This window comes from Schistocerca piceifrons, chromosome 7, assembly GCF_021461385.2.
Source record: "Schistocerca piceifrons isolate TAMUIC-IGC-003096 chromosome 7, iqSchPice1.1, whole genome shotgun sequence".
Taxonomy (NCBI): Eukaryota; Metazoa; Arthropoda; class Insecta; order Orthoptera; family Acrididae; genus Schistocerca; species Schistocerca piceifrons.
This window is the reverse complement of record NC_060144.1, coordinates 94,969,115-95,041,203: the sequence shown is the minus strand read 5'-3', so window position 1 is coordinate 95,041,203 and position 72,089 is coordinate 94,969,115. Positions and strand designations below refer to the sequence as shown.

The following is a 72,089-nucleotide window of genomic DNA, read 5'->3' as shown; positions in this document are numbered from 1 at the left end:
AAGGGACCCACAGTCTCCAGCGGTTCGTTACAGAGTTACTACAGTTGCCCCAGTTTGCTTTGTATTTCTGTCGTACTGGAAATAGTGTAGAACAGTGCAGATGTTGACGGTATGCTTTTTGTGTCTGTTTTCACTGGCTCGCGGTAGCTGCTGCCGACAACAGTGATGCCCTTTTCAACTCGTTGCCCTCCTATTTGCCTTAAGTACTGCTCGGTTCTATCTAGGCTTTTGTTTTCCAGCAGTGTTTTTTATGCGTTATCAATTTTACACTGTAGTACTGTGGATATATTTGCAGATGAACAGTTGACTGTCACGCACCTCGTGTATGGGTTCACTGAATGCAGTGGAATAGCGGCACAACGACACGCCGTGCTGTGCTGTTAGCGCAGGGAAGGTAACCGCACCACAGTAGTGTTGTGTGTCTGTGAAGATTATTATGTTACTTAGTGATTTATGGTGTTTGTTTTTTCAGGTGTTTTCACTGTTGTGAAGGTATTCACACAGAAAAGTGACAACTGTAACAAATCGAATAAAAGATAATCACATAATGATTCTGTAACGATTCGCCACAGACCGTGGGTCCCTCAAGCCAAAATACTCAGCAGGTATCCCTGTACATTCTCTGGAAATTTGTCTGTGGAATTGTGGTTCACCCTGCATAACTGGGAGGATGGGAACGGTATCGGCTCTGAGCACTATGGGACTTAACATCTATGGTCATCAGTCCCCTAGAACTTAGAACTACTTAAACCTAACTAACCTAAGGACATCACACAACACCCAGCCATCACGAGGCATAGAAAATCCCTGACGCCGCCGGGAATCGAACCCGGGAACCCGGGCGTGGGAAGCGAGAACGCTACCGCACGACCACGAGATGCGGGCAACGGTATCGGGGCAACAGGAAGACACACGTGTATTGAAATGCTTCTGTGATAGTTCGGCACCACCTCGACACAGTTGCAAAACTGCCAACTTTTTTATTTAACTTTTTGTGGCGGTGTAGTAGCCCGCCTTAGTCACGTGACTAACATCACCAATGTCTACACATTATTTCGCGTCAACAGAACTCACGTTAACCTTCACCTACGTTGCCATCTCTCTCTTTTATTCTTGCAAGCAGAAATCTGAAAATTAGAGCCCTCTCCTGCCGTAGTAATTGGTAATGTTATGTCCGATTCATCTCTCTTGCTGACTCACCTTGTAGTGGACGTGATACAGCGTTGTACACAATGGTTTCGTATTCAGATTGAGAGCTTGCCGACATGGTGTTTACTTACGGTGAGGCAAATGGAAACTGGCGGCGGGCACCGAGGTTTTATCAGGAGACCCATCCCCGCCCATAACAACCTCAACATTCAATGTTTACAACAATGTTCCGCCGTTTTTCTGAGACAGGGTAGTTTCTGGAAGCAGGAAATCATGAGGGACGTACCCGAAATGTTCGGACACCAGACTTGGAGTAAAATGTGATTAACACTGTAGAAAGCGAGCGCCTTGTCAGTACCAGACAGTTGACCCGCCTATTCAGAATAAGCCAGACGACTGTGTAGAACGTTCTCCATGACAATTGTTACTACCCTTGTGGTGTCACCGCCAGACACCACACTTGCTAGGTGGTAGCCTTTAAATCGGCCGCGGTCCGTTAGTATACGTCGGACCCTCCTGTCGCCACTATCAGTGATTGCAGACAGAGCGCCGCCACACGGCAGGTCTAGAGAGACTTCCTAGCACTCGCCCCAGTTTTACAACCGACTTTGCTAGCGACGGTTCACTGACAAAATACGCTCTCATTTGCCGAGATGATAGTTTAGCATAGCCTTCAGCTGTGTCATTTGCTACGACCTAGCAAGGCGCCATTATCAGTTACTATTGATATTGTGAATCATGTACCATAGCCTTCAGCTACGTCATTTGTTACGACCTAGCAAGGCGCCATTATCAGTTACTATTGATATTGTGAACCATCTACCGTCAAGACCGACGTTCTTCATTAACGGATTAAAGTTAAGTATTCCACCAGCTACGTCCGTTTTTCTAAATTCTAATTTCCTTGTCCTGTTCCAGACCTCACGCCAGCCTGCGTGAGCTAAAACGCGTGCCTTTCGGCCTCCTCTAGTAACCCGGTGTTGGCTCTCCTGCCAACCAAAACAACCCTTATCACTTAGAGAATGTGCAGCCCTTACTAGCGACAGACTTTCCACATCGGGAGCAGTTTTGTCACTGGTTTTTTCACCAGGCAATCACGACTCAGGGATTTGTGTCACCCATCCTATTTACAGATGAGGTCACCTTTAAGCGAAGTTGTATCTTCAACTTTCTTAACAGTCATCTGTGGGATAGTAAGTAGAGCTCCCATACTATGGCGATAGCGAATCATGAGCATCGGTGCAGCCGGTATGTGTGGGCCGGGTTTATTGATGACCATATTTTGGGTCCAATATTCCTTCCATCACGCCAAACACTCTGAAATTATTGCCGTTTCTTGCGGGGGACTGCCTCCACTGCTGGAAGAAGTGCCATTGATGATTCGAAGGGTTATGTGGCTGGTACATGATGGTGCTCCAGGCCACTTCGCCTTTAATGTCCGGATGCATCTCAGTCGAGTCTTCCCTGGTCTATGGATCGGGCGAGTGGTCCAGTTGCCCGGCCTGCTCGTTAACCGGATCTCAACCCGTGTGATTTCAGGTTATGTGGCCATCTCAAAAGTATCGTGTATGCAGAGATCACTTCAGATGTGGAGATACTGGAGCAGCGTACTCATGCAATCTTTGACACTGTTTGGATGCTGCCTGGCGATGTGAATGTATGAGGCACAACATACTACAGCGCGTACATGCAGGTGCGTTGCGGCTCATGGAAACCATTTTCCACACATACTGTAACTGTGAGTGCATGCTCGTATTAGACCCAGTCTCTGCGACAGTGTATGATTGAATAAATGGTCTCTACGATTAATAAGAGTGGACGATGAAGAACGAAGTGCTCGTATTAAGAAGGGTGTAAGACAAGGCTGTAGCCTTTCGCCCCTACTCTTCAATCTGTACATCGAGGAAGCAATGATGGAAATAAAAGAAAGGTTCAGGAGTGGAATTAAAATACAAGGTGAAAGGATATCAATGATACGATTCGCTGATGACATTGCTATCCTGAGTGAAAGTGAAGAAGAATTAAATGATCTGCTGAACGGGATGAACAGTCTAATGAGTACACAGTATGGTTTGAGAGTAAATCGGAGAAAGACGAAGGTAATGAGAAGTAGTAGAAATGAGAACAGCGAGAAACTTAACATCAGGATTGATGGTCACGAAGTCAGTGAAGTTAAGGAATTCTGCTACCTAGGCAGTAAAGTAACCAATGACGGACGAAGCAAGGAGGACATCAAAAGCAGACTCGCTATGGCAAAAAAAGGCATTTCTGGCCAAGAGAAGTCTACTAATATCAAATACCGGCCTTAATTTGAGGAAGAAATATCTGAGGATGTACGTCTGGAGTACAGCATTGTATGGTAGTGAAACATGGACTGTGGGAAAACCGGAACAGAAGAGAATCGAAGCATTTGAGATGTGGTGCTATAGACGAATGTTGAAAATTAGGTGGACTGATAAGGTAAGGAATGAGGAAGTTCTACGCAGAGTCGGAGAGGAAAGGAATATGTGGAAAACACTGATAAGGAGAAGGGACAGGATGATAGGACATCTGCTAAGACATGAGGGAATGAATTCCATGGTACTAGGGGGAGCTGTAGAGGGCAAAAACTGTAGAGGAAGACAGAGATTGGAATACGTCAAGCAAATAATTGAGGACGTAGGTTGCAAGTGCTACTCTGAGATGAAGAGGTTAGCACAGGAAAGGAATTTGTGGCGGGCCGCATCAAACCAGTCAGTAGACAAAAAAAAAAAAAAAAAAAAAAAAAAAAAAAAAAAAAAAAAAACCATGGAAACCTTGCATTTCCGGACATCAGTTCATTAGACCTTTTCTCTTCCGTATCCTCTCATCGATCAATCCCTAGGGTTTGAACATAGTGGAAAAAACACCTTGTGCCAAACAGGATGTTTTTAAACTACCTCCTGATGCTGTCTAGTTCAGGAGAGAGGGATGCCGTCTGTTGACTAGGGCACGTTCACCCAAGAGTCATACAGCAGCAGCTGAGAGAGCTGTTGTCGTACCTGTGGACAAGTGCAACGCTACAATCTGACTGGAGAAGCAGGATTATGTTCAAAAAATGAAGTGTTTACCATCTGATCCAGTGTATCGAAGGCTCTGTGCTAACCTGACAAAAAAGGTTAAGAGAAAGAATAACAGGCTCCTGAACAAAAGATCCTTGTCGCAAGAGACAAGTACTAACTCTAATTGGACTGTCTCTCCTAGACTATTTGATCTGTCAGTAGCGTTGGTGCTTTAGCATACCGCGTAGCAAAGCGTCTTGCTACTCTATTGAATTCTCTAGTAAGTGGGTGTGTGTCACATTAAGAACGTGACGTATTTCTTACGTCGATTAGAGGGGTATATTTCAGTAAGTTTCGATGTGGTCTCACTCTTTACTCGCGTTCCTGTGACTGAATGGTTGTGTTTAATTGAGGTTAAACCTGGCGTAGAATTAAGGAACGTACTTCGACATGTATTGACTTCCACTTGGTTTTTATTCGGTGATCAGTTCAGTTTGAGTTGTGGTGGGGAGCCGTTTGTGACATGACGTTTCGATGCATGAATCATGCGTGTTTTTCAGATATGAATGCTACACTTTTATTTGACTTCAAAGAAGTGAGAATTTAAACGGCTTTTTAGAACGTCTGAACTGGACCCATCCTCCACGATGGAACTGGAAAAGGATGGCTGCCTTCTATTTAGTGAAGGGTTGGTCAGGAGGAAGCCTGATTGTAAGTTGGGATATGCTGTTCATTGGAAGCCAACGCAAGCCAGTTGCCATCATCCGGCAGAGAATCAAGGGGTACTTTGTACCCTGCTTCATACCACCCATGTTATTACAGGTCCCGAAAGTTTGTCAACTGAGTTAGCCACCTCTGTCACTTACTAAGGAAGGTTATAGTGAAAGGCAGATCAGACGCAATTTGCGCTATCGGACAACCGTGAATTGGGTGAGTGATGAAGTCTATGGCCGTTGTGTCTTACACAAGTAGTATTTCCAACAGGATTTGTCGTACCCTGCGGCGAAGTTATGTGAAACGTGTTTTCGGACCACCATTTAAGATTATGGCCCTTTTAGAGTCTCTAAAGGTTTGTGTAAGGCGGGTGTCTACCTTATCCCTCGAAATTGTGACATGTCATACTTTGGCCAGATTACCAGGACCGTGAAGCGCCTGTATAGTGAGTATGTGTCATACACGGTTACACAACGTGAGAAAATCGGCTACTGCAGAACAGTGCCTGGACACTGGTCATCCTAAGAGATATAACGACACGGAGGTTCTAGGATGTACATCCACCTGTTGGGACGGTTGGGAGGCGGTTGAGATTAAATTAGCAGGGGAAGTTGCTTAAATTCTGCCGGGACTTCCGCTCTCTCCCTCTTCAAATATCTGGACACAGTTAAGGCTATCTCTCATGTTGCTAATTAATGCTCATTATCGATAACTTCTGGTGTTGGCCGTCTGCGCTTGTGTAGTGGCACAAACGTTTGTGTGTGTGTGTGTGTGTGTGTGTGTGTGTGTGGTCTTTGATCATACTGGCGTTTTAATTTTCCTTGCAAAGCGCTCTCTCGTTGCATTTGTGAGTTGAAAATGACAGTGCGAGCAACTGTCGAAATATTGGTAGCTGTCGAAGATGTCACCTGGTTGCATTTCTGTAAGTTGTCTGAACACTCTTAAGTTGGTGACAGTTTACACATTGATTACATTTCTAAAACGTGCACAAATAAGGTCATTTTTAATAAATTAAACTGTATTTATATTTCAAAAACATATCACATATGGAAACTCTGTTTTGTAGGACACTAAGTGGGACTAATTCAGGATGCGAGCTTAAGTGGTACACGAGTTTTTTTATTGATTCACATTAAGCGAAACAAAACTTAGAAGAACTGGAAACGTAAAAAGTCTTAATTAAACTAATGTACGTAGCATTCTTCACACATGAAGTGCAGAGATGACAAAAGGTGTAGTCTTACTACGATTAAGATACCTCGTTCTCATGTTTCGTGCAACAGGGTCGTAAATATTTTAGTGATTCTTGCATGATAAAAGTTTGATACATAGTAAGTATAACAACACTGCAGGTTTATCTTAAAACGTAAAATAGGAGTGAAGAGAGGGGCGGCGATAACATTCCATCATTGCAAACTATTGTTTTCCAGTTGGCTGGATGGCACCTCTGCTGTTATTGGTGCTGCTGTTGCAAGTCGCTGCTGCCGAACTCAGCACCCACTACAGTGACAGCGGTCATCTGCTGCTGTTGTCGTCCAACAGGAGTGAGTCTCTTAACAGTTTCAGTGACACTGAGATTCTGTACGCTTATTTAAAACATGCGTGAAACGTAAAACTGTAGACCATACCTTACATTATAGACCAACTCTAAATAGAATTACATGACACTAGCTGCCGGCTGGGGTGGCCGAGCGGTTCTAGGCGCTACAGTCTGGAACCGCGCGACCGCTACGGTCACAGGTTCGAATTCTGCCTCGGGCATGGATGTGTGTGAGGTCCTTAGGTTAGTTAGGTTTAAGTAGTTCTAAGTTCTAAGGGACTGATGACCTCAGAAGTTAAGTCCCATAGTGCTCAGAGCCATTTGAACCATTGACACTAGCTACACGTAAGCTTCATAAGTGGCTTAATAAATTCTTATATATTAGGAACATTTCGTATGTGGATTGTGGACAGTTGGGAATGTGGGTCTCACGGGAAGCGTGCAAGGGATAAGTCCCTGCAGTCGCGCTATTCATCTGTGTCCTCGGTGGCTCACATGGATAGAGCGTCTGCCATGTAAGCAGGAGATCCCGGGTCCGAGTTTCCATCGAGGTATGTCAACAACACCTGTCAGCAGCTGAGGGTTTCAATTAATTATCATACATTCAGAAAAGACAAAACGTCGAATAGCTTGCCGCTGTTTGGTTCTACCGGCTTCTTCTTGCTGCACGCAAATATAGGCCAAAAGGGAGTCTGAAACGTTGAACGTTACTTGTGAACTGGCTCCGACCCAAGTAACGTTCAACATTTCGTTTTGTCCTAATGTCCCACGAGCTGTTGTTGCGTGGCCACGTGTTCTGATTCCCACTAAATAATCGCTCTCAAATTCGATGATCTATAGCCAAAATTAGTTCTTAAACCTAAATTTCCATGTATAAAAGTAGATGTAGCATAACATAAAATTTCGATCACAACATTACATCGCTTTAAATTTTCTGTTTGTTTTTTAAATCAATCAATGTACCCACAATTAATCAGTTGCCATCATACTCAAATGCTCAACGTTCATTGCTGAAAGACTGCTAACACAGAACCATATACAACTGTATTTCATTATTTATTAGTTAGCAAGATTAATTATATTATTTGAACGAATAAAGTTTTTATAAACAATAAGCAATATAAAAACAGTAATTAAATTCTTGTCACTATTACATTAGGTGCACTACATTCTTTACTTGAATTTTTACTAAAACTTACTGAAAAAATTTAAGAATTTTAACAAAAATTGTAGTACTGCGAACAATTATTACATTATACTGTTATATACAAATTAGAATTTTGCATCTCACCGAACATTCTACAAAAAATTCATGATCGAGAAGAATTAAACCTCAGTAATCAAGATTTATTTACAGCAGCTATAATCTTAATGTTGGGGTTAACGTTTGAATAAACCCTAATTTCCTTGTTCTAAACTTAAGTTGTTAAATAAACTAATAGTTGTAAAAGCTGTTATTAAAAGAATAACCTTTTAGGCCTTACTAAAATTTTGCATCTGTAGTATTGCGCTCTGGATTCTTAACTGAGTATAATATCTAATTTCCTAGTAACAGATAAATTCTCAAAAGCAGATTTACAGTTCAATACTTTTAACTCCCGCCGTCTTACCCCAAAAATGATTACTCTCAACAAACCATAAGGACACTGGTACTTTATGCATTTTACTTAGAATATGAATCGAAATAGTAGGAATATCAATAAGAACACTGTTTCATACTGAATTACGCCAATCCAGATCTCTAACTGTAGATGATCAAATTTATTGTGTAATTATTACAGTCCAAGATACCTGCTTGTACATATTCGTGCCACTGTTATCTTCGTCACTGCAATTTTTTACACAAGATGGCTGACTCTAAATTTACGTCACACTTATCTTGATGAGTACAATAGAGGACCCAATATGGCTGCCACAATCAGTTTTGGTTGCCCAAGAAAAGTCCAACACCATTACGTTGCAGTGGACTTAGCCCAGTGTAAAAATGGTGCGAAATTTAAAAAGGTCCAAGTGAAAAATGGTTCAAATGGGTCGGAGCACTATGGGACTTAACATCTAAGGTCATCAGTCCCCTAGAACTTAGAACTACTTAAACCTAACTAACCTAAGGACATCACACACATCCATGCTCGAAGCAGGATTCGAACCTGCGACCGTAGCAGTCGCGTGGTTCCGGTCCGAAGCGCCTAGAACCGCTCGGCCAGGTCCAAGTGAGATAGCTTGCATATTGCATCGCCTATTTATCCAATTTATAACTATAAATTTGAATGAAATTTAAAAAAATGTAGGTTAGTTTACTTGTTAAAAACAAATACTGCCTACTTTTAGTGCACAATTTAAAGAATGTAGGGGAAGAGAAGCATAATAGCCAGTCTGGGCATAGTTGCCATTTCAATTTGTCAGTGTGTGTATAGAGCTGCAATCTTAGAGAAATTGCACAAAGGTACATTCGAATCCTACTCAGATACGTTTGGCCATTTGAAGGATCCAGCATATGTCACTGTCTTGTGGCGACGTTTTGAGTGTTTTTGAGACGCTCTGATTAAAGGTAAGTTCTTTATTCAAAAAATTAATGCAAATTTACATAACAAAATCCATTTTTGTAACACTTTTGCGTTGAAATAGTGGTTACGTATCGACAGTGTCGACGATTGCTTCACTCCAGGCTGTCGCCAGCTGTAAACAGCTTTTGTGGAAGGGCGTTGAGGTGGACAAAGCGAGCAGCAAGTAGCCAGTATACTCACCCTAAATTAACCTTTTTATCCACTTTTAGTTTTTCTTATGTTAATAATTATTGAAAAGTGACAAGAAGGTATATGGAGGGTTTCGGATATTTTTACATCAAAACAAGGAAATTTACCACCACCTCCTGTTGTTGGAATATACTTTTTTCGGAGTACCAGTTGAGAATGTACATTGTGCAACATGTGAACAGTGCGAGAGGATAACCTCAAGCACAGTTTTAGTAAGGAGACCAGAATAAGTGGAAAGGGGGAGGTTGCTGGTTTCCGGATAAAGTTTCCAACACTGAAGTTGTGTTCAAATGCCCAGGATTCGCAGTTTGGGCCCACCCCTAGTACGCTGCTACTGGTGGTTATTTTATGAAAACTGTGCCAAAAATTTCTGAAATCGGTTAATTTACTTTCTCTCAACAGCAATAACATATTTTTCTTGATCAAAAATAGCAATAATATTATGTAATAAATATTTTCCTCTCATTATGTAATTTGTACACTCCTGGAAATGGAAAAAAGAACACATTGACACCGGTGTGTCAGACCCATCATACTTGCTCCGGACACTGCGAGAGGGCTGAACAAGCAATGATCACACGCACGGCACAGCGGACACGCCAGGAACCGCGGTGTTGGCCGTCGAATGGCGCTAGCTGCGCAGCATTTGTGCACCGCCGCCGTCAGTGTCAGCCAGTTTGCCGTGGCATACGGAGCTGCATCGCAGTTTTTAACACTGGTAGCATGTCGCGACAGCGTGGACGTGAACCGTATGTGCAGTTGACGGACTTTGAGCGAGGGCGTATAGTGGGCATGCGGGAGGCCGGGTGGACGTACCGCCGAATTGCTCAACACGTGGGGCGTGAGGTCTCTACAGTACATCGATGTTGTCGCCAGTGGTCGGCGGAAGATGCACGTGCCCGTCGACCTGGGACCGGACCGCAGCGACGCACGGATGCACGCCAAGACCGTAGGATCCTACGCAGTGCCGTAGGGGACCGCACCGCCACTTCCCAGCAAATTAGGGACACTGTTGCTCCTGGGGTATCGGCGAGGACCATTCGCAACCGTCTCCATGAAGCTGGGCTACGGTCCCACACACCGTTAGGCCGTCTTCCGCTCACGCCCCAACATCGTGCCACCCGCCTCCAGTGGTGTCGCGACAGGCGTGAATGGAGGGACGAATGGAGACGTGTCGTCTTCAGCGATGAGAGTCGCTTCTGCCTTGGTGCCAATGATGGTCGTATGCGTGTTTGGCCCCGTGCAGGTGAGCGCCACAATCAGGACTGCATACGACCGAGGCACACAGGGCCAACACCCGGCATCATGGTGTGGGGAGCGATCTCCTACACTGGTCGTACACCACTGGTGATCGTCGAGGGAACACTGAATAGTGCACGGTACATCCAAACCGTCATCGAACCCATCTTTCTACCATTCCCAGACCGGCAAGGGAACTTGCTGTTCCAACAGGACGATGCACGTCCGCATGTATCCCGTGCCACCCAACGTGCTCTAGAAGGTGTAAGTCAACTACCCTGGCCAGCAAGATCTCCGGATCTGTCCCCCATTGAGCATGTTTGGGACTGGATGAAGCGTCGTCTCACGCGGTCTGCACGTCCAGCACGAACGCTGGTCCAACTGAGGTGCCAGGTGGAAATGGCATGGCAAGCCGTTCCACAGGACTACATCCAGCATCTCTACGATCGTCTCCATGGGAGAATAGCAGCCTGCATTGCTGCGAAAGGTGGATATACACTGTACTAGTGCCGACATTGTGCATGCTCTGTTGCCTGTTTCTATGTGCCTGTGGTTCTGTCAGTGTGATCATGTGATGTATCTGACCCCAGGAATGTGTCAGTAAAGTTTCCCCTTCCTGGGACGATGAATTCACGGTGTTCTTATTTCAATTTCCAGGAGTGTACTACAAATAAGTTGTTTTTCCTTTCACAAATTTTTCAGCGTTAAAATTATGTTTGTCAATTTATTTAGCATTCTGTAGCGGAGTGGCGTCAGTGGCCTATCGAATATTTTTCAGATTATTGATTAATTAGGTGTGAATGAAAAAAAAGGCAGGCAGGTAGGAGCATAGTGTGACTACAACCCCGCAGTTTTGGAATTCCTATATCCACTACAACTTCGCTAAGAAAAAAACTACAGAAACATCGAGTGGTCATTTTGTCTGTTCTTCCCCTGTACTCTTTCTATGTAGTAATTACACTGTGCAGGTGTTGGGCTTCATTTTTCAAACAAAGTTCACCCTTCCTATGTAATTCCTATGGAAACACGGGATTCATTTTTCTAAACAAATTACACCGATATCCCATGGCTCCCTGTTTAACAATTGCTACTGGCGTTTATTTATGCAGCCACGTTTTACGGCCTGAACTTTAGGAAGGAATGGAACAGATATGAGATCTTTATTATAAACATTCACTGCAACCAGCGAGCGCTACCCACCAACGTTGTCACCAGCACTCACTACCAAAAGATCGCTACATTACACAGTCCTGATGTACGGGCTGCTGCAGCTGACTGGTGGACCTTGGCTCAACGGCCGCTCGCAATGTCCACCGACCACCACATTGCTCATCTGTCTGGTCTTGTACCCCCTCGCAGCCATACGGCAACTGCTGCCCCCGACTCCTGTTCAGATGAGTAGACATTGCATGTAACAGATACAACTTTCTCCCGTGAGATGGCAGCACATTGCAGAGGCAATTTTGAGAGCTTTCATGGAGGCTAAACAATCATGAGAGTCCATACCTTGGAATGATAAAGCCTATCTGAAAGAGCCAACCTGTACACAACAACTCGCACTCCACTAGCATCAGTGATAAAAAGATTCATTGGAACGGGTCTTAATTCAATATATACCATGGAAAATATACGATTATACGACTCAGTTACCACACTTACCCGTCCTACCAACTCTGGATACATCCTACCCTATCCCCCTCCCCCCCCCCCCCATCCGCGACTCCGCCCTCCTTTTCCCTCCTACCACATCTTATCCCCTCTCTCCTTGTTCCCCACAGCCACATCTGTCTTGTCATCAAGTCTTACCGTTTCTCCATCCTCATTACCACCACTCACCTATTTACCTCCATACCCACACTTCTTTTTCATGTACAATCCAATGTCACAGGTCAAAGGTCCTTTTCCAATTTTAGGAAAAGCGCACGGTGTTCAGTTTTCAATGGTCATTGTATCTTACGCCAGTTCACGTTTTTCAAGTGTTCCTTCATGTGTTGCTTCGTCAAGTCTTTCTCAAGTGTTTTTAATTATGCTTTCTGCCCACATTTTTATCACTATTTTTAACAATTCATGAAGGTAGCATTATGTTATTGGTATCTCTCCCACTCATGTCACCTTTCAAAATAATTTTATCTACATCTACATCTACATACATACTCCGCAATGCACCATACGGTGCGTGGCGGATGGTACCTCGTACCACAACTAGCATCTTCTCTCCCTGTTCCACTCCCAAACAGAACGAGGGAAAAATGACTGCCTATATGCCTCTGTACGAGCCCTAATCTCTCTTATCTTTGTGGTCTTACCGCGAAATGTAAGTTGGTGGCAGTAAAATTGAACTGCAGTCAGCCTCAAATTCTGGTTCTCTAAATTTCCTCAGTAGCGATTCACGAAAAGAACGCCTCTTTTCCTTTAGAGACTCCCACCCGAGTTCTTCAAGCATTTCCGTAACACTCGCGTGATGATCAAACCTACCACTAACAAATCTAGCAGCCCGCCTCTATGTCCTCCCTCAATCCGACCTGATAGGGATCCAAAACGCTCGAGCAATACTCAAGAATAGGTCGTGTTAGTGTTTTATAAGCGGCCTCCTTTACAGATGAACCACATCTTCCCAAAATTCTACCAATGAACCGAAGACGACTATCTGCCTTCCCCACAACTGCCATTACATGCTTGTCCCACTTCATATCGCTCTGCAACGTTACGCCAAAATATTTAATCGACGTGACTGTGTCGGGTGCTACATTACTAATGGAGTATTCAAACATTACAGGATTCTTTTTCCTATTCATCTGCATTAATTTACGTTTATCTATATTTAGAGTTAGCTGCCATTCTTTACACCAACCACAAATCATGTCCAAGTCATCTTGTATCCTCCTACAGTCACTCATCGACGACACCTTCCCATACACCACAGCTTCATCAGCAAACAGCCGCACATTGCTATCCACCCCATCCAAAAGATCATTTATGTAGATAGAAAACAACAATGGACCTACCACACTTCCCTGGGGCACTCCAGATGATACCCCCACCTCCGATGAACACTCACCATCGTGGACAACGCACTGTGTTCTATTACTTAGGAAGTCTTCGAGCCACTCACATACTTGGGAACCAATCCCATATGCTCGTACCTTAGTTAGGAGTCTGCAGTGGGGGCATTTACATACATAGTACATATGTCTCCTTGTTTCTTTGTGTGTTAGCGTCTAAGATAGGGTTACTTTCTAGTCGCTGAGGAGCATGTTATTTGTACAGCTGCCAGAGCACCCCCACGTCCACATGGAGCAAGGGGGAGGGATGAAATAACAATAAAGGAGAAAAACTGCCAAGCTGCCAACACACAAATTATCCCTCATCTCCAGTGTTGTCACAAAAGACAATCCCAACTCTGTCTAAACATAGCACACTCTATAGTGGTTAGCAGAAATGAAAATGGAACCCCGTAATTTACATTTTATTTAAAACATGGAATAGTGTACAGAAGTTACCACACAAGCTGAGATTAACATTCCATACCACATCTCTGAAAGCCAAGTGCCATATGAGATCAGATATGTACGAGACCTGGTGGTCAAGGAAGGCAGAATTAGGTTACGATTGTCGACAGGGCCGTAATCAGTTAATATTGGTTGGCTTTTCTTTTTATCACACACAATTTATTTAAAATCAACAACAAACTAAAATAATGTCAATATTTTAAGAATTGTTTCACTGCTGAAGGCCTTAATGGCAATAAATTAAAAATTGCTAAACTTGCTGCAACTTACAATTACAGTTATTAAAATATAAAAGACAAGTGACCAAGGTCTTTAAAGCTCGCTGCAAAAACACAACTGCCAAATTAAAGTTTTAGGGCAAGTAACGACAGTTACGGCTGAAGGCCTCAATGGCAATAAATTCAGAATAGTTTCACGGCTGAGGGTCTTAATGGCAATAAATTAAGAATGTTTAACTTGTTGCACTTACAAACTACAGTTACTAAAAAACTGAATACAAATCATCAAGGTCTTAAAGGTTAACGGCTAAATACAATTGCCACATTAGAATTTTAAGACAAATAGCGACAGTCACGGGTGAAGCCCTTTAACGCCAAGAATGGCAATTATTAAAAAAAATTTAACAAACATACTGTCAAATAGCAAGGCAATAGCGAAGTTAATTTAAAAGCCAGGCAACTGATCACCAAACAGGTAGACAAAATGAGAGTAAACTTGGTAGGACGACTGTTTAAACTTGCTCTTACACCAAGAATATTAAAAAGTTTAGAAACATACAATAAAACAGCAAATATAATAACAAGGTTAATTCGAAAGGACAAGCAACTGATCACCAAACAGGTGAGACAAATGATGGTAACTTGGTAATGCAATAATAAAATAATAACCCAATAATAAAACACAAGGGCTAGTCACATACGGTGCTCCAGGAATCGACCTATGAGTAGGTCAGGCCAAAAACACTTTCGCGAGCGATGAGAAAGGCAGCTAAGAGTTGCATTCACTTCACAAGATGGTAACTCAGACTAGTGGAAGTCTAACGAATGACTAATGAGAATCTGCTGAAGCTACCTAGCGTCCGATAACCAATGCAACGATGGAACACCACGCCATAGCCGGAACCGGCGGTCAGCACTAAGTCCTCAGAATGTTGTGTTTAGAGCGTCCTAAAGAAGAAAGAAACCACTACTACCAGAGAAGAAGAAACACAAGCCGACCTACAAATCAAGGAAACTGTCAAAACTACACACCTTACTGGACAGCTGCGGCAAGACGAGGAAACGTACATAGCCGTTACATACACTAATCTCCAGGGCAGGTCACTGGGGCGTAAGCGGCCACCAGGCAGAAACAATACCGCCTTCCCCAATCACTCCACTCGCTGCTCTTCGTCTCGGCGACACTGTGAGCAGTAACACGAACCCAAGTAACTGGAGAATCGCGAGATCTCACAATGATGGGGGTTTCAGTGTTAGGATTGAAATCAACCTAAAGCTTGTTGGATCCGGTTGACGACTAGATCGTGTACCCTCGCGACCACAGCCCTTCCATCCAGCAGCCCATGCGTGCCGCCAGCAGTTCCGGCGTGTTCTTGCACTGCCCTCTTGGTTCCTCCGGAAACCGAACTGCTCACTCACACAACCCGAAAGAACAACGACGTCACCCCAAACATAGGGCCACGGTTACTACACATCGATAACGCTGCTGCTGCCACTAGCGGACAGGCAACTGTTGCGAAACGAAGCGGCGCCAGTCAACACAAGAAGAACACGCGTCAACTAAACGATACAATCTGGCCTCCAACAGAGGACGGAAATCTATAACAGCACCAACGCGAGCAGTAGCATGGCTCAATTTATACAGATGTCATCCATTTCATTAAGAGTATATCATCTAGTCATTTGTGGATTGTAATAGTCCATAATTTTATGATCCAGAGGAAATAATGACGTTAGCTTCTACGGGGCACTGACACATATTAAAGGGAAAGTTTAAAATTCGTGCTGGACCAGGACTCGAACCCAGATTTTTTCGTTTCTCGTGACCTGTCGCCTTGAGCAAAAATGGTTCAAATGGCTCTGAGCACTATGGGACTTAACATCTGTGGTCATCAGTCCCCTAGAACTTAGAACTACTTAAACCTAACTAACCTAAGGACATCACACACATCCATGCCCGAGGCAGGATTCGAACCTGCGACCGTAGCAGTCGCGGCCTTGAACACCTCGTCCATCCGGACAAGGTCTCTTACCGATTCAAAACTGTAAGCTGTTCACGTACTACTTGATGTAGCGCTGCTGCCTGATATCCTCGTTACTCGCTGCGCTCTGCTGATTTCTGTAAGAGTTCGATCGAGTTGGAGCATCTGTACTGAAGGGGTTGTTGGGCCGTCTCGGCCTAGTTGTATGCGGTGTGGTTAGAAACAGTGTAAAGGGCTTGTAAGAGTGTTGCAGGGTACGTTGTGCTGAGAAATAACTGTTCGGAAAAATGTTCGGTAAGTTGCGCCGTTTACGAGTTAATTAGGGTTGAAGTTAGCCAATCAGGCCGTTGCACGCGCAAATTCAGGTGGCCCCCCAGAGACGGTGTCACCTAAGGCTTTTTCGTCTAGTTTCCTAAAACTGAACAACAGGTCTGCACAAAAAATGGACATGGGGCTGTAGTAACGATGAAACCCGAGCCAAACGCTGAGCAGCCTCCTTCGCTATCGTCTACTCGGTGAGAACAAGACACTAAGCGTATCTGGTGGCCGGCTTGTATTCGCGCGCTAAACGGCCTGATTGGCTAACTTCAATGCTAATTAACTCGGAAACGGTGCTACGTATAGAATTTTTTTTCTTACCCTTTATTTCTCAGCACAACCTACCCTGCAACATCCTTACAAACTTTCCATGCTGTTTCTGATAGCCGTGTATGTGCGGTGTCTTTTCTTTAGGACATGTCCAAAGGAACAGACATCGCATAAATATGCATCATTCATATCTCTTTGGTCAGTTGGCGCCTCCTTTCCTCCCACAGAGGCCAGTGGCTGGGAGTGGAGTGGACAGGCCCTGTCGTCGGGTGCATTACACAACTCCCATCTTAAATACTGTAAATTTTAACAGCAACTAAATTTGTTGCATTTACGTCGCAGTGGTTCACAAATAACATCCCACATTGTCTTTCCACCCATAGTCAATAGTTGCACTCTACGTTCGTCTCACAGCGATCATCTGCATGCTATGTAGCCATTGTCACATACGTCCCTAAACCCGGATCTGTGTACGCTATTTATAGCTTTATCCACAAAATGACCAAAGATCGACATTCTGAGAAATTAAAAAAAAAAACAGCTTACATACACGACTAGGTTTTCTTGAGTCATCAGTCTTCTGACTGGTTTGTTGCAGCCCGCCAGGTATACCTCTCCCGTGCCATCCCTCAATAGTTTTTGCCCTCTACGGTTCCCTCTAGTACCATGGAAGTCATTCCCTGATGTCTTAACTGATGTCCTATCACCCTGCCCTGTCCTTTCTCCTTGTCAGTGTTTTCCACATATTCCGTTCCTCTCTGATTGTGTGCAGAATCTCTTCATTCCTTACCTTATCAGTCCACATGACTAGTATCACCTACTAAAAGATACGGAATATCAGACTTTCGCAAGTCTGTGGCAAAAAGTTTCAGAAATACATGAAAGCCATAGAAACAATCAATACATATTATAAAAACAGGTTTATATACATGTGTATGTATGTACACTGAAGGGCCAAAGAAACTGGTATAGCCATGCGTATTCAATTGTAGACATATGTAAAATGGTAAATATGGTGCTGCGGTCGGCAACGCCTATACAAGAATACAAGTGTATAGCGCAATTGTTAGATCGGTTAGTGCTGCTACAATGACAGGTTATCAAGATTTAAGTGAATTTGAACGTGGTGTTATAGTCGGCGCACGAGTGATGGGATACAGCATCTCCGAGATAGCGATGAAGTCGGGATTTCCCCACGAGTGAACCCCGTCAATATTAAGGATACGGTAAAACATCAAACCTCCGATACCGCTGAGGCCGGAAAAAGATCCTGCAAGAACAACATCAACGACGACTGAGGAGAATCGTTAAACGTCACAGAAGTGCAATCATTCCACAAATTGCTGCAGATTTCAATGGTGCGCTATCAACAAGTGTTAGCGTGCGAACCATTTAACGAAACATCATCGATATGGGCTTTCGCAGCCTAGGGTCACTCGTGTACCCTTGATGACTGTACGGCACAAAGCCTTACGCCTCGCCTGGGCCCGTCATTGGACTGTTGATGACCGGGAACACGTTGCTGGATAACCGAGTCTCGTTTCAAATTGTATCGAGTGGATTGACGTGTACGGGTATGGGTACAACCACACGAATCCATGGGCTCCGCTTGTCAGCAAGGGACTGTTCAAGCTTGCGGACGCTCTGTAATGGTGTGGGGCGTGTGCAGTTGGAGTGATATGGGACCCTGATCCGTTTAGATAGGACTCGGATAGGTGACGCATACGTAAGCATCTTGTCTGATCACCTGCATCCATTCATGTGCATTGTGCATTACGACGGACTTGGGCAATTCCAGCAAGACAATGCCACACCCTACACTTCCAGAATTCTACAGTGTGGCTCCAGGAACACTCTTTTGAGTTTAAACACTTCCGCTGGCCACCAAACTCCTCAGACATGAACATTATTGAGCATATCTGGGATGCCTTTCAACGTACTGTTCAGAAGAGATCTCCACCCCCATGTACTCTTACGGATTTATGGAGAGTCCTACAGGATTCATGATGTCAATTCCCTCCAGCACTACTTCAGATATTAGTCGAGTCCATGTTACGTAGTGATGCGGCACATCTGCGTGCTCACGGGGTCCCTACACTATATTCGGAAGGTGTACCAGTTTCTTTGGCTCTTCTGTGTATGTATGTATGTATGTATGTAGGCATGTATTCCTCGTTTCCTTCTAAACCACTTGACTGATTTGAACCAAATTTGGTACACAGATTACTTATTGCCTGGAAAGAATCGCTGTGAGGTAAGAACCGTCTACCCATCAAAGGGCGTGGGCTTGGGGGTAAAAAGCAGTGTAGACCACAACTCGCGGATACCCATACTTCAGACATTCAGAATTTGAGAACGAGAGCACTTAATGACTTGCAACAGACTTTACACATAATTTTAAACGCCGACGAAAATTTTCTCACAGACAAAAAAAGTAAAAAAGTTTGTCGATTACTACATTTTCGCTATTCAGACATTAAAAATGTCGCTCGAAGAATGACGTTTCAATTTATTACTTCTTTACTACTACCTCCATACGCAACACATTTCAAAGGCGTTTTACACATATGCAGCTGAATGCACCTAGAAAAATATGTCATAGTGCAACACATAGTTTATGAAATATGACCCCATAAACAACGAGATGCGTGGAAAACTGCTACATCATGCATGACGTATAAATTTATTACTTCTTTACTACCTCCTCTATACATAAAATATCTCACAGACAGTATTCAAATATACCACTGGATATATCTGCTAAATTATACTATTGTTCAGTACATACGTCGGGAGATACAATGTCATAAACGTTGAACTACGCGAAGATAAATCTGAAGGGTGAAATTCGCTAGACGTAAAGGAAAATGTGTGTACAAACAGGTGTTTAATATGTTTTATATGAACTATATTTGACATATGCGTACGCGGGCAAAGCTACGGGCATAAATCCCATACTAAACGTGTGAAACGATTTCTGCCTAATTTAGTACATCTATTAGTTAACGATCTGGAAAGCCATACGGTCAGGGTAAGAACCACGAACCTTGTATTGGGGTGGCTGTGATAACTTGGAGAGAGGAGGAGTGAGGAGGAGTTGGACAGCGAGGGACAAGGAGGAGACGGATACAGGCAGGACGTGGACAGAGAGAGGGGATGGGGAAATGGAGAGGAGAGAAGAGGAGGTTAACAGAGAAAGGAAAGAGAAGGACATGGACAGAGACAGGGAGAGGAAGAGAAAGGCAGTGATGAGGAGGAAATGGATAGAGGAAGAGGAGGATAGTGGAGGAGAAGGGGAGAGAGGAGGTGAAGGAGAAGATGGACAGAGAGAGAGAGACTATATATACACAGGGTGTTTCAGAATTACATAGACATACTTCGACGCTATATGTAACATGTCTTGAGGGACTAAATGAGCATAGGAACCCGTGTCCGGAAACTTCATCCAACTATGCTACAGAGTTTCGAAGTAATAGGCGCCGGTGCCTGTATATACAGGGTGAGTCAAGAGGAAAGGTACACGCTTTGAGGGATGATACTAATGGTGATACTGAACAAAAACTCTCCTAATAAACGTATGCCATTTTCTTAACCGTTTCCGAGTAAACCAATGAAAACAACTAGGAACGGGAAATGTGTAGCGTCGTCCTTACTAACCGTGTCCGAACGCAGTTCACTTGCGCATGATGCAGTTGTCTACCTCACGTATCAGTCGGACAGTGCTTGTCGTAGTGCACGGTTCTACAGTGTTGTTAAGTGAACAACGAATACAGTTTTTTGTAGTGAAAATGCCACGGATGTTCACACATGCAGAGTATGCTGACATGGTGTTTGTCTATGGTTTGTCCAATGGGAATTCCAGAGCTGCTGTGCGAGAATACCAACAACCATTTCCGAATCACAGAGTGCCAGATAGCAGGGTGTTTCACGGATTGCGTGAGCGTGGTACGCTTCCCAGGATAAATGTTGTCTCTGGTGGACCGCAACTCTACTACATGCTCTAGAAGAATTACTGCCCAACTTAGAATACCACAAACGCGAGTGATACGCACAGTAGACGAGTACGGTCTGTATCCCTTTCATCGGCTGAGTGTACAACATCTGCATGAAGGAGATGCTACCGCCACGCAAGAATTCTGTCACTGGATCATTGCCAATGGTCGATTAATTCCACGTATTCTGTTCACTGATGAGTCAACATTTACCCGTAACGGAATCAACAACACGCGCTACTCTCATGTATGGGCAAATGAAAATTTTCACGCTACTGCGGAAACGAATTTTCAACGACGTTTCTCAGTCAACGTGTGGTGCGGTATTATTGATGACTAGCTCATCGGTCCAGTTGTTTTAGATAACCGTGTTACTGGGACACGGTATCTTGAGCTTCTTCAAAATGTGGAACCAGAATACGTGGAGGATATCCCTTTGGCAACACGAGCTCGCATTTACTTTCAGCCTGACGGAGTTCCAACACATTCCGTACGGCCAGTGACACAGTATCTCATCACAACGTATCCCGGTCGTTGCATCGGTCGCCGTGGAGTCATTGCTTGGCCACCGAGGTCACCCGATCTTACCCCATTGGGGTACTGTTTTGATGGTGGCTGAACAGCGACGTCTACAAGCGCAGAGTGGACACAAGAGAGGAACTTCTCGCTCGTATTTTACATGCATGTCCACAGGCAAAGGAAGGCAAACTTGAGCTCCGATGGGCGGCACATCACCTGCCTTCAACATGCTTTGAAGTTGACCGTGAACTGTTTGTACATCTTCTGCGAGGTAACGTACACAATTAAATAAACCATAACATAACAGTATCTTAGTTTACCGTCACCTGCACCTTTCTCATTCCTAGCTGTTCCCATTGGTTTACAGGAGACGGTTGAGAAAAGGGCATATGTTTATTAGAAGTTTTTTGTTCAGAATCACCAGTAGTATCACCCGTCAAAACATGTACCTTTTCTCCTGACTCACTCTGTATATAGATGTATATACAGGAGGATTCCACGATGTTACAAACTACCAGGGATCATGGGGAAGGACAAATAAATCAATTTGAGGTCCGGGGCTCTGGCCCAGAAACGACCGAGTCTGAAGTTATAAGCAACGATCGTTCTGGTACTTCTGAAAGTGGAATACATGTACCGGTATTATTGCTGTATGGACAAAACAAGAAAAAAAGTCTCGTAAACATGTGCTCTAAAACGCATTCCTTAAGAATTATGAGCTGTTGTTCAATAGAGGAGATGTGTTTCTCAGTAACGCAGATGAACAAGCGCTCATAGCTCCTGAGGTATGCATTTTAGAGCGTGTGTTTTGATCCATACTGTCATCTCTGAAAGTTGCCTACCCTGCAATCTTCGCAACAACAGTACCGGTACATGTATTTCATTGTCAGATGTATCAGAAGGATTTTTGCTTGTAACTTTCGACTCGTTAGCTTCCGGACCTCAAATTGATGTATTTGTGTTTCTCCATTATCTCTGGAGAATGTTCTGGCTACATTTTCGCGTTTACGTACATACCAGCAACAAAAACGTATCATTATGTACGAGAAGTCAACGAGACACAGTAACGAAAAGAAATGAAGTAAATATATGTAAATTGGAATGAATATTATAACGCATAGAAATTCAATTAATTAGAAGGCATTTACGCTAGTTGGTAAGCACAAGTAACATTCCCTTCGCTGTTTTCTGGGTATAAATGTGTGCCTTTCGCCATCTTCTCCCTTGTCTTTTCATTTTAAAAGTTTAGTTGTCTGTCACAAATACTCGCACTTTACTCTCTTTGAAAACATCCTTTGCTCTGTTTCTAAGCAGCAGTCTTCATCTTACGAGCACATTTGTCCATCACTTTCATGCAATAAGTCTACTACAGTCACACCCTGAACTACAAATTAACAGCTACAACGATACCTCATATCTACTTGAAATTAAGCATCTTTTGCTGAATTTGCTCTCATGCTACGAGATATCCCCCTTTATTTCTTGCTTTGAAGATTCTAACTTATCTCATTCACTCTACTCACAGACAAAAACTTTTGAACAACGTGTGTCCCCAAGCAAAAAAGGAATAACGTTGAAGAATGTCTATGGACCGGCTAGTTCGTGATTTTTTTAATGGTCATTTCTTTTCCTGAACACTCACATCAGGATAAATCTTTGCATTTGTTCTGTTCAATCACTAAATTTCTATTTGACAGACCTTCGATACACTTCTGAGAAATGGTATACTGTTCCTGAATGTAACCTCTCACTTCACGCCGCGCGGGATTAGCCGAGCGGTCTGAGGCGCTGCAGTCATGAACTGTGCGGCTGGTCCCGGCGGAGGTTCGAGTCCTCCCTAGGGCATGGGTGTGTGTGTGTTTGTCCTTAGGATAATTTAGAATACGTAGTGTAAGCTTAGGGACTGATGACCTTACCAGTTAAGTCCCATAAGATTTCACACACATTTGAACATTTGAAAATCTCACTTCACACATAATAATCTACGCGGCTCTCTCCTCTCACTTTTTCCCTCCAGCTTTCAGTTACACTGATGCAATCTCAATAATGAATTCTTCTACAGTGTATTATCCTGATGCCTTCCAGTAGCTTAACATCTTCTCTCGAGAAATGACAACTTCTTTCAAAACGCCATTCTCCTCAACAAATCAATTTAATACATCATGTACATTCATTAAATATATACGACTATGCTTCTCTTCCACAGCAATTTTCCTCTTACATTACTTGTTTCATAGCCTCCAACACTTCATCAACAAAATAACAACTTATAAAAACATGGTGCTCCCATGGAACAGGTAGGTTACTGCTTTAAGATCTCACACTTTGCTCTCGTTTCTCATACTGGAACTTAATCACATGCATTCTAATGCTACCATCACAACTCTGCCAAATTTCCCACATTTGAAAATAGACCATAGGTATTATTGTCTTCGTGAATTGTCCGGGTTTCTTGCAGACACTGTTCTGCTGCGCTAAGAATTTTGCTTATCATTGGCCCCTCTGCTGCTACACCAATTCCGTTTTATAGCTAAAGAAAAACTGTCTTCCTTCATTTTACAGGTGGGCAGAGCAACGACATTGGTTACGTTTCAGTCCGTGATGAGGAGGACTTGCTTAGGCCCTGCCACCTGAGCGCTTATGACGAAAACTGTTACGAGATCTACGAATCGATAACCTCAGTACTGCATGGAGGCAGGGCCAGTGACTGCTTTCATTTGAATATCACCAGCAACTCGACATCCGGCATGGTGATGTACTGCACCTGTTACTGTGACAGTCACCTCTACGGCGGTCCTGGACAGTACAACCAGTCGTGGCCCATAGAGTACGACGTGTACGACCACTACTCGTATGTTACTAAACAGGAAGACAACGTCGGCATTGCCGAGAGGTACTGGTTGTTCTCTGATGGCACCTATATCTACGTGCCGCCGTACGTCCCGCTTTTTATCGATCAAAATACAAACGAGTCAGAGGATTCGCTGTGCCTAATCGCGGAGAACAAACCTCCTTATCCCGTGGACCGGAAGGACATGGTAATGGAGCTGTACGTGTGTGATTTTGACGATGTCCAAGAAGCCCACGAGGATGCTGTGGAAAACTTCCTAGGTAAGCCTTCCGGCATCCCAGACGAGCGAATGGTCACATATCCCATTTGGTCGACTTGGGCGCGGTACAAGAGGGACATTGATGAGGCGACAGTGAGGGAGTTTGCGTCAGAGATACTCTCCCACGGTTTCAACAACAGCCAGATAGAGATCGACGACATGTGGGAGATATGTTACGGTAGTCTGACATTCGACTCTGAAAAATTCCCAAACATCACGGTTCTCGTCGACGACCTACACGCGCTGGGATTCCGGGTCACGCTTTGGGTGCATCCGTTTGTGAACTTGGACTGCGAACCTTACCACACCGAGGCTCTCGACAGCGGTTACTTCGTGAATAACACTGATGGCTACACCAACACGACCTGGTGGAATGGAGAAGCTGGTATCATCGACTTCACCAATCCCGAAGCAGCGGCCTGGTGGGCGGGACGCCTACGGGTGAGTATATTTTTTGACAACATTGTACTACAGTGCCCACAGAAACAGAACTAGTTAACTGTAGAGTATTTAAGCTTAATCATTAAAACAATTTTTTAAAGTAGGAAGTGAGAGTAACTCGAGGTGTCCCGTAAGAGAAAGAAGCTATTGCGGATAAAATAATATACCTGTAATTACACCACATGCTGAGGAGACGTGGTAGTTGTAGAAAATAACGCACTTAGATATTATCTCATATTTGAAAATATACCTTGAGTTTTGTTTTGGTGATCTATACTTCTAGTAAAATTACTTCATATGATCTGATACATCGAAATCAGTCATGCACTTTCATTCTTTCCGCCAGTGTAGAGAGAGCATCTGGTACATAACGTTGACATTCGTTTCTACGTCAAGTAACTCATCGGCTTTCGCCCTGTATCTGACTGCTTAGCCTGCCCGATAGTACTTAATACGTTATTTTCTCCTTTTATGCTAACTTGGCTGCGATCTTCTCTGGGGCAATGACAGTAACCAGTTCGGTGGAGCAACGCTAAAAAGAATAAATTCAGAAGTTGGACAGAGAAAACATGTTTAAGAAATGTAACTGTGAAGAAATTGAAGATAACCTAGAAATGTTTCTATTTGTTTAAAAACGTTTAGGGAAAGAAAGATATAAAGCGACATGTCAATTACAGATGGCGTAAATAAAGTGAATGCATACAAGAGAAAAAAGTGCAGAATATAAAAAGAAAGTGGTCACTAAGACATATTCTGCATTTAGAAAAGTCACAATAACTCTCGGAGAACTTAAAACACACACGTCAACAAATATTCCACTACCCAAAGCGGAAGAGGGAGCAGATATGTGGAAGGAGTATATTGAGAGTCACTACAAAAGGAAGACGAAGTAGATGTCAATTTAGAGGACAGTGGGAGTCAGAGTCAGAGTTAGACAGAATTTTGGAAGGGCTGCAGTCAAGGAAGGCGAAAGAGCTCGATAAGATTCGCGCAGAATTCCTAAAATCGTCTTGGATGTTGAAATCAAACGATTATTCAGGTCAGTGTGTAATGTCCGTGAAAGTGTTGACATTTTCGAAGAGTATCGTCAACACAATGCCGAAGGAGGAAAGACACATATGGAAAAGAGTATCTCGTCTTCTTTTACATATGAATTCCAGCTTTTCCATCCTGCTTACATTCAGCTTAGTTGAAAGCAACTGACTGTTTCTTGGTAAATGTTCTGTCATTAGACACAGCCTCGATGTGGCATTGACTCAAAAAGTGGCTGGAAGTGTCCTGCAGAAATAGTAAGCCATGCTGCCTCTAGAGCCGTCCATAATCGTGGAAGTGTTGCTGGTGCAGGATTCTGTGAATGAACTGACCTCTCAATTATGTCCCATACATTTTCGATGCGATTCATGTCGGGCGATCTGAGTGGCCAAATCCTTCTCCCGAATTGTCCAGAATGTTCTTCAAACCAATCCGCAAATGCTACAAATGAAGAGTAGCCGAGCATAAACATTTCCAGTCAATGATCTATTCAGTTGGATCACTGGACACAGTGCATTCCATCGAAACACAGACCTCACAATTATGGAGCCTCCAACAGCTTGCCCAGTGCCTCGTTGATTTGGGTCTGTGTCTTCGTCGAGTCTGCACCACACTCGAAACCTACCATCAACTCTTACCAACTGAAATCTGGACTGACCAGGCCACCGTTTTCCAGCCATCTAGGGTCCAACCGAGAAGATCACGAGTCCAGGGAAGGCGCTGCAGTCAATGTTGTGCTGTTTGCAAAGGGTCTCGTGTCGGACATCTACTGCCAAGCCCATCAACGCCAAATTTCGCCGCGCTATCCTACCAATGTGATCCTTGTACGTCCCACATTGGTTCTGCAGCTATGTCACGTAGTCTTGCTTGCCTTTTAGCACTGACAACTGTACAAAAAGGCCGGTGCTCTCGGTAGTTAAATGAAGGCCGTCGGCCACTGCGTTGTCTGTGATGAGAGGTATATTCTCGGTACACTCTTGACACTGTGGATCTCGGAATAGTGAATTCCCTACCGATTTCTGAAATGGAATGACCCACGCGTCTAACTCCAACTGTCATCCCGCGTTCGAATTCTGTTAAATCCCGTCGTGGTGCCATAATCACGTTGGAATCCTTTTCATATGACTCCCTGAGACAGCTCTGCCACGCACCGCCCTATTATACATCGCGTACGCTATACTGCTGCCATCTTTGTAAGTGCATATCGCTGTCCCATAACTTTTGTTTCCTCGTTGTACAAAATTAATAATGTGTAGTCTATAAAACAAGCAAAAATTTATGTTGTCATGAGTGTTAAGTAAGTCAAGCGGAGATGTATTCTATATCTCTCGCATTTATGGTAAATAAAAGATAACCTAAAGTAAGGGTGAAAATGAAACTAAGCAGCGTCGTAAGATGTAATATGGAGTAATAGCTTTACTGTATGAAAGTACTTTATCTTAATAAATTGATTTGTCATATTTCTTCAAAATTTAGGTTTTCATTTTCTCAGAAAGTCATTTTTGGACGTAAAACACTTTGGGCACTTAAAACAGAATTATCAGCAGACGTAGATGTTGGTATATATAAATGTAGGAGTGCATTTCTGTGTTCGTTCTACTTGTCCAAGTCGTTCAGCATTGCCTCGCTATCGCCTAGCGAGTGTACTTCCATGTAGCCAGCGGCCTCATCAGCGGATAACCTGATAACCCTGCTAACTCTATCTGACAACCTCCCTGTGCGCGTTGCAAACATTAATAATGTTTTTACGCTTCCTTAGGCCACACTCGATAGCAATTTTATCCGTACTGAATATTTGCCGTCTACTATAACACAATGAGGTATCTCAAAAAGAAGACCCCCTGTATGCCAAACATCATGGATTCCGAAAAAAATCGGTCCAGCGAAACAAAACTCGCGCAGTCCTCACTTGACATTCTGAAAGCTATTGATCCAGGCGGCTGGTTTTATGCGGCAGGTACCGAGTACCGAAAAAAATTGACTAGGTGAGACACGTAAATTTACACTCCTGGAAATTGAAATAAGAACACCGTGAATTCATTGTCCCAGGAAGGGGAAACTTTATTGACACATTCCTGGGGTCAGATACATCACATGATCACACTGACAGAACCACAGGCACATAGAAACAGGCAACAGAGCATGCACAATGTCGGCCCTAGTACAGTGTATATCCACCTTTCGCAGCAATGCAGGCTGCTATTCTCCCATGGAGACGATCGTAGAGATGCTGGATGTAGTCCTGTGGAACGGCTTGCCATGCCATTTCCACCTGGCGCCTCGGTTGGACCAGCGTTCGTGCTGGACGTGCAGACCGCGTGAGACGACGCTTCATCCAGTCCCAAACATGCTCAAAGGGGGACAGATCCGGAGATCTTGCTGGCCAGGGTAGTTGACTTACACCTTCTAGAGCACGTTGGGTGGCACGGGATACATGCGGACGTGCATTGTCCTGTTGGAACAGCAAGTTCCCTTGGCGGTCTAGGAATGGTAGAACGATGGGTTCGATGACGGTTTGGATGTACCGTGCACTATTCAGTGTCCCCTCGACGATCACCAGTGGTGTACGGCCAGTGTAGGACATCGCTCCCCACACCATGATGCCGGGTGTTGGCCCTGTGTGCCTCGGTCGTATGCAGTCCTGATTGTGGCGCTCACCTGCACGGCGCCAAACACGCATACGACCATCATTGGCACCAAGGCAGAAGCGACTGTCATCGCTGAAGACGACATGTCTCCATTCGTCCCTCCATTCACGCCTGTCGCGACACCACTGGAGGCGGGCTGCACGATGTTGGGGCGTGAGCGGAAGACGCCCTAACGGTGTGCGGGACCGTAGCCCAGCTTCATGGAGACGGTTGCGAATGGTCCTCGCCGATACCCCAGGAGCAACAGTGTCCCTAATTTGCTGGGAAGTGGCGGTGCGGTCCCCTACGGCACTGCGTAGGATCCTACGGTCTTGGCGTGCATCCGTGCGTCGCTGCGGTCCGGTCCCAGGTCGACGGGCACGTGCACCTTCCGCCGACCACTGGCGACAACATCGATGTACTGTGGAGACCTCACGCCCCACGTGTTGAGCAATTCGGCGGTACGTCCACCCGGCCTCCCGCATGCCCACTATACGCCCTCGCTCAAAGTCCGTCAACTGCACATACGGTTCACGTCCACGCTGTCGCGGCATGCTACCAGTGTTAAAGACTGCGATGGAGCTCCGTATGCCACGGCAAACTGGCTGACACTGACGGCGGCGGTGCACAAATGCTGCGCAGCTAACGCCATTCGACGGCCCAACACCGCGGTTCCTGGTGTGTCCGCTGTGGCGTGCGTGTGATCATTGCTAGTACAGCCCTCTCGCAGTGTCCGGAGCAAGTATGGTGGGTCTGCAACACCGGTGTCAATGTGTTCTTTTTTCCATTTCCAGGAGTGTAGCTGACAGTGACAAAACAGAGCTAAGAAAAGAGTAAAAGAGATAGTGCCAGTGGAAGAGGAAGAAAGAGGGGGAGAATGTGGAAGTGGGTGAAAGATAGTGATTATGAGAGACGATCTGTGAGAGTAACAACGAGGAAGAGGGATATAGTGACAGTGAGAAGAGACAGCAGCAGCGGGAAGGAATGAAACAGTAACAGTAAGAGAGAGCAAGAGGGAGAGGGTGACAGTGAGAAGAAACTGTATCAGTAGGACAAAAAGAAGGAGACTGTGATTGAGAGGTAGGAGACGGTGAGTGTTAAGAGCGGCCCAGAGTTTATGACAATGATTTAGGCTGAATGAGTGAGTGAGAATGGGGAGTGGACAAGTATGAGCGACTCATAGCGATGGACTAGTGGGTTTGAGCGAGGTACAGTTTGGAGAGCTTGTGGGAGCAGGTTGCTCTTTCATATAGTGTTTTAGTGCGTTAGTGTTTTGACATCGATAAGGTTGGCTTCAGAGCTATATGTTCTGTGATATCACAAGAAACAAAAGAAGATTATATTGTTTTTGAGGGTTGTAAAATGTATCATTGCGTAAGCAACACGTGAGAATGGGGAGTGGACAAGTACGAGCGACTCATAGTGATGGACTAGTGGGTTTGAGCGAGGTACAGTATGGAGAACTTGTGGGAGCAGGTTGCTCTTTCATATAGTGTTTTAGTGCGTTAGTGTTTTGACATCGATAAGGTTGGCTTCAGAGCTATATGTTCTATGATATCACAAGAGACAAAAGAAGATTGTTTTGTTTTTGAGAGTTGTAAAATGTATCATTGCCTAAGCAACACGCTGATTCACGTCTTAAAAATGTTATAATAAAATAAGTTTTAAGTTCTTATTTGTGTGTGTGTTTACTTGTGTTAGACACCACCGACAAATTGGGGACCCCGACGTGATGGGTGAGAAAAAAAACAAAAAAAAAAAAATAAAAGAACTGCAACATAATTATTTGCGAATTGTCCAACGCGGAAATGCAATCAGGAAGTGGACTTGACGGGGACAGTGCTGTGAGTACTCCGGAAATCAATAAGGTAAGCGTAAACGTTCCTCCCTTTTGGATAGAAAAGCCCGATATTTGGTTTTGCCAAGCTGAGCTCAGTTTACAATCGCTGCCATAGCAACAGAAGCAACTAAGTTCAATTATCTGCTGGCCCAGCTTGAACCGAAATATGTAGAAAACATCTTGGATCTGGTAACCAGTGATTAAAATAATAAATATTCGATGGAAAAAGAACGACTCTTAACAATTTTCAGGGAAAGTGAAGAGCGTAAAATAAAAAAATAGAAAAAAAAAACTGTTGAGTGGGTTGGAACTTGGCAATATGAAACCTAGTCAGTTATTACGAAAATGCGAAACTGTGCTGGTACCAACTTATCGGAGAATGCTTTGAAAACATTGTGTCTCGATGAACGTCCTAGTAATAGTCGGAGTATATTGGTGATATCGCAAGAAACGACGGACAAGATCGCGCAGATGGCGTATCGTATACTGGAGACTCATCCCAGTCAGTTCCTTCCACATCCTTATCAGATCTTCTTGTAAACATTAAAGACTTAGAAAATAAAGTTACGGCGCTCCGAGAGTCAAATAGATCCAGGTCGCGCAGCAGAAGTAGAAACAGAACACAGTTTAAAAAATTGGTAAATATTGTTATCACTACAAATTTGGCTCAAGGTGTAAACCTGAAAAGTGTGTACAACATTGACAATGGAAAAATAAGGAAAACAAGGAAGGGTAGAGTCAAAAGCGGCTGAATGTTACACCCTAGTTCCTACAGTAAACTGCCAATATCGATTATTTATTAAAGACAGAACTTGTTGATGATCTTATCTGGTAGATAGCGGTGCAGTATTGTCTGTTATACCAGTTGCAAAAACTAAGAAGTTTGAACCCTCTGACTTTAGTCTCTATGTTGCAAATGGTTCTGAAATAAAAACTTTCGGGTTAAAGCTGTTAACCATTGATTTAGGTCTTAAACGTAAGTTTGAATAGCCATTTATAGTAGCAGATGTATCAAAAGGAATATTGGGAGCCGATTTTCTTCATCATTTTCGTTTATTCATAGATCTGAAAAATAAAGAGCTTATAGATACCATTACAAAGTTAAAAATTTCGACAGAGATCAACGCTGTGGATGCTAACGGTTCAGTAAGCTCACTCTACGCAAAATGTCAGTATTCAAAGCTGTTAGAGAAATTTCCCGAGATAACAAAACCATCTATAATACCAAAGGTGTTAAAGCATAAAGTACAGCATTGTATCACTACTTATAGTGGTGCATCGGTGTATAGTGAAGCACGTAGGTTGGACCCATATAAATTGCAAATAGCAAAGAAAGAATTTCAGTTTCTCCTGAATAATGATATTATATGTCCATCAGAATCACAATGGGCTAGTTCACTTTACCTTGTTATGAAGTCCAGTGGTCAGTGGCGAATTTGTGAAGATTACCGTGCTCTTAATGACAGGACTCTCCCAGACCGGCATCCAGTCCCTCGAGTAGATGAAAATTTGATGCTTCAGAATAAGAAGATATTCTCCAAGATTGACCTACTAAAAGCGTATTATCAAATTCCTTTATCCGAAGAAGTCAAACTAAAGTCAGTGGTTATTACTCCTTTTGGTCTGTATGAATTTAATTATATGCCCTTCGGACTTCGAAATGCACCTAGCACATGTCAGAGGTTTATACACGAAGTTGTGGGAGCTGGATTTCTGCTTTCCCTATCGGGATGATATTTTAATAGCATCAGAATCTCCTGAACAACGTATTCAGCATCTAAATTTACTCTTTAAGCAATCGAATCAGTATGGTCTAGTAATAAATGTTGCAAAATCCGTATTTGAAGTGCAAGAACTCACATTCTTGGGACTAAGCCGGATCCAGAAAAAGTGTCTGCGCTAAAGAAGTACAAGCGACCTGAAACTGTTCGCGAACTTCGAAAATGTTTAGGATGCATCATTTTTTATCGTAGATATTTAGACCATGCTGCAGAAAACCAAGCCTTGTTGAATGATTGCCTAAAAGGAACAACTAAAAATAACCGAAGACATATTGACCGGACAGAAGAGGCAACTGCTCAGCTCCAAAAATGTAAAGAAGATCTCGCAAATGCAACACTTTCAACTTTTCCGGGTTTGCACAGCCAACTCGCATTATTTTTGGATGAATCCGATTTTGCAGCTAGTGCTGTGTTGAAACAGTGGCAAGATGTAAAATGGAAACATATTGGATTCTTTTCAAAAAAGTTCACGATGGCACAGAAGAAGTATTCCACATATGACAGACAACTACTTATATATATATGGCTGTCAAGTATTTCAAGTATCTGTTAGAAGGTAGAGATTTTTTTATTTATACTGATCATGCCCCTCTAACATATGCATTCAAGCAGAAGAATGAGAAAGCAACGACAATCCAATTACGTTATCTCCAATATATTTCATAGTTTAAAACAGATTTGCGACATATTTCTGATAAAGAATATGTTGTGGCTGATAGCTTTTCAAGGCTTGAATAATTGGTTCCAATTAACTATGAAGAGATAGCCCACGCACAAGAAAAGGACGAAGAGCTTCATCAACTGCAATCTGGCAATAATACTTCGCTTGAATTAAAATACTATTCGTCTCAGACAGGTAAGGAATTGTGGTGTGAAGTCTCGATACAAAGTATTCGACCTTATATTTCTGAACAATTTCGTTATGCTATTTTTCAACATTATCATATAATTTGGCTCATCCATGTGCCAAGACAACTGTAAAAATGATTACATCAAAATGAGTCTGGATGAATATGAAAAAGGACATTGCAAATTGCTCACGAGCATGTAACGCTTGTCAAAGAAACAAGGTATCACGACATGTGCATTCACCAATAGGACACTTTCCCGACACTGATGAACGTTTTAAAGTAATTCATCTGGATTTGATAGGGCCAATGCCTCCTTCTGATGAATGTACATATTGCTTAACATGCATCGATAGAGTTACGAATTGGACAGAGGTAACACCACTTCAGGATATGCAAGCAGAAGCTGCAGCTCAAGCTTTCTTCAATTGTTGGATTACTAGATTTGGCACACCTCATTAAACAGTAACCGATCGCGGGAGAAAATTTAATTCTGAGCTATTTCAAGCACTATCAAAAATATGTGGTTATAATCAAACTGTAACTACTGCATATCAGCCTCAATCCAAAGGAAAAATTGAAAGATTTCATCGCACACTTAAAGCAGCAATCCGTTCACATTCAACTACAAAATGGACTCAAACAATACCTGTAATCCTTCTTGGTCTTCATTGCTCAATCAGAGAAAACACGAATGCTACGATAGCAGAAATGGTTTATGGTTCAGCCATCAGGATACCTGGTGATTTTTTTTCAAAAGGTCGGAACAAAAAGGGATTCAGACTTACCCCAATTTGTTTCATAACTAAAGCAATATATGAACCTGCTGAAACCTGTACAAATATCTCACAAATTGAAAGAGACACCATTTGAATATAAGGACCTCAGCACTTCAACACACGTATTTGTAAGGGCTGACAGTGTTAAAAAGTCGTAGGAACCTCCGTATGAAGGCCCATACGAAGTCGTGGAAAGAACACCAAAATTTTTTGGACTCGAGCCGCGCGGGATTAGCCGAGCGGTCTAAGGCGCTGCAGTCCTAGGCTGTGGAGCTGATTACGGCGGAGGATCGAGTCCTCCCTCGGGCATGGATGTGTGTGTTTGTCCTTAGGATAATTCCTCCCTCGGGCATGGATGTGTGTGTTTGTCCTTAGGATAATTTAAGTTAAGTTGTGTGTAAGCTTAGGGACTGATGACCTTAGCAGTTAAGTCCCATAAGATTTCACACACTTTTTTTTGGACTCAAAATTAAAGACCAAGTAAAAAACATTTCTATCGACCGATTGAAACCTGGGTATTTGCTGAACGAAGACGTTAGATTGTCGGATGATACTCCAATTTCACCACCACCCCAGGACAAACAACCTGAAGACAAAAAAACCACTAACATCAAGATCGCAGGACTAGTGGGCGTGGTACAGTGGCTCAAATGGCTCTGAGCACTATGGGACTTAACATCTGAGGTCATCAGTCCCCCAGAACTTAGAACTACTTAAACCTAACTAACCTAAGGACATCACACACATCCATGCCCGAGGCAGGATTCGAACCTGCGACCGTGGTACAGTGAATTGTGACCGTCTTACTGAGAAGGGGGTGATGTGGGAGCAGGTTGCTCTTCCATATAATGTTTTGGTGTGTTAGTGAGTGTTTTGACGTCGATAAGGTTGGCTTCAGAGCTATATGCTCTGTGATATCACAAGAGACAAGAAAAAGATTGTATTGTTTTTGAGAGTTGTAAACTGTATCGTTGCCTAACCAAACAACGCCGATTCACGTCTTATAAAATGTTATAATAAAGAAGTTTTGAGTTCTTATTTGTGTGTGTGTTTACCTGTGTTAGACACCACCTACAAGATTGTGGGAGTTAGTAGGCAGAAGCCCGCCCGGTTGGCCGTGCGGTCTAACGTACGGCTTTCGAGCGGGAAGGAGCGCCTGGTCCCCGGCACGAATCCGCCCGGCGGATTTGTGTCGAGGTCTGGTGAACCGACCAATCTGTGGATCATTTTTAGGCGGTTTTCCATCTGCCTCGGCGAGTGCGGGCTGGTTCCCCAAATTCCGCCTCAGTTACACTATGTCGGCGATTGCTGCGCGAACAAGTTCTCCACGTACGTGTACACCACCATTACCCCACCACCCAAACGTAGGGGTTACACTCGTCTGGTGTGAGACGTTCACTGGGGGGTCTACCGGGGCCGAGCCGCACAATAATCCTGGGTTCGGTGTGGGGCAGCGGAGGGGTGCAGTGGACTGTGGTAATCGTCGTGGGGTTGTGGACCACTGCGGCTGTGGCGGGGACGGAGCCTCTCCGTCGTTTCTAGGTCCCCGGCTAACATACAATACAATACATACAATAGTAGGTAGAATGAGGCAGTTGGTGCCCCACTTATGGGTCAGAGTCTTTTAAACAAACAGGAACGTATTCACATAGTTTTTTGCCTCAGTAGTATTATTTTTCCGCTGGTATTTTATGGAATATTATTTTGCCATCCTGTAAGGAGGAGGTGACTAAACTTCAGTGCAATGGCTATCGGACGATTTCGACGTGTTACGAAGCAGTGTTACATAGCCATCTTTTCTAAGTTAGCCGCCCTTCAGTTCACACATTCGTTAAGCTATTTACAATTGCTTGCAGGCCCTTCGCAATGAGACAGGCATCGACTCGTTCAAGTTCGACGCTGGCGAGACGAGCTGGCTGCCCCAGCTGCCGGACATCGAGCCCCGGAGGCTGAACCCTGTGCAGTTCTCCGCGGACTACCTGCAGACGGCCTCGCAGTTCGGCTCCATGATAGAGGTGCGCGTCGGTCAGCAGAGCCAGTACCTGCCCGCGTTCGTCCGCATGCTCGACAAGGACAGCAGGTGGGGCTTCGACAACGGCCTGGCTTCGCTGGTGACGACGCTGCTGCAGATGAACATCGTCGGATACCCCTTCGTCCTGCCAGACATGGTGGGCGGCAACGGCTACGGCTCCGACGTCCTCACCAAGGAGCTCTTCATACGCTGGCTGCAGGCCACCGTCTTCATGCCGGCCATTCAGTTCTCCTACGTGCCCTGGGACTTCGACGATGAGGTACGTCGCCTGCTGTGTAAGATAAGCTTTTCTCTTATCCTCATTTACTCATTCTTTTCCAACCAGCTAAAAGGAGATCTTTTTAGGATTTGAATCTTGCACAAACAAAAAATATAGTGCACTGATTACCTTAATCAGCTTCGATGTTTTCAATCTGTTTATTTGTGAGACGCTAAATGTGTGTTAAATTAAGTAAAGCTTTTTACAAGTGTTCGTATAGAGATTGTACTCAGTAAAACCTGGTGACATTCTTGGACATGATTGTGGAAAAATGGCTAACAGCCAAATTGTGATTAGATCCCAATTGCTCAAGATTGTTATTACGCATTCTGCACTTCCATTTGATTTCCTGTTTATCAGTTTATAAAAATGACTTTTTCTTTTTAATAATATGAATATTTATGTATGTGTTTGGAGAGAGAGAGAGAGAGATTGATTTTTGATTGAGATTTTTACTTTAAGTCGTAACTGTTACCTGAATTTTGGTTGCTGCCTCCTTGAATGATCAGCTTCTGCACTAGTTGGTGACGTATTACAATTTGGAGGAAGTTATTGTTCTTTAAGGTTTAAAATACGACTCTATTAGTTACTTGGCCGTATTGCGGACAGCGTTGAGCCCAAGTTTTCGTAGCTTTTCGTACCTAAGGGACAACTGTTGTAAGTAAATAAGATCAAACAGCAATCTGCTTTTCGTGAGAAAAGGAGATTGCTTGGCACACAAACTTCCTTCAAACTACACGTCCAGCTACATCAAAATTGGTCAGTGGAGTTCAGCACCATACTATTGTACAAGAACGTAATCCAACGACTGTAATTAAGAAATTATGAGAGATTGTTACTTATTGAATGAAAACTATAGACAATGCATTTCTTTTCCTGTATTTTAGTGAACTTTGTGCACTTACTATTCTGTCGATTGATAGACGGCAACGACAATGAAGTTTATGGTTCAAAATGGCTCTGAGCACTATGGGACTTAACATCTATGGTCATCAGTCCCCTAGAACTTAGAACTACTTAAACCTAACTAACCTAAGGACATCACACACATCCATGCCCGAGGCAGGATTCGAACCTGCGATCGTAGCGGCCGCTCGGCTCCAGACTGTAGCGCCTAGAACCTCACGGCCACTCCGGCCGGCAACGAAGTTTACCTCCTTTTCCAAAAACAAGATATTTCTATTCTTCACTTCCAGAAAATTTGTATACATAAATGTTTGGCAACTCTTACACATGCTTTACTCGGTTTTATCACTAAAATATCAATTTTCATTAAATGTAACAATACGTTCTGAGCGACGGCCTAGCAACAAGTCCTCTTTCCACAAGATACAGATTATCAGTCCTCTTTTTTTTAATAAATCGTTTTTTTTAGAGTCCATACTCAAAGATTCACTACCACTATCGTTGCGGGGATTGCACGCTAAAGTGTTTCTTGCTGTCCAACTGCGCTTCACTTCACTTCAAGTACTTTTTGAATCACATTTGCATTTACGGTATTTACATACATTACTGAGCTTCTCAGAATAAAATCAGACACAAATTAGTTAAAGAAAAAAAGCAGTGAGGCACACATAACATTACAACTTCCGCGTCTCATTATCATTGATCCGACTAGCACTTCTACGAATCACGCTTTGTAGAACAAATTGTGCGTTTATTTTGCAATATTTCTGACGCATGTTATTTTAAACTGCAGGGAACCACAGCCTACTTGCTGCAGCTCAGTCATCTTCCTCCTCGTGGCACGGTTCTACTATACCATTAATTTCAATACGGACTACCGCTTTTAGTGCGCAGTATGCTCACAACTTGATATAAATGATGGGGTGTGGCTCCAAGGCAGTTACTTTTCGGCGATGACTTGTTAAAAAGAGTCTTTATCACCTGACTATAAGTCTCCAACTGACGCGAAACCGGTCGTGACTTTTAATAAAAGGTATTCTACAGACAGTACAGATCATTTTCTTCAAAATTTATGACGTAACGTTACTGACAGAGACTCTAAAATTGATAATTTAATATTTCCTTTTTAAGTTAATGAAAAAATGAGTTTCAATTGACTCCTTGCTTCTGAATGTGCCGTACGCCTTTGTAGCAGTGTGGTAGTCTGCCGCCGAGCGGTTCTGGCGCTGCAGTCTGGAACCGCGCGACCGCTACGGTCGCAGGTTCGAATCCTGCCTCGGGCATGGATGTGTGTGTTGTCCTTAGGTTAGTTAGGTTTAAGTAGTTCTAAGTTCTAGGGGACTTATGACCTCAGCAGTTGAGTCCCATAGTGCTCAGAGCCATTTTTTTTGGTAGTCTGCCTTCGGCAATGGTGAGGCGAAAACATCTTGTTTGTATACTTATATGGATATGGTGTCTGTTCTTTTGGACATGTCCGAAAGAACAGATACCATATACATATAAGTATATAGTTCTGGCGATACCGGCCATGACTTTCTTCTTCTGTGCGGGTGCACACATATTCCCCGAACTCTTGGAAGAATGTCTTCCACGAGTAATGAGTGTGTTGGGGTGGGACACTACGAATGTAGTGTGTGGACATACAAGGTGAGAATGTGAGTCTCGCGGGAGGCGTGCACGAGATAGTCCCTGTAGTCGCACTATCATCTGTGCCCTCGGTGGCTCAGATGGATAGAGCGTCTGTCATGTAAGCAGGAGATCCCGGGTTTGAGTCCCGGTTGGGGCACACATTTTCACCTGTCCCCGTTGATCTATATCAACGCCCGCGCGCAGCTGACGGTATTAATATAATTATAACTACCTCTTGTTTGTGTCTCGTCCGTTGTGCTGCTTGTGAGCGAGCGCGCGTGTGTTTACTTCCAAGCAGCTGTTTGTCTTCGTGCCCTAACTCATCGACCATCAGGGCGTTTTCCGATCGTCAAGCCACGATTAAATTAACTTTTCCATCGGATCATACCAAAAGAATATGAAGTTTTTACGGGACGAAATGCGTCTCCCGCCACAAGATATCGGAATCCATTTTTCAATCCTTTGTACCACAGTGTACATAAAGCTGACCCATGATAATCTGTGTGCCGACGTTGTATGAAGCCATGATACCGAACTCAAGTTCCGCTACTCTGACAGCCATGTAGGGAGTACCGTGGTTGATCACACTAGTTTTGGTCTCCGAACGTTGAGGGTTTCCGAATTCCCGTTTGAGATACCATCAGACGTTGTGGTGGCCGCCTTTAAACCCTACAGCAACGTCATCAGTCATGTTGCTTAAAAGTGGAAGACGTTCGAAACGTACCACGTCCTCAGTGGAGTCCGTCAGATAAAAACTAAGCTGAAGAAACACGTGCCTGATTACTTGGTTATTGCCAGCTGCAGGGCTGTCACAGTGTATGATGCCAAGCCGCTCGCTTGTTCAGGTTGTGGCAAGGAAGGCTATAATGATTGGAGGCATATAGGCAGTCATTTTTCCCTCGTTCTGTTTGGGAGTGGACCAGGGAGAGAAGACGCTAGTTGTGGTACGAGGTACCCTCCGTCACGCACCGTTGGTGGATTGCGGTGTATGTATGTAGATGTTCTGAATGTCTCTGACGTAGGCTTGTTCAGACATCGATCGAAGACGTTGCGTCCTAAATATGATTTTTCGTTAGTTTGTTGAGCAAAGTACATAGACGTAAGAGAGAAATTAGTTAGCACCAATAAAATCTCCCACATTGTCTAAAGCAGTGTGACAATACCCCGATAGGCTTTTGACAATATGCTGATATCTCTTCGTTTCCTTTCCTGTTATGCTGTGGAGGAGACAGTAATACTATACAGTTGAACATAAAGGTAAGGCGAGGGGTCTCGTGAATTCTGTCACTAACTGTACAGCTGGAAATATTAATACGCCAAGTCGCGCAATGCAAGCTGGAATCTCGGCAAACAGAGATCTGAGAATGGTCAATAAATGGTGACTTCAGGTCCACTCAATACAGTACTCAATGATAGCAGCGCCTCTGCACTACGAAATACGTGGACTGGAACCCCAAGCAAGACGAGACCTCGCTTTGCCCAGTTAAACCGCAATATCCCCTAATTGGATGGCGTTACAGCTCGCTAAGTAGTTTCAGCTCCTATATCCCCACTGACTTTTCTCAAAGACAGTTATACTTTCAGTAAAGTTCAAAAACATCTTTGGAGAGTGTCTGTAGTTTAGAATACCCACAAGAAAAATCAGTTCGGAGAGTTGCGACTGTCACAAACAACTTTCAAGAGCTGATTCAATATTTACATCATAAAAATCGTAAAATTTAAAGTGATCATAAAGCATGAGTTCTACTCAAGCGCGTTTTGCTTGGTATGGAGGTGGCGTCTTCCTTATCTCTGAAACCTGTAAATTGACTTACCAGCTACACAGATCGGAAGGAGAGGGGAACACAGTATACTTTGGAATCGAGTCTTGGAATTATACTTTTTAGAATGCAGTACAGGAGTTGGAGGTTACAATAACAGTCAAAAAATAAAGGAAAACGCTTTTGTTGCCATCAGTTTTGGTTCTATTCTTTGATGGAAATACATTGTTTAGTTCTTTTCTAATGTAATATTCCACGTTAATGTGTAGTTCTCGTTTTTATATTAATCCGTGTATGCGCCTACATGTATACTCCGCGAGCCACTACGCGGTGTACCACTACGGCTCTTTCTTATTTCAGTCGTGAACAGTTCGCGGCAAGAACGATTGCTGGTAAGCCACCCTGTTGGCTCGAATCTCTCTGATTTTCTCTTCGTGATCTATTCGTGAGGTGTTCGCAGGACGAGGAAATTATTTGTTACGTCTTCCATGAGCGTACGCTCTCGGAACTTTAACAATAACTCAACCCATGACGCGAACGACTCCGTTGCAGCGTCTGCTACTAGAGTTCGTTGGTAACCTGTGATGCATCAGTGCTTACTAAATGAACCCATAATGAAACGCACTGCTCTTCTTTGGATCTTCTCTAGTTCCTCTGTCAGTCATATCTGATACGAGTATGTATCCTTTACTAACGAACGATATTCAAGTATTAGTCAAGCGAACGTCCTGTAAGCAACTTCCTTTGTTGATGGACCACATTTCTTGAGGAATCTGTATCAAGTGTTTGTTCCATCAGTTCTTGGTACACGAATTTGTACATTATGGATGACAAGGCACATGACACCGGTGTGTATTCTACAATATTTACTATCTTACAAACTTGGTTTCAGCTGGTATGCCATCGTCTGGTATAAAGATAAATACGTGGAGTCGCGAAATTTTTGTGGAATCAGATACTTTAAAATAGTGCAACTGCAGGGTATGTCAGCTGTGTTTGAAAGATGACAACTGCTAGTGTCAATTTAGGACGAAAATCGGATGGATTACGTCATTAAAGTGCGACGTACGAATATTTAGGTAAGATAAAATAAAATACCTGACACATTAAGCAATGTGTCAGGTACTTTGTCTAATCTAACCTACACTAACCGAACCTAAATATTTTATATCGTACTTTTAATCAATTAATCCCCGAAGTTTCAATCATAAATTAACTTTAACAGCTGTCATCTTTGGAAACAAGCTGAGAAAGTCTATAGTTGCGCTATTTTAAAACGGCCGGTCCCACAATAATTTCGCAGCCACATGCATTTATCTTTGTATGCCAACATGGAGTAACAGCCGAAAACCGGTTTGCAGAGTAATAAATATTGTGCAATCTTAGACCATGTCATTGGTAATGATTCATGCTCCTTTCTTCATTGGTGTCCTATTGTAAGCTCTTCATAGGGCTAGAGGACTAAAACCTGTTCATGAATACGATGAACGTGGCTGTTTTGGCTGCACCTGAGTCCTTATTTGCCCAGCGACCGTGTTTCAGGCGCTGGAGATCTGCCGCAACCTAACCGAGCTGCACACGCAGAACGCGCCGCGAATCCTGGAGCTGATGCAGAAGGCGGTGGAGGACGGCACGCCGGTCAACCTGCCCCTCTGGTGGCTCGACCCCACAGACGAGACAGCCCTCGCTATCAACTCAGGTATGCCGCCGAGCTCCCTAACGACACTCCTCTGTGATTACTGTTTGAATAAGATCTTTTATACTAATCCGTCGTTTTACTTCTGGCTCCACTCCGTATCTCTAACTGTTCTTGTACTCATTCTCTTAACGTATAACTTCTCATAATGCATGTCAATCATAGGTGAGGAAAAATTTTCTTTCAGTGTAAAAAGTTTAAGTTCACTTGCCAGTCCAAAGAGGGGGGATGATATGTGGAAATTAGCATGTCAGAAGCACGTATGGGAATAGACATACCGGCCGCTTCTATTTGGATTATCTAGTTGGTAGATAGGGTATGAATTGACAGGTTGTTGTGTCTTGCCTCCCTACAGCCAGTACAGGCTTAATTTAGTGTATCACACATCCCTCTTTCTCACAGGTAAATCCGTAGTTACCAGCGGAAAAATACTGCTATCGGACACTTTAACTGAAAAGTGGGGGTACCAGCCGCCTCATCCTACCTTCCTCAGCACTTTTACAATTTTTCCAAAAAATTTTGGCGTCTGTACATATTAGCGCATTTTTTGACATGCAACTCAGTCCCACCAGCTCCCCTAACTGTAACTCACTCACACCTAATAGTCCATCGCTGTAAGTCGCTCATATCCATTCACTCTCAGTTGCCCTTTCTCTCTCTCACTCATTCAGCCTAACTCATTGTTATTATCTCTTTGTGTATGTTGTTGCCTCCTGTATCACGGCCACACCCTCTTCGTTCTGTACTACTACTACAGTCTCCTCTCACCAACCATCTTGCTCTTTCTTACTGGTGTCATTCCTTCCTTCCTACTGCTGCTGTCTCTTCTCCCTACCACTATCTTTCTCTCTCCCTCGTTATCATTGTCATATACTCTGTCTCTCATTATCACTGGCTCTCACCCAATTCCACTTTCTCTTTCGTTTTATTCCTCCTTCTCTGGCACTGTCTCTTTTCGTCTTCGCCCAGCACTTTTCTGCTACTGTCAACTATATTTCATTGCCACTGTGCCCTCGCTTTGTCTGAACTGCCAATGTCTCCTTCGCTCTTTCTATGACACATCCATCTTCCGATGTTTATTACTTTTCCGTCTCTTTACCACTGCCACTGTCTCCTCTCTCAGCACAAGAAAGCGCGAATTTGTTCACATGCCAAAATTTTTCGGAAAAATTTTAAAGGGGCTGCGGAAGGTAGAATGAGGAAGCTGGTACCCTACTTTTCAGTCAGAGTCTTTCGAATTAACAGGAACATATTCGCATTTCGCTCCGACAGAACCATTTTTTCGCTGGTTCTCCTCTTTTCCATGCTGCAGCAGCACATGCAACTCATATGAAAAGAAATCTATTGGTCCGCGAAATAGTTTGATGATGCGAAATTGAAGTAATTCAAAAGTATCCAGAATGAGATTTTCGCTCTGCAGCGGAGTGTGCGCTGATATGAAACTTCCTGGCAGATTAAAACTGTGTGCCCGGCCGAGACTCGAACTCGGGACCTTTGCCTTTCGCGGGCAAGTGCTCTACCAACTGAGCTACCGAAGCACGACTCACGCCCGGTACTCACAGCTTTACTTCTGCCAGTACCTCGTCTCCTACCTTCCAAACTTTACAGAAGATCTCCTCGCAGGAGAGCTTCTGTAAAGTTTGGAAGGTAGGAGACGAGGTACTGGCAGAAGTAAAGCTGTGAGTACCGGGCGTGAGTCGTGCTTCGGTAGCTCAGTTGGTAGAGCACTTGCCCGCGAAAGGCAAAGGTCCCGAGTTCGAGTCTCGGTCGGGCACACAGTTTTAATCTGCCAGGAAGTTTCAATTCAAAAGTAATTTTACACCTCAGACAGAATTATACGTACAAAAAAATTGTGTTTCATTACTACAACATGGGTTTCACAGATCATAATGTAGACATTTTACAGCATTTCTCCGTACTACGTCACTTTATAAACGAAGTTTTCGCTTTACACCGGGTTTTGCGTGCGTATTTTACGTGTATAAGTAGGTTAACTTTAAAACTCTGCATCTCGGAAATGTATGAAGATATGAAGAAAATTTCAAAGTTATATTTTATATATCCTAAAAATTTCGCGCATAGCCGTTTTGGAACCCTGGCAGCGTTTTGGTTGCTGGTACCAGCGAAAATATAGTAAAAATCCCTTTTATGGGGGTTTCCAGAGGAAAATCCTAGAACTATTGGTGCTTCCAAGTCCCATCAAGCCCATCGTAGACCACATCAAATGAAAAAGGAACCAACCAATTGCTCCATTTGTCTAAGCAGGAGGAAGTGTGTAATATTTGTATTTTGGCCCTGTACTATAGGGTAGTGACACTAAGACAATCCTTCTGTTGGGCCTCTAAATGGTTCCAAGAACAGGGACTACCCAAAACACTTGGAAATTTGTGGTAAGGTCTTATGGGACCAAACTGCTGAGGTCATTGGTCCCTAAGCCTACACACTACTTAATCTAACTTGAACTAACTTACGCTACGGACACACACACACTCACTCATGCACGAGGGAGGACTCGTACCTCTGTTGGAGGGAGCCGCACGGACCGTGACAAGGCGCCCTCGACCGCTCGGCTTCCCCGCGAGACCAAAGCAATTGATCCTACCTTTTTATCACCAATACAACCAAAGGTCTGAGCAGCAGAAAATCCCGTTTCTATGCACGACGTTTTGGAATGTATGAGGTATGCATGCATACCGGCATTCAGTAGGTCATTGATGACGGAAGGGGACAGTTCTTGACTCTCATTTCTCCACCCCCTCTCATCTGTCTCCCCACCTACTCAGTTCGTGAATGCTTCGTCAGAGGAACGACGTCCTCTCTTTCGTGTCACCTGTCTCCTTATTGTTTTGATGCTGGCTGACAGATGAGTTCTTATGAATACGTCTAAATGGATATTGAATGCTACATCGTTCACAGACGAACTAAATTTCCCTACAATTATTCAAATGGTTCAAATGGCTCTGAGTACTATGGGAATCAACTGCTGAGGTCATTAGTCCCCTAGAACTTAGAACTAGTTAAACCTAACTAACCTAAGGACATCACAAACAGCCATGCCCGAGGCAGGATTCGAACCTGCGACCGTAGCGGTCTTGCGGTTCCAGACTGCAGCGCCTTTAACCGCACGGCCACTTCGGCCGGCTTACAATTATTCCAAATAATATCAATATGGCCGCTACGGTTCACACAACAGGCAGTACTATCCAGAATAAAATTTTCATACGGCAGTAGAGTGTCACCTAAGGTGTAACTTCATGTCAGGTGAAAACTGTGTGCCAGACAGAGCATCGAACTCCGGAATTTGATTTTCGCGGATAAGTTCACTACCACCTGAGCTACCCAAGCACGACTCACGACTCGTTATGAAAATTTAACTTCCTCCAGTACTTCGTCTCCTACCTTCCAAGCTCCATAGAAGTTGAACTGTGAGTCTCGGTCCAGAACATAGTTTTAATCTATCAGGAAGATTCATCTCAGCGCACAAACTCTGCTGCAGAATAAAAATCTCATTCTGGAAACATCCCACATGCTGTGAATAAGCGATGTTTCTGCAATATCCTTTCTTCCAAGAGTGCTAATCTTACAAGATTCACAGGATACTCATGTGAAGTTTGAAATTTAGGAGACGAGGCACTAGCGGAAGTATAATTATGAGGAGGAGTCGTGAGTTGTGCTTGGGTAGCTCATTTGTGCGCGAAAGGTAAAGATCCCGAGTTCGAGTCTCTTTCCGGTACCTAGTTTTAATCTGCCAGGAAGTTTCAAGTTTTACGATGTTGTTCTACCCCGACGTCATACAACTGGATAAAATGCCTGAAGAGAAAGTGAAGCATACAGAAGAAATAATCGGATGTCAATGTAACGTCGAACAGGTATACACGATCGGCGGGTATGTGAATGATTAGAATTACGACTTTCTGTGACAAGTAGAATGACTGTCAGAGGGCATTATGTTGTTCGTGTTTAGTGGTGTTACCAATTCTGGTGGGATGTATAAGGGAGTGAAGAACGTCAGATGTTGAGTAACCACTAATGGACACAGATATACAGCATACTCCTGTGACACCGTTACTGGCGCCTGACAGCGTTTCAAAGGCGCCTCATTGTAGGTCTACGGTTGGCCTGATGGCCGAATCGTGCAATGGACATTCACATGTGACAGCGTCCCAACGTTGGACTTCATGGTAACTTCAGGACAGGGTACTCTTTCTCAAGTTTCTGGTCGAACACGTTTTGACCACCAAAAGGCTGGATGGCCGTACTGTGCACCAACTACATCGTAACCCCAACACATCTGCACCTGCCTTTCCTGGTTGTCGAGCTGTATGATGGGCGACCACTGTCTGGTGCGCCTCCGGAGACGTCTTCGGCCTGGAATCTCATTGACTGGAGCAGAATTGTCTGCATGACCATCGTCGGCGAGTATGGTGGCGACCTCGGGAGAGGAGCCATCATTCCTACATTTCAGAGAGGTGCTGTAGTGTTACTCCAAGCCTCATGTTGTGGGGTTGGAAGACATCGAGTATGACTTAAAAGCTACGGCTGCTAGTGATTGAGGGAACTCTGACGGTACAGTGATACATCATGGACATACTTCGCTCTCGTGTCTTTCGCAGTAGACGGTTTCGTGGTGCCATTTTTCATCATGACATGCTCGTTCACACAAGCAGTGTGTCTCAATGAGTAGCTTGTGTGTTGCCGAGGCTCCTGTGGCGCGTAAAGTATCCATACCTGTCCACAATGGAACATATATGGGGCCAGCTCGGGCGTCAACTACATGCCAGAGTCACTATTCCGGATCGCAAGGACAAGTTATAACAGTGGTAAGTCAGCGTGCCCCAGGAGAGCATAAAACAGCTTTGGATACCGTTCTACCTTCAACTTGGGAAGTTTCTTTTCGTTTCATACTCCCCTCTGCGAGTTTCACTTTTTTTTATCAGGCAGTGTACTTAACGCTTGCGACTGTATGGTGATGGAGTAGCCGGCCGTTGTGGCCGAGCGGTTCTAGGCGCTTAAGTCTGGAACCGCGGGACCGCTACAGTCGCAGGTTCGAATCCTGCCTCGGGTATGGATGTGTGTGATGTCCTTAGGTTGGTTAGGTTTAAGTAGTTCTAAGTTCTAGGGGACTGATGACCTCAGATGTTAAGTCCCATAGTGCTCAGAGCCATTTGAACCTTTTTGGTGATGGAGTGCCAACAGTTTAATGGAACTGCAAATGTTCTTTCTGTCTACTTACACGTAGTAGGTCAAGTTACTTTGCATTTGGAGCCAGCTTTCAGTCTCTTCACAATTAGTAGGTCTCATAATCACGACCACAAATTTCTTTATCTACACGAGAAGTTTCTGCAAATAATCAATGCGCGAGTCTGTAAGACCAATTAAGAATTTTATGATTCTGCTGACAACCGGACACAATGTACTTTCTTTAAAGACGCTATTGCCTTTCATGACATAATATACCAAAAACGTTATCCCACGTCATCAAGTGTCTTGAAGTGTTACTAGATATCCGTTTTGTCACAGCTTTCTTAGAGTATTTTCTTTCCCTCTCGGAATCCAGTAGCTGTGTTATAGCTATCTGACGTGCTTGTCACCTCAAACACCCTGAATGTTATAGAGAACCGGACCTAGGGCCAGGAAATCTACAATTTGATTCATACGTATTTTGTCGAAACACTCATCTACTCTCTTTACATTATCAGCGAGAATATTGTTAGGCTGGCCACTGAAGAGCAAACTGAAATCACACTGTAACATGTGTAGCAAAGAATTGTTCACATTGTCGAGTGGTGTCCGAAATCAATGGCTTTATGAAACGATTGTAGAAATTCGACCGACAGTGCGTCTTGATTTAAGATCAGCTGAATGTCTGGAAATAAACGACACAGCAGATTTCTTCGTATTCATGTAATATTGCTATTGACCATTACGTCTAACTGAATTATATTACAAGGAGCCTGTAATGTTAAAACTCGTTTTCTATTTCAAGGGCCGGCTGCTGTGGCCGAGTGGTTCTAAGCGCTTCAGTCCGGAACCGCGCGACTGCTACGGTCGCAGGTTCGAATCCTGCCTCGGGCATGGATGTGTGTGATGTCCTTATGTTAGATAGGCTTAAGTAGTTCTAAGTTCTAGGGAACTGATTACCTCCGATGTTAAGTCCCATAGTGCTCAGAGCCATCTGAACCATCGTCTATTTCAAGTGAAGTTAACCAAAGATTTTAATTCATTACTTAATGTTAAAGATAATCACTGAGTGGAAGTGTGAGCCTGTATCCTAGTTTAGAGAAACTGGGTTCAAAGATTATGCTTCTGCGGAGAACCTTGTATGTAGGGCAACCACAGCTACGAGTAGTCATCTTGGTATTAATAACCGCTTCGGCTGTATTTAGTCCTTTATTATTAGGTCACTACCTCTTTCGTGGCACTTAAAGACACACCTTCAGGTTTCTCCGCATAACAATAAATCCAGAAGGAATAAAAACCCAGAGATATTCACTGGAAGGGTAAATTATTAAAATTTTAAGTTTTTAAAAAAATATTAAAAACATTTACATGAGATTATAAAAATGTTAGTACTCAGATGACTGAAACATTAGAGCGGAAAAGCCCTGAATCTTTTTACGCAACATTCGTTGTACTTCAGAACGATTGCATGCGCAAGCCGTCCACAGGTAAGCTGTTTACTTTCTTGCCTTCAGTATGACAGAGCACGCGGCCGCGTCCGCTGGTTGCGATTCCGTATAGATCGGAGAAGCGGTAAATGTGGTTTCTAGGTTCTGTTTTTCCGCCAATAGCTATTTACCTGACGACTTTGTCCAGGCAGAACATACCTACATTTTGTGGCAACCACTTCTTGGTTTTTCATTCTGGCCCAATATTATGTCTCAATAGTTTTCATTTATTTTATCCTTACCAATGGATCAGTATGGTACCATTTGTTTAGGACCCATTCGCTATATTGGAATCAGGTTGTTTTATTCGATGACGTACCACCCTTTAGCGGTCTTTCGTTCTGAGGGACAATGAATGTTGGGTAAAAAGGTTCCTAGCTTTTCCGCTCTAATGTTTCAGTCATTTGAGTACTAACATTTTGATGTTCTCATGCAAAAGTTTTAATATTTTTTTAAAAGTTTTAAAATCTTGATCATTTATCGTACCAGTGTATATCTCAGGGTTGTTATCCCTTCTGGGTTTATTGTTATACAAAGATTCACCTGAAAAAAAATGTTCAAATGTGTGTGAAATCTTATGGGACTTAACTGCTAAGGTCATCAGTCCAAAAGCTTACACACTACGTAACTAAATTATCCTAAGGACAAACACACACACACACACACACACACACACACACACACACACACACACACACACACACACACACACACACCCATGCCCGAGGAAGGACTCGAACCTCCGCCGGGACCAGCCGCACAGTCCATGACTACAGCCCCTAGACCGCGCGGCTAATCCCGCGCGGCATTCACCTGAAGATGTGGCTTTTAGTTCCACGAAACCGGTAATGATCCAATAATAAAGGACTAAATACAGCTGAAGCGGTTATTAATACCCAAGATCAAAGATGAAGGATTTCATGTTTCATAATACCTATAGTTTTTACAAGAGAATTTTATAGAATAAAATGCCGATAAACAAGTTTCTTGCAGTAAATAATGCTAACCCGAAACATTTCTAGTGATATGGACTTACTAGGTAAAAATGCAGTTGCAATGAAAGCGAAAAAAGAGAAAGAGAAATCAATTTTGCAGCGTAGCTATGTGACATAATTTCAGGCTCAAAAAATCGCTGTTTGTGTAACTTTACTATGGCGTTGAATGCCAACATCAGTTCGTTAGGAACAAGTAGTCTATAAAAGTGAAAATAAAAGCCTTTATGTTTTCTTTCATAGAAGGTCAAGTTTAACAGGAGCTGCGGTCACTTAACCCCGCAGTCCCGCAAGAAATGGCTTTGTTTCGGCTGAGGTTAACGGCACGCGACTGTGTAAGTTGTAAAACACCTCTCTCCGTATTTTGTACACAGAGTTCCTGCTCGGAGAAGACCTGTTGGTGGCGCCGGTACTGGAGGAGGGCGCTACGAGCCGCGACATCTACCTGCCCAGGGGCAGCTGGAGGGACGAGGCGGACCCCGAACACCCCACCGTGGACGGCCCCGCCTGGCTCGCCAACTACTCGGCTCCGCTCAGCGTCCTGCCCTACTTCAGCAGGGTCGACAGCGCCTAGGCTCCACCGGGCGCAGATGTGTGCTGTGTTCCGGAAATAAACTGCTATGCCGACTTCAACATGAACTCGAATAAAAATGGGGGATATATTGTGTCTATGATTTATTTCTCGTTCACACCAAATCTGCAAAACGGAAAAGAAGTGCACTTGTATGGAATATTCGTGCTCGCCTCTTCCTACTCCTCTGCCGTCGGGGACCCTCCTAAGCTGTGGAGTCTTTGACTGGTGATTTAACCATTCCCATTACTGCCTCTTCCATGAACGGACTGAACAGCAGGGGCGAAAGACTACATTCTTGTCTTACACCCTTTTTAATCCGAGCAATCGTCCACTCTTATTATTCCCTTTTGGGTCTTGTACATACACTATTAGCCATTAAAATTGCTACACCAAGAAGAAATGCAGATGATAAACGGCACAAATATATTATACTAGATCTAACATGTGATTGCATTTTCACGTAATTTGGGTGCATAGATGCTGAGAAACCAGTACCCAGAACAACCACCTCTAGCCGTAATAACGGCCTTGATACGCCTGGGCATTGAGTCAAACAGAGCTTGAATGTTGTGTACAGGTACATCTGCCCATGCAGCTTCAACACGACACCGCAGTTCATCAAGAGTAGTGACTGGCGTATTGTGACGAGCCAGTTGCTCGGCCACCATTGACCAGACGTTTTCAGTTGGTGAGAGATCTGATGAATGTGCTGGCCAGGGCAGCAGTCGAACATTTTCTGTATCCAGAAAGGCCCGTACAGGACCTGCAACATACGGTCGTGCATTATCCTTCTGAAATGTAGGGATCGAATGAAGGGTAGAGCCAAAGGTCGTGACACATCTGAAATGTAATGTCCACTGTTCAAAGTGCCATCAATGAGAACAAGAGGTGACCGAGACGTGTAACCAATGGCACCCCACACTATCACGCCCAGTGATACGCCAGTATGACGGTGACGAATACACGCTTCCAATGTGCGTTCACCGCGATGTCGCCAAACACGGATGCGACCATCATGATGCTCCAAACAGAACCTGGATTCATCCGAAAAAATGACGTTGTGCCATTCGTGCACCCAGGTTCGTCATTGAGTACACTATCGCACGCGCTCCTATCTGTGATGCAGCGTCAAGGGTAACCGCAGCCATGGTCTCCGAGCTGATAGTCCATGCTACTGCAAACGTCGTCGAACTGTTCGTGCAGATGGTTATTGTCTTGCAAAGGTCCCCATCTGTTGACTCAGGGATTGACGCGTGGCTGCACGATCCGTTACAACCATGAGGATACGATGCCTGCCATCTCGACTGCTAGTGATACCAGGCCGTTGGGATCCAGCACGGCGTTCCGTAATACCCTCCTGAACCCACCGATTCCATATTCTGCTAACAGTCATTGGAGCAGCAATGGCGTGATACGATAAACCGCAACCGCGATAGGCTTCAATGCGACCTTTATCAAAGTCGGAAACGTGATGGTACGCATTTCTCCTCCTTACACGAGGCAGCACAACAACGTTTCACCACGCAACGCCAGTCAACTGCTGTCTGTGTATGAGAAATCTGTTGGAAACTTTCCTCATGTCAGCACGTTGTAGGTGTCGCCACCGGCGCCAGCCTTGAGTGAATGCTCTGAAAAGCTAATTATTTGCATATCACAGCATCTTCTTCCTGTCGGTTAAATTTCGCTTCTGTAGCCCGTCATCTTCGTGGTGTAGCAATTTTAATGGCCAGTAGTGTGTTATACATTACCCGTCTCTCCCTATACTTTACCCTATATTTCTCAGATTTTCGGACACATTGCACCATTTTACAATGTCGAACACATTCTCCAGGTCCATAAATCCTATAACTGTGTCTTGATTTTTCTTTAGTCTTCCCTCCATTATCACCCGAAACGTCACAATTGCCTCCCTAGTGCCTTTATCTTTCCTAAAGCCAAACTGATCATCATCTTACACATCTTCAATTTTCTTTGCCATTCTTCTGCACACCATTCTTGTCAAGCTGATTGTGCAATAATTCTCGCACTTGTCAGCTCTTGCAGTCTTCGGAATTATGTGAATGACATTTGGTCTTCGGAATTGTGTGGATGATATTTTTCCAAAAGTCAGGTGGTACGTCGCCAGGCTCATACATTTTACACACCAACGGTGAAAAGTAGTTTTGCTGCCAGTTCCCCAATGATTTTAGAGATTCTGATGGAATGTTATCGATCCCGTCTGTCTTATTTGGTCTTAAGTCCTCCAAAGCTCTCTTAAATTCCGATTCTAATTCTGGAGCCCTTCTCTCTTCTAAACCGACTCACGTCAGGGGAATCTTCCCCATCATAGAGGCCTTCAGTGTACTGTATCCACCTATTTCCCCACTTGCTTTTGATTTCACCGAAGGTTGTTTTGATTTGTCTATGTTCTGAGTCAGTCCCTCCGACAATCATTTCTTCTTCGATTTCTTCACATTTTTCATGCAGCCACTTTGTCTTAGCTTCCCTGCACTTTCTATTTACGTCATTCCTCAGCGACTTGTATTTCCATGTTCCTGTCTGAACATTTTTGTACTTCCTTCTTTCATCGATCAACTGAAATATTTCTTCTGTTACCCATGGTTTCGTCGCAGTTAACTTCCTTGTACCTATATTTTTCTTCCCCACTTCTGGGATTGTCTTTTGTAGAGATATCCATCTGTTAAGGCATCAGGGAATGACTTCCCTGGTACTAGAGGGAGCTGTAGAGGGCAAAAACTGTATAGGAAGACAGAGCGTGTAATACACTCCTGGAAATTGAAATAAGAACACAGTGAATTCATTGTCCCAGGAAGAGGAAACTTTATTGACACATTCCTGGGGTCAGATACATCACATGATCACACTGACAGAACCACAGGCACATAGACACAGGCAACAGAGCATGCACAATGTCGGCACTAGTACAGTGTATATCCACCTTTCGCAGCAATGCAGGCTGCTATTCTCCCATGGAGACGATCGTAGAGATGCTGGATGTAGTCCTGTGGAACGGCTTGCCATGCCATTCCCACCTGGCGCCTCAGTTGGACCAGCGTTCGTGCTGGACGTGCAGACCGCGTGAGACGACGCTTCATCCAGTCCCAAACATGCTCAATGGGGGACAGATCCGGAGATCTTGCTGGCCAGGGTAGTTGACTTACACCTTCTAGAGCACGTTGGGTGGCACGGGGTACATGCGGACGTGCATTGTCCTGTTGGAACAGCAAGTTCCCTTGCCGGTCTAGGAATGGTAGAACGATGGGTTCGATGACGGTTTGGATGTACCGTGCACTATTCAGTGTCCCCTCGACGATCACCAGTGGTGTACGGCCAGTGTAGGAGATCGCTCCCCACACCATGATGCCGGGTGTTGGCCCTGTGTTTCTCGGTCGTATGCAGTCCTGATTGTGGCGCTCACCTGCACGGCGCCAAACACGCATACGACCATCATTGGCACCAAGGCAGAAGCGACTCTCATCGCTGAAGACGACACGTCTCCATTCGTCCCTCCATTCACGCCTGTCGCGACACCACTGGAGGCGGGCTGCACGATGTTGGGGCGTGAGCGGAAGACGCCCTAACGGTGTGTGGGACCGTAGCCCAGCCAGCTTCATGGAGACGGTTGCGAATGGTCCTCGCCGATACCCCAGGAGCAACAGTGTCCCTAATTTGCTGGGAAGTGGCGGTGCGGTCCCCTACGGCACTGCGTAGGATCCTACGGTCTTGGCGTGCATCCGTGCGTCGCTGCGGTCCGGTCCCATGTCGACGGGCACGTGCACCTTCCGCCGACCACTGGCGACAACATCGATGTACTGTGGAGACCTCACGCCCCACGTGTTGAGCAATTCGGCGGTACGTCCACCCGGCCCCCCGCATGCCCACTATACGCCCTCGCTCAAAGTCCGTCAACTGCACATACGGTTCACGTCCACGCTGTCGCGGCATGCTACCAGTGTTAAAGACTGCGATGGAGCTCCGTATGCCACGGCAAACTGGCTGACACTGACGGCGGCGGTGCACAAATGCTGCGCAGCTAACGCCATTCGACGGCCAACACCGCGGTTCCTGGTGTGTCCGCTGTGCCGTGCGTGTGATCATTGCTTGTACAGCCCTCTCGCAGTGTCCGGAGCAAGTATGGTGGGTCTGACACAACGGTGTCAGTGTGTTCTTTTTTCCATTTCCAGGAGTGTACATGCAGCAGATAACTGATTACAGAGGTTGCAAGAGTTACTCTAAGACGAAGAAACTGGCACAGGAGAGGAATTCGTGGTGGGCCACGTCAAACAAGTCGGAAGAGTAAAGCTCAAACTCAAATCAGATATTCTGAGCGGGTGGGAGAGAAAATCACAGTTTTCTTTCCGAATGTATCCTGAATGTACTATCATTTTTAAATTATCTCTTACGAGCTCTTCTGACCACTGATACGAAGGACATCATTGAAGGTTTGCACTAACAACATGAGCAAATTACCTATCAATAATTATAATTAAATATGTTCTTGTGCGGGAACAGTGAACTTACAACTTGTGTTAAATGGCACATTTGTGCATCACAAAGCCACATGTAACTATGTTAAAATACTGTGCCCACAGGACAAAAGATTTAAAGAGAGAAAGCAGCAACGCAAATTACACCAAATATAAAAGACGCTGCTCACACGTACAGCACCAGATAAATACGGAAAACAAAGAACATCACATAGACTCCAAGAAATATGAACGACCAATTGTATTCCTACGACTCTCAACGCTTTCAGTTGAGCAGTGAAAAGTAAAACCGTATGGCATGATTGACTACGAGACACTGTAGGGTCAGTTATTCCCTTCACCACTCCATTGTCCAAAATACCCTGATTTCTCTGACTGATATTTGAAATCCTTTCTAAGAATTGTACTAAGTTGAATATATGACGATGGAATACGGTGACAGAAGCGTCCAACATAATGAAGTTTAAATACCTCGTTTTTAATACGATTTCGAAAAAGTTGATAGTTTCCACAAAACACAGTTTTCTAGGAGTCAACAGAATAAAGTTTCATATATTGTTCATAATGGTAACATTTTCAGATCATATTTAACAACTAATTCTTTCTGAGTTAAGTTCTCCCAACAAAGCTGTTATATTGAAGATTTCTGTTCAGTTGCTCGAAAACATCAGTTGAAAAGTCACCATTTTGATATTCTGCACAGAGTCACATTGTCATACAGCACTACTCATTAGTTCAAAGATTAAGGAAGTCAGATCTACGTCGCGGATTATTTTATAATCTACGGTTTTAAACTCTTCAATACAAGAGTGTTCGGATAAGAATCATTAAACACCATTAGTTTATCATATATTTGGTAACCGGAATATAGCATCATATGTACCTCTGCTCCAAAAGTCCTGTTTCTGAGTTCTTTGAGGCTCGTTCAGTTAAAAAAAAAAAAAAGTACTCCACAATTCTTTTCGCAGAACAACATATTTAGTGTCGGCCGGTGTGGCTTAGCAGTTCTAGGCGCTTCAGTCTGGAACCGCGCGACCGCTACGGTCGCAGGTTCGACTCCTGCCTCAGGCATGGGTGTGTGTGATGTCCTTAGGTTAGTTAGACTTAAGTAGTTCTAAGTTCTAGGGGACTGATGACCTCAGATGTTAAGTCCCAAAGTGCTCAGAGCCATTTGAACAATTTGAACAAATTTAGTCTTAAGAGGCCGAATTTGGCGGGAGTATCAGTCAGCATTTCTTTTACATGTCCTTTTTTTCTATATAATCTTCATCACAGTCTATGGCTTTGCACCAGCGTTGTGTAAGAGTTCGTAGCCATGTTTTCACCACAAGAATTACGCTGTCATCATCTTCAAAGTGTGTTTCACGTAGAAGTATCTTAAATTGCCCAAAGGAATGGAACTCTAAGGGAGCCACGTCAGGATTATAGGGTGGATCATGTAATGATATCCAACTCAATTTAGAGGCGTCCTTGCAGGCTTGTCTGTGGCGTGGCGTGTATTGTCGTGATGGAGCAAGGTTTTTTTTTCAGATTTTCGTTAGACTGAACCCAACTGAAATGGTTATTGACTTTATTCAGATTTTTCACACATGCCTCTGAACTATGGTTCACCTATTTGGTCACACATCCAGAGGATGACACTATCACTGTCCCAAAACAGTGTCATGATAACTTTGCCAGCAGATGGAGCATACTTGAATTACTTCTTTCATGGTGATTGCCGGTGGTGCCACTCCAATGACTGGTTCTTTGTTTCCAGTTCAAAGTAATCGATCCAGTTATCGTCACCGGTCACGATCCGTGACAGAAATTCTTCTCCTCTGGTCTCAAACTGCTGCAGCTGTTCAGCTGAAATGTTTTCTGTTTGAATCTTGCCGTCTGTAGTGAAGATATGTGGAGCCCGCCTTGACCATACTTTTGACTGTCTAAGAGCTTGACATTGCATACCCACTTTCAATGCTCATCGACAGCTGTAGAGCCAACTGTCGAGTTATGATGCGCGGCTCTGCGCGAGTAATGGCATCCACGCGATTCACCATCTCGGGAGGAGTGGCTGTGAACTTCCCGAACGTGAGCGATAATGGAACACACTTCCTGCACATTCTGACGTCTTAACTCTCTTTAATCATCGCCCAACAGTACTCCTATCAACTGAGTCATTACCATGCATTGCACGTAAACATGTGTGAACGTTCACCACGATATCTTTTCCCGCAAGCAAGAATTCCATTATAGCACGTTGAATGTACTGCGTAGACGTCGTTTTGACGGTGCACTACGACTCCGCCATCTATCGAAATTGTTAGTAACCTTGCACGCATAAGAGGGAAAAATCAAATTCGAAGCACCTGAAAGAACGTTTCCCTATGTACAGAGCGCAAGAAGATTAATGCGTCACTTCTCTGAAAGCCCACTATTTTCTCCCATAGCGACCCAGAAGTGTGTAATTTGGCTCAAAAGTGCCAGCAACCTTCCTCCATAATGACGACGCTCTGTAACGTCACCCTAGGCTCGGTGACGTTTAGGAGAGTAAGATGCAGGCACGTACGAAAAGAAAAGGGAAAACCCCACAAGTTCACGCGAAGTGTAAGGTGGGTTAATGTTGAAACAATGGCACCAAATTTCACCACAGTTATTCCCAACGCCATCGTGGACATGACATACGGCGAAATGTCGTCACATACATCCTTACTCACATCTCATCCCTTCTCTTGATGCCTCTACGACGGCGGTCCGAACCTCGACGCCCAGCGTTAATTGAGCAGTTTTCTAATGGGTGACCGAGGAAAGCATTTCAGACACACGGCTACTCAGAACTGACTCGTAAAGGTAGCGCCAAAAAAGTCATCAATGAAACTATCCCTTCCCTTGAGGCGTTCATTTACACACAATTCGCGGTCGGAAACGACAGCAGCAATATGCAACAGAAAGACGTTCTTGACAAACTTTGGTACTACTGACGCCCCGCAGACAATTCAACCCTTTTCTAAGGACATCGTGGTTCTGCAACCCCATTGAACGTGGTTTGACCCCTTTGCAGTGTGAGCGTGACTGCAATTTTTGCTATGGTGTACATGGAGGAACTACTGAGGATCGTTCAAAATTATTAGGGATCGTTTCTGAAGCACCATACTTTTTCAGCCATCCTGTGGCGTAATCACCGGGGGTGAGGGGTAGGTGGAGGTGAGACATTGACATGTAAGTGAAAAAAATGACGAAGGATCCTTCTGAGACAATATTGAGAATTCCCTGTGACCGCCCACTGTATTAAAAGCTAATTGCACAAACTTCTCATTATTTTGAGATGGTGTACAGTTAAAAAAAATTCTCTGTGTTGAGATGTACAGACGCAAATTACGGAGCAACTTAACAGCATATTACACTGCATGCAAAGACATAAGACTTTAGAAAACTTATTTTTACATCAAGTAGACTCTGTATTGTTTTGACACACTACAAAAATATGGAATAAATAGAAAACCAGAGCACTCATATGGCAGACAGTCATATGTACTAGTTCTAAAATAAAATGTATGGGCGAAAGCAAGCAGGGATTAGACAAGAAGATGGTCTCTCACCCATTTTATTCAACATGGTCTTAGGCAAAATTATCAAGCAATGGGAAGAAAAAGTAAAAGGTACCCAGTTAGGAAGAACATATGAAAATAAGACAACCAAAAAATGCCTGGCATGAGAAAGCGCAGTAGATGGAAAGAAAGAACAACAACATACTAGCCATCCACACAAAGTATGAAAAGGTTAACAGACTGGAAAAACTAAGTATTTAGGAGCATAAATACGATTAGCAAGAGCAAACAAAGCATACAACACAGAAAGAACAGAAAAACTTCAGAAAAATTGTAAACAGACACTGATGCACTACAGTAAGACAGGCCAAACTCAGGCACTATAATAATGCTGTATTACGAGAAGCACTCTCATACACAGAAGCACTTTGTGTATCAGAAACAAACATGATGGGGGAATCAGACGCCACACACACAGAAAACATTGAACGCAATGTCCTCAGAATGGTTTTAGAACAGTACACAGAGATGGCATATTCATGAAGAACTCAATCAAATAATTGTACAAACACACAAACATGATAAGTAAACATTCTATATACACATATACGGACTAAAAAAAAAAAAAAAACAAGTATTGGTTTCAAGAAACAGCAGAACTAAAGTAAACAGTAATCAGTAGGAAAATCATACATGAAAGAGAGAAATTGAGAAGCAAAATAACGCACCGGAAATGTCAAGTAATAGAAAGGAAGAAAACGGGGAAAATACGGACAGAGCAAAGGTAAAAGGAACGCAGTCGAAGAATGATGAATCCTGGGAAGAGGAAAAGGAGAAAGAAACAAGAAAGAAACGAAAAATCAGGTAACATTCAAGTTAAACTCTGTCCTAAGGGCAAAATGTGTAATAATAATAATAATAACAAGAACAGTGATACTAACAACTGACGTATCACATGCACAGGATTCGCTAAACAGGGTAGAATGCTCCAAATGTTTTGGTGTACATATTTATGAAAACTTGAATCGGAAGCTGCTCAAACAGTTAACTTCAGCTACTTTTGCTCTTTGGACAAATGCTACATTGAAAGCAACGTATCAGCTTGCAGTCATATTTTTCAAATTTCTAATCAATAACATCTTATGGGGTTACTCATCACTTACAAATTACTGATTGGACGAAAGCGAGCAGTAAGAATAACAAATAACGTTCACCACAGCCATCTCGTAGCTCTTGAAAGAGTTGGGCGTTTTAACTGCACCATTCAAAATACACATATTCGCAAATGAAATGAGTTATAAATAATCCATAACTATTTGAGGAGAATAATGGTGGACTACGTGAAACACTAAAGGTAAATATGATCCTTAGTACCCATTATTAACGCTCTCACTAGCTTAGACCGGAATTCAATATGAAGCAACAAACATTTTTCATCATTTTCCTAACAACACAAAATGTGCAACAGGTAGAAAATCAAGTTTTAAATCTGACCTAAAATAACTTCTTCTGCGTAATTTCCTCTATACTAAAGACACATTTTTATTAAAATACTGGCAGCACGTAAGAAGAAGTTTAGTTACATAAATAGAACTAAAAAATAATATCTTCATTAAATTTACTTCAATCATGAATTCTGAATTGACAAAAGTCATCGGACACATCCTAATATCGTGTCAGACCTCCTACTGCATGGTGGAGGGCAGCATCTTGGCGAGGCATGGACTCAACAATTAGCTGGAAGTCCCTGCAGAAATACTGAATCATGTTGCCTCTACAGCCGTCAATAGCTGCAAAAGTGTTGACAGTTCAGGATTTTGTGCTCAAACTGACCTCTCGACTGCATTCATGTCGGGCTATCTGGGTGGCCATATCATTCGCTTGGATTTTCCAGAATTTTCTTCAAATAGATCATGAACAATTGTGGCCCAACGACATGGCGCATTGTTAATTATATCGTTGTTTGGGAACATGAAGTCCATGAATGGTTATAAATGGTCTCCATGTGGCCGAACATAAACATTTCCAATCATTGGTCGTTTCAGTTGGACCAGAGGTCCCAGTCAATTCTTTCCAGTCGTCTAGAGTCCAAATATGTGGTTACCAGCTCAGGAGAGGTACTATAGCCGATGTGCTATTAGAAAAGACACTCGCGTCGGTCGTCTGCTGCCATAGCCCGTTAACACCATATTTCCCCACAGCCACACTTTCCTATCGGATCCGTTCGTCGTACGTCCGATACTGTTTTCTCCGGCTAATTCGCGCAGTGCTGCACGTCTGTTAGCACTGCCAACTGAACGAAGATGCCGCTACTCTCGGTTGTTAAGTGACGGTCATCGGACACTGCGTCTTTTGTGGCGAGGGGTAACACGTGGAATCTGGTATTCTCCACACACTGTTTACAGTGCGGATCTCGGAATACTGAATTCCCTAACGTTTCCGAAACGGAATGTCCCATGGGTCTAGCTCGAGCTACCATTCCCCGTTCAAAGCCTGTTGATTCCCATCGTGCGCCCATAATCACATCGGGAACCTTTTCACATGAATCATCTGAGTACAAATTACAGCTCAGCCAATGCACTGCCCTTTTATACCTTGTGTACGCAATACTACCGCTATCTGTATGTGTCCATATCGCTATCCCATCACTTTTGTATACTTATCCTGTAGAATTACTCGTTCCTTATTATTTAATCGCTCAGATCATCTATGGAACATTGACTAACTAACTAACTAAAATAATAATACAAACCGTACCAGAGTCATGTGTTTAATTTGATACAATAGGCAGACATTCATGGGACCTGCAATGTCGTCTTGGCACTGTTTCATCAAGTGAACCACGTGTTCTGTCGTTGTAGTTCCCTTTGAATTGAAGACTCTTTTAAATGCCACTGAAAACAGCATATATATATACCAACTTGAAGAAGAAAGAAAACAATGTTGGCGTCATAGCTCGGCAGCTATAACCGTTGAAAGGCCTTGATTATTTCAAAACGTTTGCCGTAATTTACACATAACTTGGCGAAATCTCAACTTTGAAGTATTTATTGGTTCTGGATATATCTGAGATGGGCTGTCTTTGCTGTCTCACCCTGAAAGCACATGACTGGGCTGTGAATTGCATTAGACGCTTACAACCTGGTGAGCAGTTAGGATACGATACATAATTTTCCAGTGAATGTGCCATAAGGTTGGAACTTCTATATTTGTCGACTTCAAATATACTTGAGCTAGATTTATTTTTCGTGTCTCATTGTAGACATATATTTGTGATCAGAAAGTTGATGTATCAGTATGTTTTTTGAAGACAAGATCTGTAGTTACATTACTATAAGTTAATAATAGATTTTATTTAAAATGTTATGATCATCATGCATTAAGTTACTTTTTTTTCTAACAGTGAACAACATAGAGTATACTACTGCCTATACTAGCACAGTGCTCTATCTATTTCCAAGTAGAAATGGCACGTAACATCTGTTCAACATCAGTTCTGGTAATCTTATAAATATTTAAAATTGTCACTTATGAAATTCGTCTATCAGTATCAATATGACTCAGTTCTATATCATTTCTAATATCTTATTTCTTATATGTGTATGATGAAAGTCTATGGCTTTTGAGATGGTTCTCTAAGTACTGTGGATTGCCACACATCTTGCAGGTGACAATAAGTAAAACAAAGATGATCATAAGTGGTTTACAAAATAAATATTTTAGTAAAGATGAGATCATTATATCCTACAGATATATTTATCACAATATGTAAGCCAATATTTATCCTTGCATTTATGTCATTTTTCGTCTTACCTTTCACTGCACACTAGGAATTTTAAGTTCTCTGATATGGTTATAATAAGTATGATGTAAAATTCTGAGCTCACATAGGAGTACTCAATGTATTGCTGAAACATGGGTAATATATCACTTATGATAACTTTTTTGAAAGATATGATCTGCTGCATGACAATAATGTTATAATGCATTACCACAAGCAGATTTTGTATGTAATAGTAGTGATAAGAATCTGAAACATTAAAATATCCAAATGTATGTAAGTGTTGTGGGAAAAGGGAACAAAGTGAAATGGTTAGGATTTAGTATAACGACAAGTGAGGTCTATTGTGATTTAAAACTGAAGTTTACTTAAAATGTAGTCTGCTACAGACAATATTTTATTATCATTCCAGTATATAAAACACAAAACACCAGCTTCTCGCTACTCCTTAATAATATCATAGGCTTTAGTACAATCTAAATCGTACAGAACATCATCTTAAGCATAAACAGTATGCAACAGAAAGCGAGTTTCTAATATGTGACTATTACTCAATTTGTTCAAGTATGTTAGTGACAGTTAAGCGAAATACATACAGTGAAGCTTACCCTATATTGTAAATACAACAAAATGTTCTTATCTTAAGTATGCCGGGTTGAGCAGTTTTACAATTGTATTAATTTTAGGTAATTTGCCAGCCAGATACAGAACTAACGTCTGTCACACAGACATCAGGAACATGTGGTGTCCAGTGGTCTCACCAACGATAAACAGGAATTAACATGCACATACAGGTTTACCTTCCATACTGGTGTGATGGTTAGTGTAACAGAACGAACACTCCAACGTTGTTTGGCACAACTGTATTTGAAAGAGGCATGAGATTATTTTTTCAACTCTGTGAACACAATGAAAAACAGGAACAACACGAATAGGCGACAACAAATATTTTCTTAATGCTCATTGTTCGAGACTAGAAATATCTCCCATCTATAACTTTATCATTGTAAGAACGATCAGCCAGTTGTGGAGATAAGATTTTGTTTCTGGAGTACTTATGGAAGGTCGTTCCAGCAGTAGTTTCTCAGCAAAATGCACATGCTTTGGGGCCGTTTAACTATCAGTATGTTCACAATGAATCTACTTTCATTTATGACATCATAACGAATGAGGAATGTGAACACACAGAACAAGTCCACTAACAAGAAACTAAATGTTCTTCATGAAACTTGGCAGGTATGTTGAGTGGTTTGGGTACTGATTTCTCAGGATCTATGCACCCAAACTGCATGAAAATGTAGTCACATCTCAATCCTAGTATAATATATTCCTCCAATGAATACCCGTTTATCATCTGCATTTCTTCTTGGTGTAGCAATTTTAATGGCCAGTAGTGTATGAGGTCGATATGGTCATGTAGGACAGAATGAAAACAAGGGTGGTGCACCAGATAGCTGCAAAATAACTTAAGGTGAGTCGGCGATGAAAGGAAGAAAAAGAGAGAGGTACATGAAGAGAACACCACTAAACAACAGTGCAAGGACGCCTTGCACTGTGAGCACTGGGCTGCGGGCAGGTGACAGCCGCAATTGAAGCAGAGATACAAGGTCTGTCAGCAGTTCTGCACGGTGTGGAGATGAGCAACAGCATAGTCCTTCCTACCAGTCAGGGGCACCTCCCGAATCCTGCGACAAGCGGAGAGTGCGCCAAACACCATTTTCAGTTCGGTTCAGCAGGTCGGAGGTAGAAGTCTCCAAGTCTTCTCATGACTAGGTGCAAAGTCGGTACCTCACAGTGAGTACAGCTTACCGGACGGGTGGGAGTCTGTATGGTGGAAGTCATCTTGGCGAACGGTAGCACCATATCACAGTTTTTTTCTCGCAACTGGTGTACTGAAAAGTAAGGATGGAAACCACAAAGTTTGGATGCCTGAATATTTATTAATTTTTGTCCTAGGCAATGACACTGTGTGTGGTCGGCGGCGACGGAACGTGACCTACTATTTCGGATTCATCAGCGGTCTTCCCCACCCCTCTATTTCGCAAGAATGGCTCTCAGCGCTTCAGCCTGTTGACTTTCTATGGTATCACAAGGCTAATAGATGTTACTGTGAAACTTTTACTCTCTGTTACGAAATCGAGCTGTGGCGTTAAAATGATGTTGTCTTCTCTTCTCTGGGATCATGTTGCTGAGTTTACGATTCAAGCCTCTCACTTGCACGAGGAAAGGAAATATCTCCTGGGTTCGCTCTGCCCTCCGCAATGTCAGCCTTCTGCCTGTTTGTAGTTTTGATTCCGACATCGGGTATTGGCCTGGCTTGCCTTTGATTGGTGTTGCTTGGAGACAACTCTCAGAAAATTTTACATTTGCCCATTTTTGCTCCGCAACAGAAGCATTAAATTAAAACGCCATGCATGATGCTAAATTGTTTCAGCATGAAAAGCGAAAATTCAGTAAGCGACAGGTCTTTTTTCTCTCTTTATTTTGTCGATGATATCAGCGAGAAAAAGTTCCGAAATGGTTTGAAATTATATGTGAACTTTGTTGGAAGTCATTAAGTGTTTCCATTCCCCAATGTTATGTGAATACAGTCTGAGTAATTGGTAAGCAGTGTGCCTTCTTGACTCAAGACATGTACAAAGTTTCTAACTTTAATACTTGTTTTAAACCTTTAAGGTAAGATTATACCTCTTAATGTCCACATTACGACATCATTTTAAGGTTTTAAACTAGTGAATTATTAAAATTTTTAAATTATTTAAGTATATGAAATACTGAAAATTTCAGCTGGAGTCAGATACTCTTTTTTGCTTTTAGTCAATACAGAAGTTCCTCGCACTGCCTTCAGACGGTCGTTTGCTTTGCAGGTGCTGTCGTGACACTCACGACGCTTCGTCTGGTGATGCAACTGGCCACATGTTCCAGGCATAGGCGTCTTACTTCTAAATGTGTACATGTGGGGATGCTGCGACCTCTTTTGTCCTTTGCCAGGAGAACACGCGCCGATCACTTTATAGCTGGTAGTAAAGGATAGCGAATCTGCTGAGGGACAACATCCTAGCCTCACTTGGTTGACATTATGTGTTTTCAAATTTCTGCCACAATGGGTAACGGAACTTCTTCACTAGTGATCTCCATCTGTTTTTCTTTCCCTTCAACATCGTGTATCTCTATAAAAAACCTTCTCAACCAATATATAGCACGTTCCTCAATGTGGAATGTTCCCACCAACTGAATGGTGTAGGCAGATGTCACATTGTTACTGTGATGCCAACTTGTGATGTTTCCAGAACTCTTAATTATTAATCGCCCGTTTTCAAACAATATGCTATACTGATGAACATCACAGTAGAACTCTCGGACTTATTTAGGGATTACATGTTTTTTTATACATACGTGTTTCATATATGAGAAAGATGAGTTAGAAGATATGTAGGTGTCGATAAGTAACTAAAGTAATGGAAGAATGAGCAGATGCTACGTTTTGTAAATAAGATAAAAATTCAAGTCAGTAGTCTGATGACATTGAAATTGCCTTCCACTATTGTTTATACATATATAAAATTCCTACACTAACATAAATTTCTTCTAAAGACTTCAATGCAATGATTTCTGTTGCAACTGAATTAATCGAAAGCTAGTGGCCTATTGAATGTTGTAACAGTCAATACAGTATAATTATCTGACTACATAAATTTGGAAAATTTCACTGCGAAAGTCAATGAGTAGTATTTCATTTAGTAATATGGATGTTAAAGAACCGGCGAAACATGGAAAAATGGATGCAGTTAGGAAACTAGGCAAATGATAACCAAACGAGGAGAAGAGAATTCATAAAAAATTTAAGGAACAGTGAAAGATGCCTTCGTGGAACAAGGCAGTGACCTGCAGCGAGTACTCCTCACAATATGCAGATCACAGTACTACGATTCAGATAAATGGAAATCAGGTGTGCACAAGGAAATAGAACAGATGGGTGTGCCTGACACATTAACCATAGGTGCGGCTCTTGTAGGAAATTAATAATCATGACCACATGAGTGGGCAAAGCTGTCTACTGAAATTAAACAGGAATTCATCATAAATTATTTACAAAGTTAACTGAATACAAATTAGCATAAGACACGAGCAACTTAATCAAATTATCTCTTGTGCAGGAGATGAGTGCGATATGGAAGATGAACCCATGGAAATAGTTATGCATGTAATGTTAGACTGCGATGTGTAACTCATAAAAGGATGAAGCTTGAGCTGGTAAATAATCTCGTATACAAGTATCTAACTGAACTGAAAGTCAGGGTAGCATCGATCATTATGATGTCAACGATTTTTTAGGTAAGGGGGCAAGCATGCATGAAAAGCCAACAATAAAGTCATGGCCAAGAGATAATTGTACAAAGTGTGATTGATCAACCTTACATAAAACACCAAAACCTGCCTATCCCCTCATCAGTAATACTGACTCACCTCATTGGTGTGTGAACTTAACACTTGTGTTGGCACTGCTGCAGGTGATGGGCTGCCAAGTGCTGCCTTGTCTCTCTTGAATGGCAAACGATTGACTCACTCAGCATCAGAGATGGAAGGTAATCAGAATCACAGTCAGAATGAAACTGAATCCATGATCCAGAATGTTACTGAAAGTAAAGAATAAGGCAGCGAATCAGCATCGAATGACTCTATAAGCTTTCACTATGCCTCTTCTGCCATCAGAATGTCGCCAGTATGAAGGACTGACTCAACCTCAGCCATTGGAAATCCTCGTCTCTAACGGTGATGAGCTTGTTATGTAGAATTTCATCATCACTTTCCCAAAGTTGCGCGTTCCGACGAATGGTAAGACACAGTTCCTACAGTTTGCAGACGACAACCAACCGTATCTCGTCCTGGTTTTCTCCACAAAACTCCACGTGGACTGTCAATGAATAGCATCGCCAGAACGCGTCGGCATACTAAAAAGTTGGTCCTTGGCGATGGTACTGCGCAAAATGAAATGAGGGTACGGCATTGTTGGTTGGGAGACCCCACCCTTGGAATTTCGGCAGCCGAGTGCAAGTCTTATTGCAGTCGATGCCATATTGGGGTACTTGCATGCTGGTGATGAGGATGAAATGATGATGAAGACAACACAACACCCAGTCCACGAGTGGAGAAAATTTTCAACCTGGCCAGGATACGTACCTGGACCCCCTGCATGGGAGGAAAACACATTACCATGGAGCTAAGCAGGCAGACGGTGTTGCACAAATTCCACTTTATGGACTGATCATATGTAGTCACGTCGGCTGGCCTGACGTTTAAAAAATAAAAAAAATCTCTCATGACTGCATCACTCATGATTTTCTTATTTTTCACAAAATTGTCCTAATCTCCCAGAACATACAAAAACCATCTACTATCCCTTTTACCTAATAATAATATGATTTAATAAAATAATATAATAAAAATCATTTATTTTATGTACATTCCCCATAGGCGAATGTAATGTAATTAAATAAATGAGAGAATTAACTATTATTTTAAAAACGATTTTTAAAAAAGCACTTTTATAACTTTTTCTTACCCCCAAAAAATTACCTATTTTTGACTTCTGTGAAAAACGAGTCTTTAAAATTATATTAATGAATACTTACATAAAATTATTTACTTTCTGCTTTAGCAGCCATAAGATTATGTAGATGAAGTAAATATGATTTCAGGACCTACATTTTTAGTCTCTGGTTTTAAAAAAATCTAAAACTGAGAGGTAAGAAAATTACTTTACTTTTAGCTACTTTTTGAATGATAGTAAATTAATTAGAAAAATAATTTTTTAAAAAATTTCACATTGTGAACCCTGTATCATGAATTCTATTATAAAGTTTCTCCATCTCTTTATATTTCAGTTTCTATTCTCCTTTTTTAATTACTTCAAGTTCCCAAGGATCAATTAATTTATAATATCTCTTTGGTAAAATATCTTTAAAATCATTATTAAGTTCCATATTAATTTTTTCTCCATATATAGTATTTAAATATTCACAGTCAGTAACATTATTAAAACATTAATCTCTAGTTCAGTTATTTTTTTAATCTCTTTTGAGACACTAACATCATTAAGCTTCTTGATTATAGTCTCCATTTATAAGGAATAAATTTTATCAAGTTTATATACAATAATTTTTATTATATTTTCCATAATGAGTAATGACCATATGGTAATGTATCTATTCTATTTTCTAAAACATATCTTTTATTATGTTGAGGACTTAGTGCTTTTTTGTTTACTTGAATTGTATAGATTTCATGTTTCTCACTTTTGATTGAATTAAATTTTCTGTATTGTTCTATATTGGCAAATAAGCAATCTTTATAATTTTCTAAACTTATTTTGTTTTTAACAACACATTTTTTTAACATTAGATTTCTTTTCTATTTTGTCACCAACTTTATAAGCATACATCTTTGCACTTAAACCACAAAATTCTTCGATTATTTTTCCATTACATTCATCTTTCCGACAACTTTTTTGTTTACTTGTGGAATATTATATATATTATCTGTTGGCTAATCACTTGTATCAAAATAATCAATCATTGATTTCATATCTTCATAAAAATCTTCTGTTTCAATATTATAAATATAACTGTCTGTATCTTGTTAACATAATTCAATATTTTCTCCATATCTGTTTTTCATTACTTTGTAGTGAAAATCATACATTAATTCTATAGATAATTCAAGTATACTTAATCTGACATAAATAGGTTTATTAAATATTATTTTAGTTTTATTCATGTGAATAGCAGCAAGATTTTCATGAAATATAGTTCTATGTTTAAAGTTTGGTTTAGTTACAAGTTTATCAGATATTTTACTATTTGAAACTAATTTTATATCTTGTCTGTTTATTATATTTTCCACTGTTTTCCCAAACACAGAATTATTCATTAACTTATAGAAATCTTTTTCAAAATCATTTGTAGCTTTAGTTCTTAACTGTGTTTAGATCTATAAAGTTCTTTAACCAATCAGATTGTTTAAATTTTAAAATTTTACATATTTATGTAAGTTTCATTCCTAATGATAAATATTGTTTAAGATTTCTATATTGTACTACATAATTATACTTTTTATCTAAAGTAGTTATTAATTTACTTTCATTTGTACCGGGGACAAATTTCGATTCAGGAGCTAGTGGTAAATCGTTATGTAAATCATGTAATTCTTTTTGATATTCTAGATCTACTGCAAATATATATCCATCTTGGCTATTTTTTGACTTTTTCTTACCTTGGACAATTAAAATTATTTGGTTCTTCCCATTTAAATCCGCCATATGGTAAATATTGATTCATAGCTTAACCATATAAATTATTTGCATCTAGATACATTATATAATTTGATATTTCTTTATTTTCATAATCTTTTAAATATTTGTTATTTGCTCTTACATATCTTTTACAACATTGTGAAATCATATCATAATCATATAATAATTCAACATTTTGATTACTAATTTTTAATATTGCACCCCAAGATAAACCTAGTGCTGTAAAATACCAAGAAGGATCTAAAATATATGTATTTATACATCTTTTTCTAAAATTTTCAAATAAATCACTTAACAATAACACATCAGTCTTAAGATATAAGTCATGATATTCACCAAGATTTTTAGTATTGAATTTTTCCCAAACTAATTTTGCATGGTCATAATCTTCATCACTTATGTTACAATCGTTCAATTTACTATAAAATTTATCTTTTGTTGGTAGTTGTACTTCTTCAAATTTTTTCCAAGAATCCATGTAATCATATGGATAGCATCTTTTCTAAATAGTAAGTTAAATAATTTTGGAAAAAAATACTTTTTAATATTTTTAATTGCTTTTTCTTTAAATTTGATGAAAGTTTATCAAGTGAAGAAGCCATAAATCTAAATGTATCAACAAATCTCGTTTTTAAAGTTTTTGTATGTTTACCAAAAGTAATATAATAATTTTTATTGTTTAGTATTAATTCTATTTCTTTATTATCATAACCAAGCTCTTGTACAAAAAGATGTGAATCATAACCAGTTAAATTATGTAGATAAATAGGTACAAAATCAGGTTGTTGTAGTTTTAAATTACACATGTTACGTAATGGTGCAATATATTTTCCAGTTAAATGATCATGATATGTACTTTTTATTCTTTTTTGTATAAGGACATTTACGTAGTGTACAAACTGTAGATTTAAAATACAATCTGTATTCATCAAGATCAAGTGGTTTCATTTCTTCAATTAGAGAATACTTTCTTCCATTTTCTCAACTTCCTGTTTTATACATTCTATAAATTTTTTATGACAATTTGGTGCTCTATAAACTACATGATACATATATAAATTTAACATAATAACAAAATCCACTTGGTTCATGTTTTTGATATGTTATTGTATATGGTGTTTTGGAATTTTGTTCACAATTATCTATTTATAAAAGTAAACTTTCAAAATCAGCATAAATAACAAATGAAACTTTTGTGTAAATCGATAATTTTGATAATATTAAATTCTCCTTCACATTTTAATGGTTTATTAGTTAAACAATTTCATCTAATTTTTCTTTACTATTAAAATGTAGTGAACATAAATCACAAATAGATTTTATTTCAGTGTGTTTAGTCATTTGACTTTTTTTATATAACAATAAAATGAATTAATATCTTTCTTGAAATAAAGTAGATTTACATGTTTTTCCTTTTTAGCATTTGTTGTTTTTAATGGATACACTTGATAACTTTCATCTCCATCATCAAATGAATAAACATTAATAGATACATTAATTATATTTTCTGTTTTTGGAATAAGATCAACTAATACAGGAAATTCAATATTTTCAAGTTTTTTATCAAGATGAAGACCAACATTTTTACATTTTGTTATTCTTTCTGGATGTTCATCTACAGGAAACAAAGCTTCTTTTATAGACTATAAAGACACTGTTGATCATTATTTTTCACATTAACAAATACTTTTTAATATTATCTGGTAAATCAATGTAAGATAATCCTCTCAGTGGAACATATTTGTTAAGTGCTAGTTGTAAACCAATTATTCTCTTTAATGACCTTCCTGATCTATGTGCTTCAAAATTAGATATTTTTTCTAAAATATGTCCTTTACCATATTAGAATTTTTTATAAAAATCTTTTTATGTTAAAATAGTACAGTTTGGTGTTTGTTGTCCAAATTCTTGAACTTTTTCATTTGTTTCAACTGTTTGTAGTTTATCTTCACAATGCAAATTAAAATTTATCTTTATACCATGATGTACTTTGAAATAGTCTTTAACAATCTTAAAAATGTTTGTTCTTACTGCATTTAAGAAATGATTAGATCAAGTATATCCATATTATTTCCCTAAATTAATAGTTTGTAATCTGTCTGCAAATGCTTTTTCAACTAAGCAATCTTCATTGGTTTTTGTATCCTTTGGTTTTATAAATATATGGAAATATTCCTTTGATGGTTAACCTTCTTTAGTTAGAAAAACATCATAAATATCATAAACTGGTAACTTCTTCCAAAGATTTTCACTAGGTTCAGCTTTATTGTTTTTAACAATATTTGTTTAATTATCACTTACTGCTTCAGGTATATAAATATTAACAATATTTCTATATTTTTTACTTATTTCAGTTAAATAATTTTTATGACTTTTACTTGTTATAGTTGTGGTATTTTTAACAATATTTGTATTATTTTCAGATGTGTTATTCTCTCTTACTACATGTGTATGATTTCTAACAATATTTTGATGATTACTAAAATTGAACAAATATCAATAATAAATCAAATTAAATCAGCTTTCCATAAATTTGAATATCCTTGTCATATGTTTATTCTACAAAATTCATGAAGTTTACAACAGGAAAATATTGTAATTGATTAGCAACTTGTTCTAGTTGAACAGCAGTGTTTCTTTCATTTTGCACTTCTGTGTATTACAATAAAATTAATTAGATATATAAAAAAATTATTTTAAGAAAATTATAATTATTTAATAGACAGAGAAGTATTATTATTTAATAAATAATTAGTCAAAGAGATAATTAGTTTAAGCATCAATT

General features: G+C 42.0%; 1 protein-coding gene and 1 non-coding gene across 2 annotated transcripts; one reads left to right on the top strand and one right to left on the bottom strand.

The window, feature by feature from the left end:
- Positions 1–23,970: 23,970 nt before the first annotated feature.
- On the top strand, positions 23,971–50,197 carry LOC124805474 (myogenesis-regulating glycosidase-like). The gene is made up of 4 exons (XM_047266037.1): positions 23,971–24,774; positions 35,538–35,972; positions 41,810–41,966; positions 49,998–50,197. The coding sequence occupies exons 1-4, from the start codon at positions 23,971–23,973 to the stop codon at positions 50,195–50,197; spliced, it is 1,596 nt and encodes a 531-aa protein (XP_047121993.1).
- Trnas-cga lies at positions 43,428–43,502 on the bottom strand. The gene has a single exon. It is a non-coding gene; the product is annotated as a tRNA-Ser (tRNA).
- Positions 50,198–72,089: the final 21,892 nt, after the last annotated feature.

Excerpts from the sequence above, each read along its gene's own strand:
- LOC124805474 (XM_047266037.1), top strand. The coding sequence starts at position 23,971 with ATGGTGATGTACTGCACCTGTTACTGTGACAGTCACCTCTACGGCGGT. Across the intron at positions 24,775-35,537 it reads GGTGGGCGGGACGCCTACGG|GCCCTTCGCAATGAGACAGG; the intron begins GTGAGTATATTT and ends AATTGCTTGCAG. Across the intron at positions 35,973-41,809 it reads CCTGGGACTTCGACGATGAG|GCGCTGGAGATCTGCCGCAA; the intron begins GTACGTCGCCTG and ends ACCGTGTTTCAG.